The sequence below is a fragment of the Thalia democratica genome, chromosome 5, assembly GCF_965202585.1.
Source record: "Thalia democratica chromosome 5, ktThaDemo2.hap1.1, whole genome shotgun sequence".
NCBI classification, from domain to species: domain Eukaryota; kingdom Metazoa; phylum Chordata; class Thaliacea; order Salpida; family Salpidae; genus Thalia; species Thalia democratica.
The window spans coordinates 57,481,728-57,553,816 of NC_139169.1; the positions used below are offsets into that span (position 1 = coordinate 57,481,728).

The 72,089-nt window shown below is 25.1% G+C and overlaps 2 protein-coding genes and 1 pseudogene across 2 annotated transcripts; 2 read left to right on the plus strand and 1 right to left on the minus strand.

The window, feature by feature from the left end:
- Nucleotides 1–3,819: 3,819 nt before the first annotated feature.
- LOC145836142 (inositol polyphosphate 5-phosphatase K-like) lies at nucleotides 3,820–16,662 on the plus strand. The gene is made up of 11 exons (XM_082943953.1): nucleotides 3,820–3,926; nucleotides 4,475–4,579; nucleotides 8,079–8,187; nucleotides 9,625–9,741; nucleotides 10,612–10,781; nucleotides 11,385–11,496; nucleotides 11,960–12,037; nucleotides 14,167–14,269; nucleotides 15,302–15,408; nucleotides 15,759–15,893; nucleotides 16,174–16,662. Exons 1-11 carry the CDS (start codon nucleotides 3,898–3,900, stop codon nucleotides 16,366–16,368), a joined length of 1,260 nt encoding a protein of 419 aa, XP_082800079.1. The 5' UTR covers nucleotides 3,820–3,897; the 3' UTR covers nucleotides 16,369–16,662.
- Nucleotides 16,663–27,504: 10,842 nt separating this feature from the next.
- LOC145836668 (thialysine N-epsilon-acetyltransferase pseudogene) lies at nucleotides 27,505–27,849 on the minus strand (annotated as a pseudogene).
- Nucleotides 27,850–33,049: 5,200 nt separating this feature from the next.
- Nucleotides 33,050–55,848, plus strand: LOC145835597 (myosin light chain kinase, smooth muscle-like). Its single transcript, XM_082943265.1, has 13 exons — nucleotides 33,050–33,146; nucleotides 34,400–34,439; nucleotides 34,609–34,706; nucleotides 35,223–35,351; nucleotides 36,703–36,856; nucleotides 40,181–40,290; nucleotides 48,623–48,722; nucleotides 51,562–51,765; nucleotides 52,354–52,495; nucleotides 52,746–52,948; nucleotides 53,328–53,480; nucleotides 53,916–54,051; nucleotides 55,142–55,848. The coding sequence occupies exons 1-13, from the start codon at nucleotides 33,137–33,139 to the stop codon at nucleotides 55,286–55,288; spliced, it is 1,626 nt and encodes a 541-aa protein (XP_082799391.1). The 5' UTR covers nucleotides 33,050–33,136; the 3' UTR covers nucleotides 55,289–55,848.
- The last annotated feature ends 16,241 nt before the right edge of the window (nucleotides 55,849–72,089 follow it).

The window sequence follows — 72,089 nt, forward strand, 5'->3', positions numbered from 1 at the left end:
CTTAAAAATAGTTGAGTTAAACTTAATGAATTTAATAGTTTCCTTGAAATTATCATTTAAAATTAAGTTTGATTTAAACTACTAAAGATACTAAAAATTCTTAAGCTATCTGTTAATTTGTTTATTACTCGGCGACAAAGTATTAAAAGACCTTTATACTAGACGGAAATATTTATTACACTATGGTTTTAATAATTAAGTGGCCAGATTAAACAAGTTAAATTAAAATAGTTACTGGAAGAAAATAAAAAATTATAAATTCAAATAAAGTAGTCTATGCATATCTGATTAAGAACCTTTAAAAAAGACCGTAATTATCATTTAACACAGTAATTTTATATATTTATTTGATATAAATACTGAATCAAGAATAAACTTTAACACCTTTGAATAGATTTCTACAAGTAATACACTTACAATATGCTATGAATAACAATTATTTGATCGAAAAATTTGAAGATATTTTTTCTGAGTATTGAAAACCAAAGAAATAATACTTATTTTTTTCCAACATGTATTTTACTTGTTGTTAGCTTTTAGCTTTTACATATTCTATTTTTTTGTTACAACTAAAGCATGTCAAAATGTTTTTCAGAAGAAGATTTAAAAAAAAAACTTTTATATTTATAAAAAGCTTACTAATCGCCTTTGACAAACAATTTTATTAGCTTTGTTGTATAATATAACTTTATCGCGCTTAAAAATGTTTTTTAGCAAACGAAATACAAAAATAATAAGTATTTTGTATATATATTTTTTTTACTTTGCTATGTCAGAGAGTTTAAATGAAAACAAAAAAGACGTACATAAAATCTTAAGTCCATATTTAGAAATAAAATATATGAAGATTACTTAAGAATGTAATTATCAAAAGTTAATTTTACAATTTATTTTTTGAGCACCACCCCACCTTGTAAACCGTTTTTTATAACGAAGAAATACATAAAACTTTAAATTTATTTATAGATCGTAGTTATCTAAGGTAAATTTGTTTGATTTCGTGAGCATAAAGTAAAGTATTAAGTAAAAATCGTGAATAGTTATAATATTAACTGTTTCATGAAAACAAGGAAACAAAAAATAACGTTGACTAACAGCATTCCATTTTTTAAAGTATACAGTTGACGCGTAGTCTTTTTTTGTTAGGAATAAAACTTGTTTTTATAAGTTCTGTCCTTTTTAATAAATGTTTAGTTTTGTAAAAAAAAAATTATTTGCCATATGACATCTAATTACTTTAGTTCACATTTAGAATAAATACTATTCGCCTTCTACAAACAAATTTCCCTTAGCTACTTAATACCCGTTTTAAAATATTTAGCTTTATACAAAAAAAGAGGTTTATATTGGTAATACATTTCTACTTAATTGATTTAGAAAGATTATTAATTAGAAAAATAAAGGATATATATGACTTCTTAAGTCTAATTTTTATAATTTGCATACAAGAAAATTTGTTTAGAATGCTAAAAAAGTAATTATCCGAAACGAAAAAAAAATCTACTTTTCCTTAATAATAAAAGCAATAAAAAGTTTAAACTTTCTGCATAAATCTTAATCTTAAGCTAAATTTGTTTAAGTCTGTGATAATAAGAAAAGTACTGCGAAAAAAATAGATGCACTAATAAAACTGATTGCTTTAATAATCTTTATCACGACGTCAGGAAACAAAAAAAATTAGAATACGATGCATAATAAAGATGATCTTGAATTAAAATCTGCTTTTTACTTATTTTAATTTATTTTATTTGTAAAAAAATGATTATCAATTATGTTGTATTTGTTACACATTTAGGATAAAAAACTTAAAACTATCTTTGTTATGTATTAAATTGATGTTTTTTGATTTAAAGTCTTATTTTACAGAAGTATATCAAGTTTTTTTAACTTGTATAAATTTTTGATTAGTGAACAAATCTTACATGGTTTTGAAAGAGTAACTTTGTACCATGAGAACATGTTTTGCCATAAGAATCTATGGAAAAACTAAAGTATATTGATCTAAAAGGCATTAATATCATCATACTTTACAATTTTTAAAAAATGTCCAAACTTTAGATCCAATTATTTTCTCCATCTAAGCTAACTAAGATTTTTTTTTAGAGAAGGCTCCTTTGCCTTTAATTTAAAAAAATCCATCGAATTTGGGTTTGAATTTTTCAGTGGGGCCCCTTTGAAAAACATGTTTTTTTTTTGGAATTTTTACTCTAATGGATGTTTTAGCCAGAAAAAAAAATTAAAATTCTTACTTTGCTGTGTTTTCAGGTATCTTTTATTTTCCAATTTTCTAATATTTTGATAATATATACAAATATGCCCGATTTTAAACTTCAAAGATCTTCAATTTTCTAATGGTCACTGTAGCAAAAAAAATGTTTTTTTACATATTTTAATACACTTAACTATGACTATTTCAAATGGTCCATGCTTTTTCTTAAATCTAAACTATTTTGATGTAAGACATGACCTATGCAAGTTTTACTAAAATTATCATTATTTGAACATGAAATCCCTCATAAAAGACATATAAGGGATTTCATGTTCAAATAATGATAATTTTAGTAAAACGTGTATGGGTCATGCCTAATATGAAAACAGTTTAGATAAAAAAACTGTTAACCATTTAAAATAGTCATAGTTATGTTTATTAAAATAGGTTGAATTTTTTTTTTGCTTAAGTGATCATTGGAAAATTGAAGGTCTTTAAAGTTTACAATTAGACATATTTGTATATATTACAAAAATATTAGAAAATTGGAAAAAAAAAAAACAAATACCCCTGAGAACACAGCAAAGTAAAAAAAAAATTTTCTGGCTAAAACATCAGTTAGAGTGAAAAATCCAAAAAAAAAAACGTTTATTCTACGGGCCCCACTGAAAAATTCAAACCCCAATTCAATGATTTTTTTTACAAGTTTACAGTGTTGAAATTAAAACAAAGAAGTGTTCTCTAGAAAAAATAGTTAGCTTTAAAGATAAGGAAAATAATTGGATCTTAAGTTTGGACATTTATTGAAAATTGCAAAAAATGCTAATTCGAGCTAAACTAAAGCTTGTTAATCTAAATCAGGCATTTCAAAACTTTTTTTATAAAGTCCTTTTAAAATAATTAAAAAAGCATTCACCCCCCCCAATCTACTGTGTACACTCTTTTTTGTAACTAACTCTGAAGTGGTGTGCACTGTCTTGCACACTAATTAGTCAGTGTTATTGTCACCACTGTTAACAATTTTTGGAAACACTATTCTATAAAGTTATATTTTAGAATTTTGAAAATTAACTTATGCATATCAATTTCTAGACGCTCTTAAAGTTATTTAAACATATAATTAATGTTCAAGTATTTTTGATTTAAGAGTTTGCTTAAAATAGTGTTTACAAGCAAATTGTGTGCAGCTCAATGACTAAAAAGTCTTTCTCCACACCAATCCATTGACAATAGTTTTGAGTGTTCACATTTTTCTTTCCTTCTTTACAATTACATTCACCTTAAAAAAATCTTTGCAAGTAAAAGTTTCTCTTTAATAAAAGCTATTCTATATAAATAAAAAAAGAATAAAAACAAGTCCTTATTAAATAATTTCATCTGCACTTTGACTTGCTAATATGGGCCCTAAGGATAATATAATTACCACTTTTAGAAACCCTTATACAGATAATAAATTGAGTTACTTTGACTCAAAGAACTTTTAAATACCTCCAATCTAAAAGTTTACATATATTTTTATTAAAGTAAACATTTAATTTTCTATAGTTTTGTTTAATTAAGTATAAAATTTACTTAAACTTTTATGTAACTACAACTTAAAACTTTTTTTAGTTACTTTTTTAAGTGAAAGCATTTAAATTCTACCTGTTTAAAAGTACATTTAAATAAATTTTACAATCAAAATCACCATGGTAGTAGATTACTCAACAATAATGCAGTAAGTGTTTGTTTTTATGTAATTTGTTTTATTTTATAACTAAATTTCTAAGATAAATAAAAGCTTTACAAATATATAAGATTTAGCAAACAAATGTATAGAAAGTTTATATATTTAGGATTTTACTTACAAAAAAGTATACTAGTTTTGTCATTGGTAAGTATTGTACAGTATAGCTTTAACATTAAAGATTTAGTAAACATTAACTTAATTAAGTTGTATTAATTAAAATTATTACAGATAAAAATCATTTTAAATTATATTTACTAATAATGTAACAATTTTATATCTGCCTTTTGCTTTCTGTTTAAAAATTTTACCAGTTATAAACATGACTGATTAGAGAGGTTATACGAAGCTTTTTTACTGTTTTTGAATAAGAATTTAATAATAAATTATAAAGTTCACAGTTTCTATATTTACCAAGAATATTTTTTACCTATTTAGTTGGGTATTGTACTCTTTATAAAATATTTACATTTGGTCAATATTTTACCCAGTGAGAATTAATATCTAAGTCAGTACTTTAACATAAATAATTTGTATAGATTTCAAATTTTGACATGGAATGTAGCTAACACCAAGCCATTGCAAGAAAGTTTGCTTGAAAAGCTTTTGATTTCAAGCGCTCAAACAGATGTTTACATTATTGGGTTAGTTTCTTACATGGTTTTGGTATAAATGTATACAGGTTGTTGTACTACAACTAAATAATACATAATAAACTAGTAATTTATAAACAACTGTTTTTAAACAAAATACTATTCACTAAATGATAAATTTAAACTTGATTTTTATACGCTTAAGATACTGTATGTATACAGAAAGTAAAAATATTGAAGATAGTTATTTGATCTTTAAATTTTAAAATAAATTGTTATATACTTTAGAAAGTAAAGAATAGTTTGTTAGATACTTATCTTTAGTCAAAGTATATTATTTAGATTATAATGTATTTAACAAAAATAGTATTAATATGGTTTAGTTTTAAAAGTAAATATTAGTCTTTTCTAAAAGTTATATAATCAAAAAGTCTATTCAAGAGCTATAGTGTTTAAACCTATCTGATAGAATAAAACTTTTAATGCAAAAAATTAATGCAGATTTTTCAACACATAATTTTTATTTTTTGTTGAAATAACTGTTCTATCAGGGCTTGTTTTAATCATTTTTTGATTACTCAGGGTTTGTGCGCGTCAGGCTAAGTCAGGCTAAATCAGTTTTTTTGAAAAAAGTTGAAAAACGTCAGGCTAAATCAGTTTTTTTATTGTAAAATTTGAGAATCTCAGTTTTTCTCAGTTCAAATGCTTGAAAATTTTTGATTAAAAATGTTGAGAAATCTTTTCAAGATCAAACTGAGATGTGAATTTATTACTAAATAAAGATTTAGTTATTAAAGACAAAATCAGTCAGTATTTGTAAAAATAAAAGCTTAAAACCTTTCGTTGAATATCTAAAATTTTTCAAAGAGTCTTCATTATTTGTTTTTAGTAGATTATATACGTCATAATTATGAAAAATCAATAAAAGAATACAGTTTGAACATTACAATTTAGTTCTTCAACTTAACTGTTTGTTTGAATTTTAATACTCATTTAAGCGTTTCATTTTAAATTTTAATAAAACACGGCAATGTAAGTCATTTTAATCTAAATCTTCTGGTTATAGTGTTTACTTAGTGCTTAATTAAATTGAAAAGTTGTTTTAAGTAATATATATTAAATTTTTGCACTAGTAGTAGATTAGATATAAGAACCTATTTTAAAACTTATCACTTAATTTGTTATGTTAAGGGCATAGGGGGGGTCAATAACCTTTTCCATAGTTTAGTCTTCTTTATTGAGTTTTAACTAAGCTATGAGTTTCTTTTAGCGGATTTTTAAAGCTCAAAATATTTTTAAGATAAAGCTAGTTGAAGTCAGAGACTACAAAAGTACTAATTAAGACCCCCCAATACCTAAAATGTCTTCTAAAGGAGATTTTCCTTACTTTAAAAAAATGTCAGGCTAAATTGGTCTCAGTCAGGCTAAATGAAAAAAAAATCGCGCACAAACCCTGATAACTTTTGAAATTTCCAGTACATTTTTGTATTTTATCGTAAATTATTTATTAGTATTGTAGTTTACATTAAGTTTTAGTTTTTATTAGTTTAATGCTTTAAACTTTGACAATAAAAACTTTAAATTTTAAATTATACTCTTATACTTACCCATCTTACCAACATTGAGCTTAAGATTGCTGTAAAGATGTCTAAAATACCTAGTAAGTAATATCATAAGTTGACACAGTAAGTAGTTTTTTTGATATACTGCAATAGCTACTGTTAGCATACAAAAAACAGATTTTTTATTTATAGTTATATTTAGTCTTAAGATATATGCCAAAACATTTTTCGCAAGTAGTTTTAAATAAATATTGTTTAATTTTTTTTGTCAAGTATAATTATGAATTTCTTGTGTGTACCAACTAGTTTGTTTATGTTTATCAGTTTAGGTTGTTTGATTGTGTGCAAGTTTTCATAAGCACTTAGGTTAAACTAATGAAAAAATTATTTGTCACATTTTAAGTTTTCAACTTTGCAACATTTTTTAAAAGTATTCTATATTGACAAGTAACAGGCTTAAGGTCTTTGTTATGTAGGTTTTTGAAACTTGTGTGAGTTTTTTCAATATTACTTACTACATGTACTTTTATTCTTTTAATGTTTGTGTGTAACAACCACACCTCTGATGTTGGCTTGCAAGCAAAGCAATAGGAAACTTATTTCTAACTTAGTGAGTAGTAAGCATTTTGTTAAACTAATTTTGACCTGTATTTTTATATTTAAGCATGACCTGTATGCTATTTTTTTCCATTACATATAAAACACTATTTGTTTTTAGCAAAACTTTCAATTGTCTCTACTAACTCACATAAGAATTTTTTAAATCAAATTTTTTACTGTTTAGATTTATTTTAAATCTATCTCCTAGATTTTTAACGTAAGGATATTAAAGTTTGATTATATTTTCCTTGAAAACAATTAAATTTTTTTTATAGCTTTGTACTAAATTATACATAAAACATATAAAGTTTTGTATAGATACTTCTTTGTTTTATTAAACTATGGTATACAGTACCTAATAGTTTGTGTTCAAAGTAGAGTGATATATTTTTATTGTAAAACAAAAGACAACAGATTACAATTGTTTCTAACCTAAAGTATAAATCTTTAGGTGATCTTCAGAACTGTGTTTATCTTAAACTAGAATTGAAATTTATACAAAAATGGGAAGGTATGACAAAATAAGTTATTAATCTGTTAGCAAAAATTTAAAATCACCGTACAATGTCTATAGAAACCTTAATTATTTTAAATAATAATATAAATTTCATTCAGAGGCTAGGTGTTTGTATAAGGCTAGGGAAATTTGTGAAAGTAGGTAGAATTTTTATAGAAATGTAAGAAAGATATTAAAAAAAGCTCAAGAATAAAATTTTGGTAAAAATTAGTAAATTTAGTAGAAAACCTAATAAAAACTGCTCGTACTCACTGTATGGTTTTGTGTTAAATTTTACGTTGGGCTATATTTTGAAAATTTGGTAGTGTGTTCATATATTTTGTGTCTATTTTTTTTATTTAAAGCTTTATTAGAATTGCTTTAGTTTCTATTTTTCCAATGTATTTAAATTGAATCTGTTTTTTTAATTTAATTTTGCTTTTGTTTTATCTATTTTATCCTATTTTATGCTAATTTATACTTTTATCATGTCTTTTCTTTTCGTTTGTGAATTATGTTTTATGAATTTGGTACTTTTTAAAAAATGTATTTCCAATACTAACAATATAAAATTTTTCATTCAGTTTTCAAGGTGGCTTTATAAATAAGGTTAAATAGTAGACATTGGTAGTTTATTGGGCATATTTATTTGTTGCTGTTACATATTTTTTTAATTGTATTATTATTAACTTTTTTTTAAATTTTGAAACTTTTTTAGAATAATAGCTCACAATAATAAAGTCCTTAACAAAAAGTACAATACTAATACAATAAAAAAATCATGTAACAGCAATAAATAAATATACCCAATAAACAACCAGTTAAACTTTTAATAGCTGAGTTTTCAAACTTGAAATTTCATTAATATCAATTAGTTTTATATAATTCACAGCTTACAAGAAATACCAACTGGAATTATAGAAACTGCCAAAAGTTTTATTGAATATGATGGCTGGGCAAAGTTTTTTATGTCTAAACTTGTTGAAAAGAATTACTATATGGTAAGTAGCTGTTTTTACATGTAATAAATTATTTTATACTACTACGGTGTTTTTGTACGTTTTAGTTAAGCAAACTGTAAATTATTTACTGTGAGAGCTACTAGGTTATACTATTTTAGTTACTGGAGCTTATAAAGTTTAAGGCTAAAATGAACAAAAGTTGTTATTACAAACCCATTTTAATCAAAAAACACATACATAAAAAATAAGATGTAACGTTAAAATGGGTTAAATCCTAGAGATCCTGATAAGCTAAGCTTACCGGAATATATGCTACAATTGTTTTTGTGTTAAAACTTTATTCCGACTAACGGCGTTTCACTGCTCTCAAATAAATTTAAGAACAGATCTACGGAGTCTCAAAAAAGCTCTAAGAATAGATTACATAAAAAACATATATTTAATATAAAATCAATTTACAAATGCATGTAATTCTTTATGTTTATATTGTTTTGTTACTATTTTATTATAACTTTAAATAAATAAACGTTTGAATCATTAGAATTTGCAGAATTTTTCAGCAGCAATTTTTTTTTAATCCATGTAAAACTAGTAAATAAAAACTTAATTGCCTTAATGGATATTTACAAGCTATGGATAATAAAAGTTGTTTGCTGAACTTCGCAAGCATGACCATATTTTGTTGTTAGAAAATGTTTAACAAATAATTTTAAAAGTTTCACATATATTTTTGAGTTTTAATGTACTCATTTATTAAAAAAAAACGTTGTTACAGTATTATTATAGAGTTACTGCTACACACGGTTGTTCCTGCTAATTTAAAAATTTAGAACATTAGTTAGTTTTAAGGTCAGTATGAATAATTTCCAACTTAAGCTAATTTCATGGTTTGATTACAAATTTATTTTTTAAGTTACAACTGCTGCAAATGTTTCTTATATTTTAATTTTCCAATGTGTGGTCTGTGATTTCTTAACTAAGTCTGTATTTCATACTTATGCGTTTTAGTTTCAATATATTTTTTAATAGTTCAGTTTCGAAGTACTATTTTCATTTCTTAAATATTTGTTGTGCCTACACCATGTTATTCTTGAATACGATCTTAGTATATTCATTTTTAGTACATATCATTTTAAAACATCATTTTTTTCAATCTTAATGCTATAAGTATAATGTTAAAGCTTTAGTTATTTTAGTTTAGTTTATAATGCTTAAAAGAGTTTTGATAAGCTTAAAGCAATTGTAATAACTTATTTATTTTAACTTAAATTTAAATTTAATTTTAGTTTAACTTTTTGTTATCATTATTTTATCCATTATTAAAATCCTATTCACTATAACAGGTATTTTGATTTAAAATTCTACTAAAACTAAACATTCTCGTAAAAGATTCTTTTGCGAATCATTAATAAACTTCTGTTTATTCAGGTATTTTAAATTTGATCAACTTCAAAATGTAGTTAATTTTTTTTTCAGGTAGAAAGCATCCGTTTGCAAGGGTTGTCACTTTCAATGTTCGTCTTGTTAAAACATCTACCTTATGTTAGGTTTGTTAAAACTGCTCTGGAAAGAACTGGGTTTGGTGGCAACTGGGTGAGCAATATTTTTTTAATTTTATACATTGTTGATTTTACTGAATTTGTATATTTTAGCTGTCATGTTTTAATTCTACGTTTGCATTATATTTCTTATAAGAAAATTATACCTAAATTAAAAAAAATAATTGTAAGTGTAAATAAACACACTGTTTTAAGTGTATAACAAAAAAAAACTATATTTAGGCTGTATGCAATATATGACTCACAAGCTTAATAGCTTTTAAAAGCGAGTATTATACTCTTAGTAATCAAACGAATATAAATTTAAATTTTAGAAACCAAAACATATTTTTAAGTTGTATAGATTAAGACGTTTCAAAAAAAAATTTTTGCAATAAATTAAGTTTTTAGTATTATTTTTTATGTTAAAGTATTTTATTAGATATAGTTTAATTGAAAATAGTAGTAAAAAATCAATTATTTCTGCAATAGGCTAAATTTAAAAACATATGAATTTTTGTAAAAATCCTAATGAACACAAAGAAATATAAATTTAAAACTTGTTAAAAAATAAAAACGTTAAATTTAATAACTTAACTACTAGTATTTGGAAAAGAAATAATTAAAAATTTTACTATCGTTAAAAGTTCTTATAAACTAAACATTGTTAGCAATCTTTAAAGTAAGTTATAGCAATTAACAGTTTTTGCTAAGAACTCTGTTAACAGCTTCCTTCTTGTAGATTCCATAAATTGTTCTATCTTTGTTATAGTACAGTTTGTCATTAGTTATGTTCATTAATTTTTATTTTTTTTTATAATACTTAGTCTTTTCAGATCACTGTTTATTACCTGTTTTGAGTACGTACAAAATTATTAAAGTGACGCAGTTAAGTTATTTATGATTTTTTCCTGATTATAAACAGGGCAACAAGGGCGGAGTGGCGATATCTTGTTGGATGTACGGAAAAAAGTTCTGCTTCCTCAACACGCATCTCATACCGCACAGGCAGAACAGCAAGCAACGAGTGGAACAGTTCAAATACATTCTCGAAAAGATGATGTTCGGAAATTACCAGAAGGTCATGAGTCACGAGTTAGTTGGAACTTACTATATTATGCAAATGATAGGTTATTATTTAACGTATTTAAAGTTATTATTTAACGTATTAAAGTATTTATTATTTCGGAGGCAACCGAAATTCACGTTTTGTAGTTCAATTTATACGTAGCGTAATTCAAACGTTTCTTTTTAAATTGTTCTAAAAAAAAAAAAATTTAAGTTTTTTAATGTTATAATATTTAACTTTTAGTCTAAAATTCAATAACAATAAATAATAACTTATGTAGACGCAAGTAAGAAAATATTTCGAGATTTAATTAAAAATATACTTAAGCTTAATTACGTATTGTTTTCGATTTGTTTTAATTCGCAAATAACAACTTTTGAGTCTCTTGTTTTGATTTTTATCTTCCATTCTTGTTTTAAATGCGGTTTTTATATTGAATTAATAACTAAAGAGCCCTACTGTGTAAAGTATATACTTCTTAAAATTTGATTAAATAAAATTTCAAAAATTATTAAAATGCTAAGTTTTTGTTTGTTCCTGTGAAGGCAACCAAGTGTTGCGTTTAATAGTTCAATTTAAAAAAGTTTAAATTCAAAAAAGTTCATGCATTAAAGACAATATTTCAACAGTTGTGTGTTTTGGTTGGGTGATTTGAATTTTCGAATAAACGACCTCCCTCAAGAAGATGTTGTTGAAAGCATACGAAACAAACACCACATCGAGTTATTAGACTTCGACCAAGTAGTTTTTTTGTTAATTTTTGATGTTTTAATATTATGTATTTAATATTTAAGTTGTTTCTTAAAAGCTTTTATTTAACTGTATTGTTTGTATAGTTTTACTATGAACTATAATTATAATACAGTCTAAAAAATATTGAAAAATAACTTAGATTGTTTAAAAATACATAATGAACTTATCTAAAAAAATTTCGACAACAAATTAATATTAAACTTTTAAAATCAAATTAGACCAAAAGCATTAAAAGCTTAAAAATCAGTAAAAGTACATTTTAAACGTCTGTTTTACTGTTTTATACTATTGTGAACTTCTAATTTTTATTCTACATTATTTTTCGTAATTAAATTTAGTTTTTGAAAATTAGTTTTAGGAAATTTTTGTCTATTTTTATCTGAGTAAAACTTAGTATAAAACATTTTCTTAATTTAAAAAATTTCGTACTTACTAAAAATAAAACTTTCAGCTAAGTATAGAGCGTTTCAGTGAACCAATTTTACAAGATTTTAAAGAAGCAGCAATTCAGTTTCCTCCTACATATAAGGTTTTATAGCGTTTATTTTTAGCTATATTAAATGCACACATGTTAATCAATAAAAGTAGAAATAAAACAAAATATATTTATTTTTATAACTGGTGTAATTTATTATACTATTTTTTTCACCAGTTAAGAAAATACATATATTATTTTACTTGATATGTATATAGTATTATACACTATAAAATTGATTTCAATATATTTTATAAAACAATCCGTAATATTGAAATAAAAGTAATTTTATTGTAAAGAAAAAAAAAACCTCTGTAAATTACAACTAGCAATAGAATTATACTAGCAATATTTCTGTATTTACTTTAGTTCTAGTAAATTGTAATATATTTGGTATGAATGTTGTGTAAAATACCTGTAGAAGTTAATTAAAAATTAAAATATTTTTTATAGTTAACTCTTTAGAGTTAGCTTTAAAACAAATAAAAATATATTTAACGAGTTTATTACAGAATTTACAGAATAATTTTAAAATTTAGATGAAATGAAAATGAGAAACTTTCAACTCAAATACTAGTTTTTACGGTATATTTTCTGAAAATTTTAAAGTTCAAAAATTCTAAATTTTTAGATTAAAATATCTGTATATATTGGTTTAAAGTTCCTATCTAATATCTAGTAAAGTATATTTTTATCTCAAAGTCCGGCTGATGTTAAAAGTTTAGTGGGTGTAAAGTTTCATAATAATTTTTTTTGAATTCTTGAGTAATGTAATTTAAATGAGCTACTTAAAAATTATCTTTTGCATTTGATAAAATAATTTTCAAAAATAAACTAATTTTTTGTTGTTGTGTACTCTTATATTTTTATGTAATTGGTTGAAAGCTCAAGTAAATCTAATTTTTTAAAAGTATACCTTTTTCATTAAAAGTTGTTACAAGCTTACAAGTTTAAGTCTCTTCATCTTATAAGAAATTAACATTTTTTTAATATTCAAACTAAGATTGTTATAAGTTTTTTTTGTTTAATAATTATTGTTTAATATGTGATAGACTGTACTATTTTCTTTTTAAAAACTAAAAAAGTTGTAAAAATATGTATTTTTCTACCTAAATGTGTAGATAACATTTATTTTTTAACAATTTATGATTCTTTACGTAAAACATCTGTAAAAGACGATCAGTGTTGTTTTTAGGTTCAATTGTAAGTGTCAGTATGTATGCTGAGCTTTAAAAAATTGTTTTCGTTAACATTTGTTGTATTGTGCTCCATAACAGTTTAATAGCACTTACTTTAGTTTGTGTTAATAAAATACTATGTGTTAACTTTTACTATTTTCGTAGTTATTAATATAAAATAAATTTTCAAAACAACTGCTTTTGTACGCAGCACTTTATTGTCTTAAAAGTTTCGCTGCCCATAAAATATGTACAGCGAGTATAATATAAGTATATTTGACTCTGTAGATCTGTTAGTATTCTTTGAGCAGCGAAACGTTTAAGTCAATAAAGTGTTGCGTAAAAAAGCACTAAAGCTCTGCTTGTTTTGATCTCTAGAATTTAACGCCTTATACGTAATATCTATTGAAATGACTTCTTGTAAACAAGCGCAAAAAGAATCAAGTCATACCGCACCGTATTCCTGTCTACCCCCCTTTAGCACAAATCCTCAACAAACAACCCCCTACCATAATATATTTTATTTACTTACTTTTTTTTTATGAAGTGAAGTTCTGTAAGGTTTATTTAAATTTTCAGAATCTATAATTAATAACTTAAACCTTTAGATTTTATTTAAGAACTAGTGTTAGTCTTTGTGTAAACTGCTTAAAATATTTTTTATATTTGAGTTTATATCCAACGTTTAAGAAAAATAAGATAGCTTATTTTCAAGTACACTGTTCAATTATAATGTTATGATTTAGCTCTATATTATTTCATCAAAAGTCTTTTGTAATTTGATTAAGTACACCATATTTGTACATTAGTTGCATTTTTTTATTTATATTGTTAATACTAATTATACAAAGAAAAGTTGTGACTAAAGCCTTATGATGATAAAATTTTTGAAGGGTAAACATTTTTTTTATTATATAAACATCTCGTTCTCGAAATTTTGTTTAGTTTTTTAAAACGTAATTTTTTTATGTTAAATTATTTAATACTATTTCTAAACTCCAACAGTTCGACATCGGGACTGATACATACGATACTTCACCGAAGAAAAGAGTTCCTTCGTGGACCGACAGAATAATGTACAGGTGCCATCCGGACCTCAATTGCAACAGTAATTATATCGTTTATTTTCTGTTATGATGTGTGCATTCTAAACTTTCGATTATTCATTGTTTTACACTATAATTTTCGTAATTGAATTTTTTTCAACTTGTGTTTATTATGTTTCTTGGGTAGAGTGCTTTTACTTTTATTGTTACCCTTTTAAGTTAAAATTTTTCCCTGACTTTTTTAAACTCTGTTTTGCTGTTTTTAATATTCTTTCTTTAAGGTTATACAATTAAATCAAATAATAATCTTTATTTAGTTTTACAAAAAACATAATAGTTGTTGTTTAATATTTTAGAGAATTCGCTTACATGTATTCTTGTCTGTACAGTCAATTTGCTGTTGAAAAATGTGGTTTTAAATTAACTTTGATTTTAAATTGGCATGTATTCTTTGTCCACTAAATTAAATTAACTTTTTTTTAGTTTAAGAACAATGAAAAATTAAAGTATTTTCCTATAGCAAAATATAGCAAAATTTTTAAAAATGTTGTTACAATGTCAAAATGTTTAAAAGTTTTACTTTTTTTTGAAATATTACACACTATCCGATTCTGCTAGTTGTAAAAGTACTCACTTCAATTTTTTGTTTTTTACATTACTTTTGACTCATTAATATAGATAAAATCATTGCTTAAACTAATATTCCAAAGAAAGTTTACTAGATAATTCACGGTCAGTAAAAATCTGCGGCCCGCGATGTATTTTTCAGCTAAAAACGTGCTTCTATGAAACTATTTTTTTGGTAAAAAATAAAAATAAAGATCTTATTTAAAAGATAGTGATTACAAATGCTCTATTATTGCTTATTTTATTACATTTTTAATTTAAAACAATGTTTTTTTTTATTGATTACTCCACATATTTCAAAATAGTCCGCCTCGCGGAAGACATTTTCTACAAATTGCAGCTTGAGACTTTTAGAAACCTGCCGACCCCTGACATAGTTAAAGGCAAAGTATTCTAAGTTTTTGATTACATTAAACTTAAATATGACGTCATAAACTTAATATCTCACAAAAAGCAATATTTTCCAGTGTTGTCATCAACAAACATGATCGAGCAAGTTCAAAATTCTTACAAAAGTTACCCTGAGGTCCAACAGAGCGACCACAAACCCGTTTCTTCACAGTACAATGTACATGTTAGTTTGTTTTTATCAAGTTTAAACCGTAAACTAAGAAATTGAAGACATTTTGTTTTAGATTTAGTTTTATTTGAAATAAGCGAAACGAGTGTAGCTTTCAGCTGCAACCTTTAGTAAGCACTTCTTTAGAATGTTGTCTTTTTTTTTTGATTAAAATTAAAAGTTTTATTTAAGGTTTTGCTAAAATTATAACTGGTATTAGCTTTATTTAGTTTTCGAAAGTTAATGTTTTGTAGTTAATTGTAACAAGTACCAATAATAATGTGATAAATCGATTAAGGGTTACTAATAACTATTTAAAGTTACTTAAAGATAATTGTTATAAAGTTTAAATAAACTTTGTACAGATTACTGGAGAATGCGAGAAATTGGTCAGCATTGAAGTTATTGGTGAGTGGTTAACTTCTAAAGAGGGTGTCATAAAAGTGCATCTGAACGAAAACTTTTACTACAGATACTTTGACTACATTGCATTGTTTAAGGTAAACGTATTTCGTTGAATAAATTAGATTATTGGATTATATCACATTTAGCTATACATTTTTAAAATGGAATAATAATGTTAAGAAAAAAAAAACTTGATAACGTCTAATATTAAGAAATTCTTATATTAAAACTATTCGATATTTTTTTTATTAAATCTCCTTAGAAGTGTTGATTTATGAATTATTTAGATCATTTATAACATCATTTTATTAATTATCTTAGCACTATTTTCAGAAGTGATTACTCACAAATAAAAATATTTAAACGTTTTTACAGGCGCCCATTACCGACTTCCGGTCTTACACCAGCTGGATCTACATGCCAAACGTGGAGCACAGCTTACCGGAGCAACTCGACTTTCAGCTGGAATTCCCCAGGGTCGAAACTGCCGGTGATTACGTCATAGGGTACTACAGTGAAATTCAAAACTGCTTGCTGGCCGTATCTCACATTTTCAGCGTCAGTTCTTAAGAGAAATAGTTTTAGCAAGATGAAGACTTTTTTTTTGCAGTTTTTTAACTTTATGAAATTAATAAGAGTTTAAAATCATGACACTGCGTTTAAACAAAAGTAGGATTAATTTTAGTTTAAGCTTTCATGTCAAGTACTGCTGTTTATATATTCGTGCAATTTTAATTATATACTTACAATTGAAATTTCATGCTTTTACTTATTTTAGCTTGTTGTTTTGCGTTTATTATTTTTACATACACTTAATAACTTAAAACATTAAATATTTTTTCCACTTTGATTAGTGTTGCTTTACATTCCAACTCTTTTTTTATTGAAACAATGCAGTATTGTTTTTTTTGATATTTTTATTTAACTGTGCCTCTTTCTAGTCATTTAAAAAATGCAAAAAAAAAGTATAACCAGAAAACATTAGAAAGAAATAAAAGTATTTTGATTCGTTTTCATATGATTTTGAAGTTTTAAAAAAATTTTAAGCATTAATAGTCTTTCCTTATATATTTTTTAGTGTAATAATTATATATTTACTTTACGCCAAAGTTTTAAATGTATAAAAGTGTTTATATATATTTTTAAAGTTTGTAATAATTATGTTTAGTACTATTGTAGGAAGGTTTTTGAATGTATTTATATACCATTTGCAACTTAATACCAATAGGTTCATTTTGTTTTTTATATTTTATTACACAAAGCTTTTCAAAATCATGCAAGATTTCTTTGTCAAGTGATAAATTTTAAATGAAATTTGAAAAAATTTTCGTTGAGTGAATAGCTTAAAAAATAACTTTTAATTATGACGTATGAATAAATTAAAACAAATACAAAAATTAGAGATTCAGTAATTAAAACTAAAGGCATGTTTATTAATAGATTGTTAATAACTTTGTTTTGCCATTTAATGCTACTTGCGTATTTAAGTTAGGTCGCTCTTCTTCAATCAATATTGATTCCAGGCTGTAAAGTTCGCTTTTCTTACATCGTTTTAAAACTTTAAAATTTTGAACAATGTCAGAGTTTTGACAGGATGTGCAATTAAAAAGATGTTCAAATATTGCGCTGTTTTTATCTGTTCCGCAGTGGTCTGTAATTCGTCGGAATATTTGCCGTGATGTTTATAATTGCACATCCTGTCAAAACTCTGACATTGTTCAAAATTTTAAAGTTTTAAAACGATGTAAGAAAAGCGAACTTTACAGCCTGGAATCAATATTGATTGAAGAAGAGCGACCTAACTTAAATACGCAAGTAGCATTAAATGGCAAAACAAAGTTATTAACAATCTATTAATAAACATGCCTTTAGTTTTAATTACTGAATCTCTAATTTTTGTATTTGTTTTAATTTATTCATACGTCATAATTAAAAGTTATTTTTTAAGCTATTCACTCAACGAAAATTTTTTCAAATTTCATTTAAAATTTATCACTTGACAAAGAAATCTTGCATGATTTTGAAAAGCTTTGTGTAATAAAATATAAAAAACAAAATGAACTTATTGGTATTAAGTTGCAAATGGTATATAAATACATTCAAAAACCTTCCTACAATAGTACTTATGAAAAGAATTGCAGCATGCGAAGGTATACAATTAAAAGAGTTAAGAAGTTTTGAAAAACTTTACCAAAAAGTAACCAAATTAAAACTAGATACAAAATATTTTGACAAATGTTTGGAAATGAAGCTCATACCAGCATTTTTAAAGTTTAATCCACCAGATTTAGAAGTCTACAGACAACATGATTACCAACTAAAGGTAGTATCGGATCAAAGAAAACTAATTATTAATGAATTGAAAACAAAAAAACGTGAGTTCAAACAAATTTATCAATCACTAAAAGCTAAAACAAGTACATTTAAATTCATTGTGTTTAAAAATAATCTAAGAAACAATTCAATATCTAACTATAAAAAGAGCATAATTGAAAGACACAACAAAAAGCTTTATAACTTATGGATTAAGAATAACAAAAACTTACCAAAAACTATCGTAAATATTAGCTCAAAAAAACTCACTCTTACTGAAAACAACGCTCTTAAATATGGACTTAAACATAGTATTTTACCCAAAAGCATAGACAAAGTTAAACTACGCGCCAATATTGACACTCAAATAAGAAAAATCTCAACAAGTAACAAAATTAACCTAACCTTTAATGACAAAATTGATCTTCGTGACACAACAGAAAAGTTTATTAATGATGCACAAAACAAATGTGAAGCCAGACCAAACCAATTAATACATAAAACACTTAGTAATCTTTCAAAAAACTCATCAATAATTGTATGCAAAATGGATAAAGGTAATGGAGTTGTCGTCTTAAATAAGTCAGATTATTTTAAAAAGTTAGATAAAATTGTTCTAGACAAAAACCGTTTTGAAGAAATAAAGTATAATCTTAATTCCGTAAACACAAAAGAATGTAAATTAGCCCCATGGATTATACAAGAAAACAAAGTCATTTATTATTGCAGAAATTATATTAAAAACATAGTTAACCAAAAAACCTATTACAATATTTATCCACGAGGCTCACAACCAGGCAAATTATATGGTGTAGTAAAAACGCACAAAGAAAATTATCCAATAAGGCCAGTATTATCAGCTATCAACACCCCAGAGTACAATCTAGCTAAATGGTTAGAAAAACAAATAAAAAGTTGCTTGTATGACAAATATAGCGTTTCATCATCAAATGAATTTGTTAACAAAATATCCAAGCTAAATATAAAACACTCAAACGCTTTTGCTAGTTTAGACATCAAAAGCCTATATACACACGTTCCGTTAAAAGAAGTAATTGAAGACATATTAACAACAATTTATGACACAAATATCAAATCAATTTTTAAAGAAACTAAAATTACTAAAAATATATTAAGAAAAATTTTACAGTTGTGCTCCCAAAGTATTTTCCTTTATGGTGAAAAAGTCTACAAACAAATAGACGGTGTTGCAATGGGCAGCCCATTAGCCCCAATCCTAGCCAATTGGTTTGTAGCATCAAAAGAAAATTACCAATTACAAACAAATTCAAAAACAAAACCTCTATTCTACACAAGGTATGTAGATGATATATTCGTAGTCACACAAGACCAAACTGAACTAACAAACTTCTATCATGAAATGAATACTCTACACCCAAACTTAGAATTCACTCTAGAAAGATCCGTTGACGGAAAACTACCGTTTCTCGACACTGAAGTAAAACAAATATCAAACCAACTACACACAAATGTGTACAGAAAACCAACAGACACAGGTCTAATTATGCAATATACTAGTATTTGTCCTAAATCTTGGAAACTCGGTTTAATAAACTTTTATCTAAACAGAGCGCTTAATATATGCTCAAATTTTACCGCTTTTAAAGATGAACTTACAAAAATTGAAAACTTATTACTCAAGAATCAGTATCCAATAAACCTTATAAAGTCCAAAATCAACAAATTTCTTGAAGCTCACAAAATCGACAATTCAACATTTAAACAAAATGAAAATATTAACACAAAAAATGAAAAGAAAACAGAAACCGAAAACTACGCTTATTTCACAACAGTTTACGTTGGAAGCTGTTCAATAAGATTCCAAAAACGAATAGCATCCATATTTCAAAAACACAACATTAGTATTAAACCGGCCTACACCAGCAAAAAGGTTTCTGACTACTTCAGCAACAAAAGTAAATGCTCGGAAGTATTTGACGCAAATGTTATTTATAAATATACCTGCTCTGCAGATCAGAGCATCTCTTACATTGGAGAAACATCACGGCAAATATTCCGACGAATTACAGACCACTGCGGAACAGATAAAAACAGCGCAATATTTGAACATCTTTTTAATTGCACATCCTGTCAAAACTCTGACATTGTTCAAAATTTTAAAGTTTTAAAACGATGTAAGAAAAGCGAACTTTACAGCCTGGAATCAATATTGATTGAAGAAGAGCGACCTAACTTAAATACGCAAGTAGCATTAAATGGCAAAACAAAGTTATTAACAATCTATTAATAAACATGCCTTTAGTTTTAATTACTGAATCTCTAATTTTTGTATTTGTTTTAATTTATTCATACGTCATAATTAAAAGTTATTTTTTAAGCTATTCACTCAACGAAAATTTTTTCAAATTTCATTTAAAATTTATCACTTGACAAAGAAATCTTGCATGATTTTGAAAAGCTTTGTGTAATAAAATATAAAAAACAAAATGAACCTATTGGTATTAAGTTGCAAATGGTATATAAATTATGTTTAGATTTTAATGAAATTTTTGAATAGCATATAAAATAAAGAATAAACCCTATGTTTAAAATAATTAAGTTCTACGATACTTCTCACTCATAGATAAGATTTCCATCGGTTCAAACTAGATTGGAATTCATTTATAAATCTGAGATTAAATTTTATTTAAGTTATGTGGTTATCAATCATTTTTCTCTTGAAATTTATGTCATATAAATATTCTATCATACAACAATATTAAGCGAAATTCATAATTAGTTAACTTTTTATTTACCTTTAGTTACTAAACTCAGGTTAATTCCCAGTGATCAAGACTTTATTTTCGCTAAAAAAGTTGAATTCCTGATTCTAGGATAAACAACGGGTCTTTGATGTAGCTTTGAAAGCTTTTAATGTTAAAACCAATAAAACGTTTTATTATTATTTGAGATCTTTAACAAAATTTGTAACTGAAACGCTTTAGAAAATTTTAAAATATTTTAGCTTAGAATTCTACGTAAGGTTTTTATCTAAAAACAGGTGTAAATGAAAAATTTTTGTCACATACTAAGTACGGAATGTTTATAAAGAAACTGCTGTATTGCATCATTTATTATTATCTACTGTATCAAACATTTTTTTGAAATTTTTTAAAGTTTTTTGTTAGTAAACAGTGTACTTTTATAAATTCTCTCGGCTCACCATAATGTTTGCTCTAAGTTTTTAATGGAGTTTTTTTTTTATGTTGAAGTTTATAAGAAGTGTATATAATAAATCATAATATTAACATTTAGCTATGATCCATGTGACTGGATTAATAGTAAATTTTTAAATAGTAATTAATTGACCGTGGTAGTCAAATTTTAGCACATTCTTGGCGACCAAACAAACTTGTCTAACAATTTAGTTTGATTGTATAATTTTTAAAAGTAAAACAATTGTTCTAAGTTTTAGAAGACTTAAACTTTTTAATTGTTTACACAGTGATATTTATAACAACTAAAAATTGTATTTATAAATAACCTAAAAGTATATTATCATTAATTAATAGTTTTATCTATTATTTTGATTTAAAAGAATTTGTAAAAAAATATTACCGAGTACAATGGTGATGTGTTTAAATTTGTAATTATAAAAATATCATCTTCAGTAACAATATTAACGGTTATTTTAAATATTTGATGCTTATTACTTTCTTGAATGTGATTTATTTACATTTAAAAATTTTTTTTCTAGATTTGTCTTAAACTTCGTCCGAGTTTGTAAAACATTTTTCATTGTCTTCAAAATACATAATAAAGCACTGAATTACTGACAAAATTTAGTTCAGAAAAAAGTGCAACATACTAGGCATTTGTAAAGCAGCCAAAAACTCGCTCACCATTAAACTCACACGTTATAGTGATTACAGTTCTTAAAGGTATTATGATAATTTTTTTTTGACAAGTAAATATTTAAAGCTTTGGTCAATCTGTAAGCAGTTTTATGTATACAACTTGTAAAAACGTTTAAAACTGTAGTTACTAATGTATATTAATGAAATATCAATAAAAAAAAATTGCTAGAGTATATTAATAACACAAATTATTTGAGTACAGAATTTATTAAAACTAAAGTTTCCCTAAATTACTAATACTGTAAAAAAAGTACTCAATTTTGAAAGTATAATACCCACAAGTTTCTACTTTTATAGCTTATAAAGCTTTTTAACTTTTTATATTTTAATTATTTTTAATATTTCTTAAGATGGTGGTTAAATATTATTGTGCAAAAAACTATCTAAAATCATAAACACTGCAACTATTTATAAAATTTTAATGTTTACTCTAAATTGATTTTTTTCATATTGTTTGATCTTTTTGCCACATAAACTGTTTAACAAAGGCAGTAAAATATTCATTTGAGAAATAAAACTTCGTTCCAAAAGTTATTTATCTTTTTTGTTCGCAATTTTTTAAACAAACTACTCATCTTAAGCGTTGTATTGTATTTACCTGATATTATACTAGCTTAAGAATAAAGCTTAAGTTTTTCTAACAACATTAATATGCTGGCTCGATGGCTCCTAATTCTTGGCTACTTAGGTAAAAAAAAAAAGCCAATAAGTCTCTATAATGCGCGGTTTTCTTGTAAACGAGAGTCTAGAAATTTATTTTTTGTGTATAAAAAAATACTGAACTAGTCTATAGATAGATTTTTAATGTTAACTTCTGTAATATTTTTCTTAACCTAACAATTAAAGTTAAGTAATGTTAAGAAACCATAAAATTTTAAGTGTTTAAAAATGCTGTAAAAACTTTTAATTAGCCAAAACTTAAGTTCTACTACATAGTTGTTTTTTTATTCAACAAACATGCTTTGATAAAATTAAAAAACAATGTTAAGTAAGTAATTTAAAAAAGAGCTTTGCAAAGCTTAACTTCAGCTTTTGACAATTCAAACTTCTGAGTATACATAAATTTATCTGTAATAAATTACTGTTTGTAGTTTTTGAAGAGTATTTTCTTATTAACTTTGAACAAATTTAAACATGTTGTAAACTTTTTATAAAACGAAAGTTCATGTTTGTATCATTTTGTTTCTAATAACTAATGTCAACTTCTAAAGCTAAATACAAAAATGTTTTAATTTAAATAAATACACTTAAAACCGTTAGTCTGTTGAGACTGGGAGCCGATCATTTCTAACCTGCTATCATTTCTAACCCGTTCACTTCTAACCCGATCACTTCTAACCCGATCATTTCTAACCCGATCACTTCTAACCCGATCACTTCTAACCCGATCATTTCTAACCCGATCACTTCTAACCTGATCACTTCTAACCCGATCACTTCTAACTCGATTACTTCTAACCCGATCACTTCTAACCCGACCATTTCTAACCCGATCATTTCTAACCCGATCACTTCTATCCGATCACATCTAACCCGATCACTTTTAACCCGATCACTTCTAACTCGATCACTTCTAACTCGATCACTTCTAACCCGATCACTTCTAACCCGATCATTTCAAACAAGATCATTTCTAACCCGATTCAACCCAATCATTTCTAACCCGATCATTTCTAACCCGATCACTTCTAACCCGATCACTTCTAACCTGATCATTTCTAGCCCATTCTACTTGTTTATTTTATTTATTAATTTCGATATAGATTGTTTCAAACACTAACTATTCTTATAAAATTATTAAAGTATTTTTTTTTAGTTTCTTTAAAACATTATGATTTTAATGTGTTACGTAAAAAACATCGTTAGTATGAACTTTAACTTTAGTATTAACTAAACATAAGTTTTACTTACTTTTATCACCTTATTTTTTAATATTTCATCCTACACATAATTTCAATTTTTTTTTATTATTTCATATTTTTTTGCTTTTTAAATCTACTTTAACAGCCGTTTTTCGTTAATAATATACAATTCACTAAATCGTTTACTTTATAATATTTTATACTATTCTTTGTAGGATTTTAAAGTAAGCACTTATAACTATAATTAAGTTGAATCTTATAATAATTCACGTGACTATAATAATTTTAACATAAGCAAATTTTAAAAAGTAAATCTTGACATTTGTAATATTCAGATACAAAAACCTTTATCTTGCGGTCCAAAAACTACAATTTAAGTCTGTTGTAAATGTTGTATTATTGCTGACTAATGTACAAGCGATTTATAGTAGGTTTCATTTTAATAACTTTTACAAATTGTTATACAACTTACATAGGCCTATTAAGATAATGGAATTTAAACAAACACTAGTAGAAATTAACTAATTTTGTTATATTAAGTTTTAAAGCCTGAATTTTAGGTATAACGTAGATATTAAAACAATTATGTCGTATAACAAACTGCAAAAGTATATTACGTCGATTGACCGTCTTGATTTCACATCATTATTAAATTCCTACTTAGTCCTAAAGCAAAAAAAGTCACTAAAAATTAAACAGACATGTTTATTTGTATAACAAGTCCGAGTTTAATCAAATCTCGCCCAGGTAATCTTCTTTAAAACCTTCACTTAAATTTATATAACATACAAAATGTTTTAATTACGACTTAAATTAGTTCTTTAGGAGACAAAAATTCTTTAAAATTTACTTCATTATGAACAGTTGAAATAACGTAAGTATAAACGAAATAAGTACTGAAAAACATTTTGAAATAGAGTAATAAATTAATTATAGTTAAATTAAGTATAACTAGAAGCAAATGTTTATAAAAACTACATCAAGTTTTTTGTTTCCTTTAATCAACTATTTTTTCAGACGATTATTACACGCAACATATTTACTTTTTATTCATTACAGTAAAGCCAGCTTGAAATCTATTGACTTTATTCACGGTGTTTTTTTGCACCTATAAATTTCTAAAAACGATTTTTGCACCTCTAATTTTCTAGAAACCTATATTAGAGTTTCACAATACAAACAAATTTTATTATTCTATTATAAATTTTAAAAATATAAAAATTAATCAAGTAACTTATACTCATATTTCATATTTAATTTTCGGTGAATAATTTTAAGTTGTTGTGTTTTTGGAAACCTGTAATACAATAACTTGTAAAAGATATCAAGAAATTTTTTAAAGAAGTTTCTACTATTAATCGTTAGAAGCTTTTTTTGCAATTTTAAATTTTGAAAACTTTTAAAACTTATTAACTACAGTTAATAATTAATCCATTTTAACTTTATTTAAATAATTAATTACCACGAAAATAAACCATTTATTTATAAACCTAACGAAAATAAACCATTATAAACCATAATATAATATGTAGAACTTGGGTAACTCTATAGTTTGATTTTGTTAGCAGCGCCTTTCCTCTGTAAATAGTACAAGGTTTTTCAATATTTTTGACAGATATTTTTTTAATCTGTGTTCCTAATGTGCTTTGGACTTTAAATTTAGTGGTCAGTCAATGCACTTGAATTTTTTATTTTTTTTACAACTGTCTGTTCCTTAATTCCAATAATGTTTATTTTAATTGTATCGATTATGCTTTGGCAAAGCGACAAAAATAATTGATAAGAAAACAATGAAATACAAAACGGTTGCACAAATGTACAGAACCTAACTCTAAAAGTCAGGATGTGTATATCCGGTTGATTTTTTAACCAAAAATAAATTTTATTCATGAACTTATGTAGTTTGTTTTAATTCTGACATTCTAGTATGTTCTAAAAGAATTTTATAAAAGTAACCATGAACCTTCTTTTAATGAAAAGTGCGTAATTGAGACTGTTTTGCTGATTGCTGCACTAAAATATTGAAATAATTTACTAAATCGTCTCAATATGTGTTGCTGAATTTTTAAGTGAAGACTTTTTGTTGAAAAGAAAGTGGAAGTTAATTCTAAATTGAAAGATTGTGCAGCTATGTTTGGTTTTATTGGAACTCACTGATCGATGAAAGAATTGATGTTAAATTTGCTAATTCAGAAGTTAAAACCAAATTTGTTGAAAACCTTCTCTTTAAATCATAAATAAGTCAATTAGTATTATAAAAAAGTGTTAAATTCTTTTGCTGTTAATCTATAAATATTAGAAAAAACTATAGTTTTTGATTTTAAGGTATATAAATTTGCGTCTCTTTGTTAAGTGGCATTTAGTTTAACTGGCCCAGATTTTGATGCCTGGGTCTAGCGTAGGATAACAAACTTCCAATAGCAAAGAAAATTAAAAATTAAATTTTAACAAAGCTATACGAACATTAAGTTTTTAAAACAAATCCTTATTTTAAAACAATAATAAACAAATATATTAATGCAGATCGGGTTAATAAATGTCGGATTAGAAAAGATCGGGTTTGTTATGATCAGGTTAGAAATGATCAGGTTAGAAATTATCGGGTTAGAAATGATCGGGTTAGAAATGATTGGGTTAAATCGGGTTAGAAGTGATCGGGTTAGAAATGATCTTGTTAGAAATGATCATGTTAGAAGTGATCGGGTTAGAAGTGATCGGGTTAGAAATGATCGGGTTAGAAGTGATCGAGTTAGAAGTGATCGGGTTAGAAGTGATCGGGTTAGAAATGATCGGGTTAGAAATGATCGGGTTAGAAGTGATCGGGTTAGAAGTGATCGGGTTAGAAATGATAGCGAGTTAGAAATGATAGTAAACCGTTGAGACTACTTAAGCTTTTAGTCTCTTATCAAACTTTAAAAACGATGAGTTAATCAGCTTGTAAAACCTCAAATATGTTTTAAAGTTGATATTTAAAAACAAATATTTGTTTTCTTAGTTTTTGATTAAGATCTAAAGGTAGTATGCTGTTTTAATAAAAAAATAGTTTTAATTATGTGAATGGCTAAATATATTTTTAGATTTAAAAAAACTGTAGGTATGGACAATAAGAGATTTAAATTTAATTTATTTTTACCAATAAAGGCTAATTTTACTGTTTTCTTTTACTTGTATGACACTTAAAACAAGCAAATTTTGACTATAAATCAAAACCTTACTTTTTTTGTCTTAGTTAAAAAGTTATTTTAAACAAAAAATTTTAAATATAATGTCGAACATAAGTTTGTTTACATTTAATATACTTATATAAAGTTAAAGCAATAATAAAGCAAGCGTAAAAATAATAGCTTAGTCTGTATTTTTGAGTTTTTTACACTTTTATAAAAACAATGTAGATTAAGCATAAGCATCAGTTAAACTCCTTAAACGCTAAAAACTATATAGACTTTAGCTTTAACAGTACACCTTGTTTAACAACAGCGTCAAAAATTGTCAAGTTAAGACGAAATCAGGTCGTCAAATTCTTTCGTGTTGAACCGAAGTATGTGCCAACCCTCGCTCTCAGTTATATTCACGGCTCCCCTTCTCTTGTACATCTCCATCGGCCCCGTGTTCCACTCCAAGCAGTGCAAGTAAAGTCCATTGCACTCGTTCAGTTAACCAAATTTTCCAACTTCTTGTAGCATTTTAGAGCCAACACCCTTGTTTCTGTACGTCTCCTTCACAAAAAAATCTTCCAGGTGGATGCTCTTCCCGTGCACCATGCTGAAGTGGTAGACGAAAATAGCGTAGCCGACCACGTGCTTTTTCTCGTTGTCGTGGGCGACGAACGCGTGGTAGTAAGGTTGCGAACCCTTGGTGAATCCCCCGTCCCTTCTGAGAGTTTCGGCGGTTATTTTGACTTGGGATTCCATGTTTTCAACTCGGGCGAGCATTTTGATCATTTCGACGACCTCATTGCAGTCGCTTTCACGAATTTTGCGGACTGATATCTGATCCATGACTTTGAAGATGTTTCAAAATGTGTACAGTTGTTTGTTGAAGTTTATTTTTGTCAGGTCTATCTCTAAAAAACTGGAAATAAATTTGTTAGAATAAAACACTAAGTTCGGTCTACATAATTATGTTTATACTAATTTCTGACAAAATTAAATTGCGCAAGAGAAAGAAATACATTTTATTTATTGTAATAATAAACTAGAGCAACTTTGAAAGTTATTAATAAACATTGATTCTCAAGGAGAAATGTTTTCTATTGAAAGCAATCAAATTAAGGTGTTTAAAATAATTTGTTTGCTATTAACAAGTGTTAATTTTTTGTCAATCACGTAATAAAATTAAAATAAATATTAAAACTAAAAATATTAATTAACAAGTTGTTGTTATTTAAATCTTAAGTTTATACTAAAAATAATTTAATTTACACTAAAAACATTGTAGTACACATAAGCGATATATATCTATAAAGACAAAAAATACATCTAAAAGATTTTTATAAATTTATACATAATATAATGCTAAAAGTAAACTAAGTTTAATCCAAAAGTTTGATAAGTTATATAAAATAAGATGAGCTTAGTTCAACTAAAAAGTAATTATTTTTTTAGAAAAACATCAGAACTGACTCTCCCATCTGCAACGATAAACGTTTTCTGAAGGTCAAGCGAGTGAGTTTGAGCTCATCACGTGTTGTTCAACTGTAAACTTTTTAAGTTACAAAACTAAGATCAAATTTAACTGTTTTTTGATCTTTGAAGACGAACAGAAAAAAACTAACTGTCTTTCAACAGACATATAACAACATTTTTTAAACTTCTTAATTAAAATTAGGCAACAAAAAAGCGGGATTTCAATGTGTAAAACAAGAAATTGTAAACAGTAATATGATTTAACTGTATAAATTGTTTACAACTACTTGTTTTTCATATTTACATGTATATGCGTATTTACACATTTTACACATTTAAACATATATATAAAATATTAATTAAAATATATGATTTAAGTTAAGAGTAATAGTTTATTTATGTTCAACAATTCAATCTACAAAGTTTTAGTTACCAGAAGTCAAATTAAAACAACTCAATCAGCAAATTAAAAAAAAGTTTTTTAAAGTATAAAAAAAATCTTTCAATTTCTTTACCTTGCTAAACTTCAACGCTATTTCAAAAATAGTTTTTAAAATTTTACATGAAAGAAGTATTTAAATGATTTAATGATGAAATTTAAAGTTTATATATCATTGGACTATCATAAAATTAAGTTTAATAAAAAAAAATGAAAAAAAAACAAACCTTGATCACCGTGTAAAGAAATTAAACAAACTAACGTAAAGTTACAATATATTTGATTTTTTAATCAGAAAGCAGTGTTTAAACAAAAACAAAGCTTGACTCAATTCAGATCAAATTAATAACTTGTTTTTATTACTTCTTCTTAAAAAACGTTTATTTTATAAAAAAATACAACTTTAAAGAAAGTCATGGTTTATAACAACCAAGTGGGTAGTAACAAGATTCTTTTCATTTACCTTTTTTCTGAAATCTTATAGACTCTAGGTACTTTAATTTTATCTTTATTTTGCTGTTGTATCGTTTTGAAAATATATAATTTGAAATTTGATTTTATTACTATTAGCAGCTTACTTTTCCAGCTATACAGCCTGACTAACACTTTATTGTTTACTTTACATGCTTAAGCAAACACACATAGGTATTTAAAACTACTGACTTATAAATTTAATTTATATTGGTTTTACCTGCGTAAAAAAGTGCTGAAATCAGACTTTAAAAACAGTTTCCAAGTAAGTACCAATGCAAGATATATTCATGAATTAAAACACAGTTTTATTTTAAGCTTTGATAAAATTCATATAACTTTCTAAAACTCATTCAAGATTAAATTTAAAAAAAGGGCTCATTTGATTATTTAATTGTTATAAACTTTTACCACAAATATTTTCATACTAACTTTCATAAAAACTATTCCTTAAATTGCTATTGATAAGATTTTAAACAAAACTTTGTACGCTTTTTATAAGTACTCATATTAAAAATAAAGGTAAATAATAAAGGATCATCATGATATCAAAAAGTTTAAGGAAGTTAATAAAAATATTAATTGTTATACAATTTTACACTTTTGGTCAAAAAAATTTAACTTAATAAAAAATAAAATGCATTGAAACCATTTATAAGAACGTTAGAATTCAGTCTAGGTAATTTTAACAGTGTTTATGTCGTTTAGTTTTTGCAGCTTTGCAGTAACTACTTAAATTAACTTTAGTTGAATATTTAACCTAAATATTAAGTAAAAAGTTGTTTCTAATAAATTCAAATCTGGTACTTTACAATCTCGATAGTAGTTCCGTTTTATATTCATCGTTTATGTTTTTGAACAGATTAGTTAATCAATAAAAAAGACATAAAAACTACAAATTTTAAACTTTGATCATTTAAAAATAAGAGAAAGTTCGTTATTAACTATTTAAAGCATATAGTACCTCTAACTTTTCAAAATATAAACAAGCTTAGTTTAAAACATGGTCGTATAAATTAATCATCAACAAATAAAGGTATTTCTTAAATATATTAATTATTTAGCTGAATTTTAAAGATAAAAAAAAAAGAAACAATTAAACTTTTGCTAATTATTAAATTAAGATATCAATTATGAGTTAACTTTTAACTCTTTATACTTACAGCCTTAAAATAAAAACTAATTTTACTCGAGTCGAATTATTATTACGTAAAAAAAAAATTAGTTTAATTTTGTTTAATTTTAATTTTATTTAGATATTAAACTTTACTATTACCAAAGCTATTCCTTAAAAAAATCATTTAACTTGTAGTGTATTACTTTAGATTTAACAGCTTTTTCAAAATGACTATATTTAATATCTATAACGGAATTCTCAAGTCGAAACTAATCAACTTTGAAACACTACTTTAAAACGTAGACTCGACTGAGATAAAAACGAGAACTTGTTTAGAAGATACCAAAAGAGAAAAATAATTCTAATCTCTCTCGCTACTTTTTCACTGCAATATACATTAATAGCATCAATACATGTATAGATACTTGTAGCAATGACTATTAAAAAATACTATTCTACTTACATTCGATGTTTTTTTAAACGTAAGTGTTTTATATAAATAGAAATACAGACTTTTAAACAGTTAGTAACTTTTTATTAAAAAATCTTAGATGCTGGTAGTTTTTAAAATGTTGAAATTTGATAAATATATAAGAGAGAATAATCTCAGAAATATATTTTTCTACCAGTATTTACAATAGCTGTATGTTTCAAATTATTAATAAATTTAAGAACTTTAGCAAAATAGAACACGTTAGATTAAAGTTAATACTTAAACAATTATTAAGGTGCTGAATTAATTACTTTTTTTAACTTTAATGGCCAGGTTTTAAGTTAATTTCTTGAATCATAATTTGTATTTAGTTTAACTTTATAATTTATATTTGTAATAACGTAAATTATTATAAATAACTGTTTTTAACTTAAATTGTTATGTACTATAACTATAAAACTTATTTAGTTTTAGTTTGAATATGAAACGATAGTTTTAATTTCTTCAACATACCACTTTAAAAACAAATACTTACTTATTTCAAAAGTATTTTTTTTTGCTGTTATCCAATAAATAAATTTATTTACATTAAACTAAAGAAATAATATAAGTACAATTTAAAAACTTTCAATAAAACAGTCGTAAATAGAATATTTTAGGTAAAAAATTATACTTTTTAAATTAAGTTGTAAAAGTAAAATTAAAGATAAAACTAAAGTAATAATGAATGAGAAACCAATAAAACTTGTTAAGTATATATAAGCTGTGTATAAAAAATATTATAAAAGTACATAGTTTTTATATAAAAACACATTTTAAGTATTCGCGTCGTTTTAAATTTTCACAGTATAATTCAATTTTCAATTAAGAATTCGCTCTTCTTTTTAGCTCTTAGTAATTTTTAAAACTAAGTAAAATGTTCTATAAGAACTTATTTAAACTAAAAAACTGCATTTAAGAGCATTAGATTTAAACAAAATACATAAAATATAAAAAAATAAATTAAAACCATGTTAAATTTTGTTTAGGTTTGTTTATAATAAGCGTAAAACTTAGAACTTTTGAATTCTTGATTTTTTAAAACTATTTAAACTTTTTTAGTAGCAATTGGTAGCAATATGTTAAAATTATCGTTGGTTAAGACCAAGAAGCAACAGGAACCTTAACATTTAAAAAGTAGACAATAAACTAATTATTCCATAATTTTAAGCACTTCGTTGTTATCAAAAATATGAAAGACTATTTTGTTTTTAAAATCGGATATCCTTCTTTACAATTATTTCAATGTTTGTTGCAATAAAATCACGAAAATAATAAAAGCATTAGAAAACTTTATGTACAAAATTATAATAACAACAGAATTTTTTACTACTTATATCAAAGTACATGTTATTAGAACTAAAAATAAATACTAGCTATAGTTTTTCAGCTGAATTGTTTTAGATAAATTTATTACCTTAGCGAAGAGTGAGCATGTAAAGAAACTTAAAAGTAGTAGTTAAATTTTAAAAAGTTGATTTAGTAAAAAAATTGCTAAGTTTCTTGAAAAAATTATCTAATCTTCATAGTTTGTTTAGTGTATAAGTTATTTTAGCTTTATTTAAATAAATTTTACTAAAATTTTACTACATATAATGTTGCAAGTTTCTTAAAACATTATGATTTTAAACAATCCACGATAAAAATATTTTACATTTTACAAATTATTGACTTTAAAAAGTTTGTACTTTTATAAACTTTCTTAGCTTTGTAAAAAACTTGAATTTTTTCTTTGTATTGGGATAGCGCTTTAAAAGTATAACAATTTTGTTTTATTATCAAGTCAGTTTAATTTATTATAGACTTAAACTTTTACTCTACCCTTCTCACTTATAAATAATATAACACGTATTAGAAGAAAATACAACCGTTTACAAAAGCTTCGATGTTTGTTTTAAATTTTAATGTTTTATTTATAAACATCAGCATAAGTATTTGTTTTTTAAAATGTGTATAAAAATACTTAGATTTTTTTTAACCTAGATTAACTAAAAATAGACTAAAAGCGCGAAAAGCCTGGTGTCATTCTAGTAAAAGTACTAAATTTGTAACAAATCATTCTGACTTTTGAAGCTGAAAATTGAAAAAAAGAAAAATAAGAAGATTTTATCGCTGAAATAACAACCTTTTTTAGAAAACAAAACAAACAATATCAATTACAATGACTGAAGGTGAGATTTTTTTAAATATTAAAGCGTTTTTGGTGATTGTGGAACTTTTAAAATACTTGACAGAGACTCTAAAAACTTTTAACTTATTTTTTTTATTTGTGGTTGTAACAAACATAAAGTTATGCTATTTTAGACTAATATTGATTTTTCTACTTATTACTCCATTGATAGACAGCATATGATGATACGCATACACAATGTAGTTACATTATATACATTTAACCTCATTTTTGAATCTACGAGCTTATCTGAAGGCAAATGTCATGTATTTTTTCTAATAAATCTTTACGATTGCATGTATAAGTCATCAGTATACGTTTATTTAAAAAAGCTGATTTAATAAAAAAATGAACAAACGCGGTTGTTTTGCTTTATTCAATTAAAGAGTACAAGAGTTAAAATTTAATAATTATTATCTATCTAATTTTCTCAAATTTTTAAATTTTAATAACCAATTACGAAAAAATTGTGTATAATATTTAAAATTTGCCTCTATAAATTAGAAAACTTAAATCAACCTTGATTATTAATTTAGAATGAAAAAAAGTTGAATAAAGTGAAGTTTAGACAACTTGAATGACTTTATGTAAGCTTGAAATTGGGCTAAAGAAAAAAAAAATCTTTATGATTTCTTTAAAAAGCTATGTGTTCGGTAAAAAACTCGATTTAAAAAACTCTTACCTTTCAATCCTTTCCACAAATTAAGTTTTAATTAAAACATGAACAATAAAAACACGGTTTACTTAAAATCAATATGTGGTTTAAGAGCAGCAAAAATAAAAGTAATGCACAAAAGATTTATTAGCAAAGTCAGCATAGGAATATTTCGCTGTTGCAGTGAAAATAAAGAAAAAATAAACAAACAAAATATTAAATTTTAATGAGGTTGAACATAACTAATTTAACCTGCAACAGTTAGTGTGCCAAAATCTATCATGTTTCGCTACAATAGGCTTAACTTGAAAAAAAAAACGTAATTTATTTACTTCTGGGCTCTACATAAATTTATGTTTTGCCTTTTTTAGGCAATTTTTGTCTTTTATGTCTCTACAATTTTTAATAATTTATCAATTTTCTTATATAAAACTTTTTAGTAATTTTATAACTGAATTTTCAAAAGATAAAAAAAAAAATAAAAAGTTGCAAAGCCTCATTTATGTATTACTTATGTTAAAATTATCAGTTTTTTTCTTTCTTAAATGTAAAATAAAAATAGTTAAAATCTAACAAAGTTAAATTTTATATTTTTACAGTTCAAAATGCTAGAAATTGGTCTCGAACGAAAAGTAGAAGGTTTAATTTGCTTATAAATATATACATTTTATAAGCATTTTAGTCATGTTTATTAACTTTTTTACTTTTTTTAGCAAAATAAAAAGTTTATAGATTCATAGCCCAAATTATAAATTAGAACAAAAAACAAAACATAAAATAAACAATTGACGAAACTGAAAATTTCCAGTATTGACACTTCAGCAGCAGAAAACTTCCCACCATCAGCAAAACATTTCTTACCTACTTTGTACTCAGAAGAACAACTTTCAGACACGGAAGAACAAGGTACATTTTTGTCTTTATTGCTATCAAAAAGTATTGAACTTTTTTTTTTATAAACACATAAAAGATTATGTAAATGAATAGTGCAACAAAGGTTCTATCATACTCTTAAAACATTGAAGTAGTTGAAAAATGTTACGCACAGCAAAAAAATTAACCTTGTGCACTTTTGTTTAGGTAAAAAGACTTTAAAAGACTCTTAATTGACAGTTTTACTTAAAACTTAAGTTTTATACTTGGTTTGAATAAGTTTAGAGATAACAAACAATGTTTTTAAGAAAGCTAACATTTTGATGATAAAATCTAAGTGGTCAGATTTATATAAACCTTACGTGTGCAATAATTTTTGATCATTATCTATTAACGCAAGTTGTAATCAACTTTTTGAGGATAAAAAAAAAGCTAGAGTTGTCTAGATTTGAAAATTCAGCAAAGTATTTAGATACCAAGTCAGTTTGGTAATCAGAACAAAAGAAAACTATTATTGATGTAAACAAAACAATTAAAGCACAAAAACAGACGAGAAAAGTGGAAATGTCGAGGTTGACTCGCTAAAGTGCTGGATCGAATCAGGGTCGCAGTCCCAGTCGGATTTCAGAAAGGGGAGTTCACCTTTTCACATGTCGCTCATGTCCGACGTACCACTAGGTTTGATGAATAAAAAAAATGTTTGGGTGTAATCTATTTTACTTTTGATTTTATATAACTTTTGGCGAGGTAATTGTTCATAAAGGTTGTGTTTTTCTTTTTTATAATCAATACATTTATCCATTTATTTACAAGTATTTGTCAAGAAAAAAAAAACTGTACATCATTGCAATCTATATAAAAGCTTTGTAAAGTGTAATTTTAAGTAAATCGTTCTGATAAAAAAAATACACTGAAATCTGTTAGAAAATTGTTGTTCCTTTAACTAATTAAGTATGTAGGGGCACAAAAAGCAAATTGCAATCTGTTCAGCGTAAAAACGAGTAGCAAATCAATTTTACGGTTAATTACATGATTAAAGCAACTGTGAATTGCATGCTTTCGACATTAAAGTCTTATGTAAAGATTGTCTTTTTTATTTGTTAAACGTTACGCGCTGCATCTTATTTAAAATTTCGGAACAAACATTTTCGCCGTGTCACTCTGAATAATGCATTACGCGAAACTTTGTTGTTATTTTCATTGAAATAGTTCTGACCGTGCTTTGTTGTCAGTTTGAAGTCAACTGCTTGAATATTTTACTCGTTGAATTTTTAATTTAACTTTTGTTTTCACAGCATAATTACTTAAAAATGAATTTTACTAGTTTAAAACTTATCTTGTAAATGTTATTTAGATACTTTTGCTCTTTTAATAAACTAATTTTACTTTGTTATGAATAAAACTGCAAATTTATTTTTTATTCAGTTTTCAATTATAAAAATCTCGTAATAATTTATTTAGTTTTGTATCGACCAAATAAAGTATAGCAATAAACTTATTTTTAATGATAATTTTAAAAAATAGTTTTAGATTAGGGGTTGGCAATTTTTCTAATCGGCGGGCATATTTACCAAGAGAAATATTTTGTGGAACGTACTTTTTAGTAAAGTCTTTGCAAGCCGTTTAATTTTGTGAACTTGAATATACAAACAAGAAAAAACTCTTTAAAATTAAAACGTTTACTTTAAATCAAATTATAAACATATTTGTATTTTCAAATATAAATGGACCAGATATTTCTGCTTGGTGGGCAAATCAAGCTAACGGGCCGTACGTTACCAACGATAATTTAGGATCATATTTTCAAAATTCTTACACACTATTTTTCTTAGTTTACTAAATACAAAAACTGTCAACATTAAGGTTGTATACAATAATGGCTCGTAAAAATTGAACAGCTACATTCAAAAACACAAAGTATAAAAATCTTTACATACATTACATTATGCAACCATTATTATATTGCAACCGAGACCTTTACAAAAATATTTACATTTAACATTATCAACAAAGACAATTTTCATTGTAGCGCCTGCTGTCAAGAAGGTTTGTGCGCGCCCGAAGCTGAACAAGAGGTTCAGCAGCCTGCCGGACAACTGCCCGCTCCCGGAAGCTGCCGTGTTGCAGGATTGCGGAGGAAGAAGCAAGTACTCCGGAAGAAGCTCCGCAACTGAGCTATTGAGGTTAATTCTCTTATTAGTTAAATTAAAGTTTTTTTATAAAACTTCTTGTTGATAAAAATGTGTACTAATAATAAAGTTAGGTCGAAAGCTTATAGTTTAAAGGTTTAAAGATATTAAAAAACATTAAAGTAGACTTGTAGAATTTTAAGACTAAGATTTAGGTTATATTTTATCAAATTTTCATAAAGGTTCGATCATATTAAGATCGTTAGAGTAAAAGCTTTCGGTAGTCTGAGAGACTGAGACCCGGATTTAATTTTTATTAAAACTATCTGTTGAAAGTTTCAATAAAAAAGAAACTTGGGTCTAAGTTTACCGATAGCTTGTGGTCTAATAATGGAATTAATATGATCAAAACTTTACGGAAACTTGAGCTTTTCTCACGGCATACGAAAGTAGAATCTTAAGCTCTCTCGACTTTCGCTGATGTTCTTTTTTATCAGATTTACAACAAAAGTATAATTTTTAACGAAAAAACTATAGTTGTTTTTTAAATATAAAAGATTACGTATATAATAATAAAAATACAGTAGAAAAACTTTTTAAAAACTATTTAAGTAGAAAATGTAAAAAATATATTCTGTTCGAAAACGATTTTAGCCAAGAGTAATTATTCGAGATAGACTAAAAATTAATCAACACAAACACTTAAAATTATATCATTTGTTAACTTTAAATACAAATAATTCATACCTACGTCTTTAAAAAATAAACAACGTTAAAAAACTTTTCCAAATTATAAATTTTAAGTTATTGTAAATGTGTATCTGTTAAACAGTTTTATTCTAAGTTGCTATGTCTAGGAGAAGAAAAAATACGCTAAACAGATCTAATATAAATAAATAATTGTTTTTAAATTAAGTATTTTATAATAGTTCGAACTTAAGTTTTATCACCGTTTTTCTTCACTTATCCTAATTCTTCTTTATAAATTAAATTAAAACTAGTTGCAAAAACTAAATTTCTAATTGAAGAAGGAAGTTATATGATTTGTGTATACTAAATATTTATATAGTACGGAAGCAGGTAAATTTTATTTACAGTTTTTACATCTGTTACAGATTTAAATATAGCTCACAATCTGTTCTGTAACTAAAATCGTTATGCTGTAGTTTTTATTTCTAAGGTACATAAAAAAATATTTACAATTGAAATAAACTCATTAATAATCTAAACCCTAATATTTAAAAAATAAGCAGTTTTTAAGTTAAAATCAGTCTTAATAGCATAAAAACTTTACACAAAAAGTTTTAAGTTCTTACAAAACCTTTATTTACTAAACACTTAGATTTTTACTAACTTTTGAAACGAATTTAATTAATAAAAAAGTATATGCATGTTTATACATTTATATTAAGATTATTTATTCGATTTTTCGATGATACGGAAGTAAAAATGTTTATCATTTAATTAGTTTTTAAATAGCTTAGGTACTACTCAAAGTACTAAGAAATAATAACAACAGCGTTAAATTAATTCAGCAGTAGCTCAACTTTAGATTTTTACAGATATGCGTCTTGAAACAGTACATAAAACTTTAATTTTGTAAATTAAAAATCTAAATTTCTGTTTTCAACAGAACATTAATTTTGAAGATTTTAAATTTTAAACACCTACTTTAAGGTTAAAAAAAAACGAAGCAGAAAAAAATGTCATCCAGTTTAAATATTACTTATATTTTAAATACAATTTAAGAAACTTATGCTTTAACAAAAACTTAAAAGAACTTCATTTAAAAACTTTAAAAGCTAATATAAAATCCTACATAACTTCTAGTTTGTGTTTTTAAAAGGCAATGTATCTTATAAACTATCGAAACAAACTAGCTTTAACATATTAGTTTGGCTTAATTTGTATGCAAAATCAGAACTAATTATCTATTTTTTATTTTATTTTATTTATTTATACGTGGCACAATAGGTATATTCAAATAACGTACAGAAATTAAAAACGCTTTTAAAGTTTTCTAGACTATTTTTTATCTTTAAATAATTTTAAAGTACTGTGTTAACAATTTAAGAAAATGTTAACCGTTTGTTTATGTAAAAATCAATTTATTTATAGTTAGATTGTACAGAATCATAATTAATGGACAATGTACATGTATCATTCAGCACTATATAAACATATTCTTAGACTTCAGGACCATTTAATTGCAACAACAACATATCTGAACTTTCAATAACCGAACAAAACAATATTGACTGATTGTTGACAAGCTTAAAATTAAAAAAACGCACTGTAAAACTTAATTTGTACACATACTTATTTACAATTTTATGAAGTTAACAACAACTGCTGCTTATAAAAACATATTCTGTATACAATTAATGAAATAAATGAAAATAAATAGGTACTATTAAAACTTCAATTTTATTAGGTATAATATTGACAAGATTCAAAACTGTATTAATCATTTTATATATTCGAATAAAAGAAAAACAGTTTTTTAAATTATTAAACGCAGATAATTTTAAATATAGTTTTGCAATTTTCCTAAAGTATTTTAGACAAAATTCTGTTTAAAAAATTCCCTAAAAAGCATAAAAAAAAGAATTTGTTGTAATTGTTACAGAGTATGCAAGTACAAAAAACTACAAATTAATTAGATAATATAACGAACAAAAAAAAAATTAGTTCACTATCTTTAAAAGATTGACCGTTAAAACTTTTATGAATATTGTATTTATTATTTATTTTACTAGTTTAAATGTATTATAAATTTAACATTAAAAGAACCAAATTAAAAAATCAATCAAAAATTAACAAAACTCGTACAATCAAAATAACTTTATTAGTCTGTTCATTACAAACTGAAAAAAAAAGAAAATAAGTAAAGTTGTAAGTTTATACAATGTTAGTTTTATAAATTACTGTATTTTTTTAAATGTTAATGAAGTACAAACCAGTATTTTACACTTTGGTATTCATTGATCCTAAGTTAAAATTTGTTGAAGTAAGTAGAACACAAATAAATGAGTTTACTTAAAATTGTAATAACTATTTTAAAATCGATGTATACATAGATAACTTACATTGATTAACATAACTAAACGTATTTATAGTTTAGTTAGAAATATATAAGTTTGAAAAAATTATTAATTTAAATAGGTTATACGTATACATGTAAGTTATTAGATTTCTAACCTGAAACTTAGATGATATTACGTTTGTTTTCTATTTATAATACCATTGTACAACTTCTTAACTTAAAATTGCAATCTTTTTGTTCCGTGTAAAAAAATTATTAAATTTAAAAGAAGTTATTTATGCTTTTATGTTTTAGCTAGTATAGTATTTAAATCTGGTTTATTTACAATAAAGGAAACGGAGAAAACAGCTTGACTCAATTCACAAGATGAGAGTTCAGGAAGAATATTTTGATGCACTGTTTGAAAAAAATCAAGAGTTGACTAAAGCTGAACCTACTAAAGGTGATCTTATTTATACTGCTAAAAGAAAAACTAAAAAATAGTAATTAGTAAAATCAGTATTACATACTTTATCACTTTTTTTTACTGTTTTAAGTATGTAATTAAAACAAATTATTTAATCTATAACTAAATTATTATACGAAAAGTTTAACAAAATTTTAAGTATTGTATAATATTATAATTAAAAAAATAATAAGCAACTTTTTTTCGCTGTTATAAAACAAACAATGTTTTCCGACTGATTAGTTATAAATGAATATTTAAGACAATAAATTTAGGTTTGATTTACCTTTATTTAGAATAAAGCCATCGTAGGAAATTAGTAATGACTATACTTATATACATTATTGATTTCTGGAATCAACAAGACTATTCGGAAAATGTTAATTTAATTTAAATCCCTCGGCGTACATTTTTAGAGAAAATTCTATCTTTAGAATATTAATCATGCTAGTAAAACACCACTCTCTCGTTCAAATTAAGACAGATTGTAAGAGTCGTTGTAACTTCCTATATTTTTTATTTTAATAAACTGCTCTAACAACCTTACCTTAAATCATTCTGAACAAAATTTTAAGTCTTTCAGATTTGAGATATTTTTGTCCTGTGTAAATCTAGCTTGTTTATTTTATAATAAAATAGTTCATATTTAAAAAAAATTCATTCGAGCTTAATTTTTTAGTTAACATAGTCTCTTGTAAAACTAGCTTTTAAAACATTTTGTATTAAGTTAAAGATTTATAGAAGAATAGATTTTTTTATAAACAATATCTAGAACATCATGAAATGCTTTTTCTTTGTTGTTATTTACAAGAAACTGTAAAAAAGCTTCTATGGTATTTAGATAACTAAAGATTTATATAAATTATTGTAGATATTTTTATTTAAAACTTGGTTTGTGTATGTAAAGTACTACAAGTTTTATAAATGTTTTATTCATTAAACATATTATATCTTTGATTGTATATAATAAAATGTAGTTAAAAAAAAACTAATACAAAAATCTTTACCTTTATGTTAGTTCAAATTTTTTAGTTATAAAATCATATAAAAAATAAATTTTATCACTAATATATTTAAATTTACTATCTATGCAAAAAAATGTCTATGTCTTACGCATTTTTTTTTATCAAGCACCAAAAGATTATGTATAATTCTAATTTTGCAAGAGATCAGACAGTATATTTGTTTGCTAGACTAAAAAAAATATTTAGCTTCTCTTCCGTCGTTTTACAAAGCTACTTTTCGTAGACCTTGTATAAATAAAGAAAAAAAAAACTAGCAAAATAAAAACGTAAGCAAAGTAAATAAAAATATTTTGCATCAAACTTTTCGTTATCGAACAAGTATAAATATTTAACTAATAATATAAGGTTTTTTTTTGAATCTTTTTTATTACATTTGGTAATTAAATTTTTTGTTTTAAAACCTCATTACTTTGTTAATTTATTGTGAAAAATTTTAAAATAAAAATTTACTACAGAGCTATAACCCTAATGCGTCTAATTTTGAAACCAACTACTTTCTTTAGAATATTTTTGTTATAAAAATTATATGCTAAAACATATATGAAACTGGTTGAAAAATTTTGCTACAAAAATATTTTTCTGGTGTAAGTTAATTTAATGCTAAATACTTAGAATATGCTCAAAGGCTCTACCTAGAGGATCAAAAATTATAGCATTACCTTAAAACATTACTAAAAGGTGCCCTAAAATGCAAACAAGTAGTTTTTCTTTATGAGTTTATTCATATTAAACAATTATTTTATGACACGGTTATTAAAAACTTTTAAGAACTTTCAAATAATAAAAACAGTATTTCACAAAAATCTCTAATTAATTAATCATTAAAATTTATAATCACTGTTGTTTACTGAAAATATGAACAAGAGTACATTTGTAAATATTTGTTATTTTTTACACAACTTATTTTAAGCTAGAAATTCGTTGATTGGAGATTATTTCTTTTAGCTTTGTCTAGTTTGGTTCGCATATTGTGGTTTGCCGGCCACTGGTGTAAAGCAGTAGTCAGCAAACTATCGTCCACTAGTCGGATTGAGCCCGTCAAGCAGAAGTATCTAAACAATGACTTATTTTCAAGTTAACAATTTGGTTAAAATAGTAAAAACAAGTTATCGAAACATTTTTAAACCTTTTTTACAAACTTGCTGTTGACTTTAATATGAATAAACAATGATGCAGTTTTTACGAGCGTGAACTTGGCTTGAGTGGCTTTTTTTGTAATCTTTTTTAAACCAAACTTTAAAACATATTATTTTCAATTTCTTTAATGCTAACTCGGAACTTTTATATTTTTTTCTAAAGAACCTTCTTTTGCTTTGCTATTCACAACAATTTCCATCGAATTGGGCTTTTATTTTTTTAGTGCGGCCCCTTTAAAAATTTATCGATATTTTGCATTTTTTTACCTAACACCTATTTCTCCGTAAATAATTATTTTTTTTTTACTTTTATTTTTTAACATACTTATCAAACTGAGTTTAAAGACGTTATTCTTCTTTTTTTTGCAAAACTTTTTTTTTATAACATATGCCTAAATAAATTTTACAGAAAAACTCCAAATTTGCACGATTTTCGTTTTTTTGTTCAAGGTTTTATTGCAAAAATATAATATTTTTTATTTCTAACGGACTTATATATTTAAGTTTTATGACGTTATTATACTTTTTTCCTAACTTTTTTTTTGATATATGACCCATGCAAATTTTACCTAAATTCTTAGCACTCTAGCAAAAAATTCCTCAAATTACGTAAACAAAGTGTGCTAAAGTGCTAAGAATTCGGGTAAAACTTGTATGGGTCATATATTCAAAAATTAGTAATAAGTTAGGAAAAAATATAATAACGTCATACAACTTAAATACACAAGTCCGTTAAAAACTAAAATTATTATAGAAATATTATATTTTGGCAATAAAATCAAAATCAAAAAAACAAAAATCGTACAAATTTGGAGTTTTTCTGGAAAATTCATTTAGGCATATGCTATAAAAAAAAATTGCAAAAAAGAAAAGAATAACGTCTTTAAACTCAGTTTAATAATATGTTAAAAAAAAATTAAAAAAAATTTTTTTTGAGAAAATGGGTGTTAAGTAAAAAATGCAAAAAACCGAAAAATTTTTAAAGGAGCCCCACCACAAAAGTTAAAACCCAATTCGATGGAAATTATTGTGAAAAGCAAAGCAAAAGAACGTTCTATAGAATAAAAAAAGTTCCAAGTTAGCATTAAAGAAATTAAAATAATAGGTTTTAAAGTTTTGTAGAAAAAAAGCCATTCAAGCCAAGTTCACGCTCGTGCAGTTTTTCCATAATTATTTCGATGTTGGAAAAAAGTTGTTACATTTTAATCTTAATTAAAAAAGGCTGCGGACTTATAGTCTAACCCTAACGTAATCAAATAAAATGTTTAAATGATTAAGTTAGTTTCTTAAATTGTCTTATTTGCACAAATATTAAATTATATTATATAACTTTAGGTTGTTGTATGATTGTTTAGTTAATTCTTTTTATATTGCTCTGTCATTTATAACGTTTAAAAATAAAATCAAGTAAAAAAGCTAAACAGGATAGGTTTATTAGAAACATTAATTAGAATAAAAATAAAAATAAGCATAAGAAACTTAAGAATACAGAATTAAGTATAGTTAGCAAAGAAACTTTTTAAACTATAGAAAAATGTACAAAAATATTGAATATATTCAAAAAATTACTGAATCTTTAAATAGAATACTGTTTAAATTAGTGTTTTCATAATAGCTCGTTGTGTTCTTAAAAAAATAAGTGTGTCAAGTAGTGTTGTAGTTCAATGAACTTTAATCATTTAATAAATCATTCGTGTTTAAAAAAATTAAGTTTAAAAAAAAATTACTACATTTAATTATAAAAAAAGTTCTTAAGATTTTATTAAAAGTAGTAACTTTCTAAGTTTAATATTATTTGAATGTATTGAAAAACTTCTTAGCAATTTAACTGATAACTAGTTTCAAAAACTAGTGAGATATATTTTAGTTTTTTATTTATCTTTATATAAAATTCTAATTTTGTTAAACCTATTACTACTTGATTTTGTCAACTTTGTAATTTCATAAAAAGTTAAAATTTTCTAGTTTACCTATGCAAACTAAAAATAATTTTTAAACAACAAGAAACAAATTTTTTCAATGTAAAAGTTTGTTTGATTTTTCAAAAGTAAGTAAATTTATCAAAAAAGTATAAAGTACTTAACGCGATAATACAATTAGATTTTTCTGGGTCCTAGTTATTTAGTTACTATAGTTTTTACATAAACTTGTTACTAATTTAGTTGGTTTTTAAGTAATAATTTATTTGCAAGAACATTACATAGTAGTCAAAGTAGATTAGCCTTATTTTTCATATTTTTTCATAAGTTTTATTTTTTAACATTTATTTATTTATAACAAAGTTTGACCTTATACTAATAAAAAAATTTGATGTTTTAATGAAATTTAGCAAGGAATAATTCCAATTAGCCAAGTTTTTGTTTTAAACGCTGCACTGAACTGTTTTTTTAACCTGTGAAAGTTTTTTTTTAGTAAAAGTTTAGTAACTAGGACAATTTTAATGATAAAAGTATAGTTAAAAAGAAAGTACATGAAAATACTCCTATTTATTCATCGACTGGTATGAAAGTTTTTGTTTTTACGTTTGGTAAGCATGAAAAAAACTTTTTTTCTTAGATGTCTTAGAAAATTATTAATTTTTTTTTAACTAAAGGCATGTATTGCATTTAAAAATCTGATTTTTTTAATTATTTGAGTTATAAAGTGTGCTATATGTGTAATTAACCTGCCTTAGACGTAAAAAATGCACTAGAATAACAATTATAAGCTTCGCTCTCGAATTTTACTCTTTTTTTCATTATTATTACATGCACATTTATATAATAAAGAAGATATACATAAAATAAAACTTTATTTTTTTACTTATAATAGTTGTGATTAAATCTTTGAAGCTTTTGTTTTGTTTTGGTTCAAAGTTTAGATAAACTTAGTTTAGAAAGATGCTGAAATGTACAGATATAAGACAACAATGAGTGATCTTTTTTTATTACAAAAAATACTAATTTAGAGTAAAAACTAAAAACTTTTATATTTATTGTTGTGGAAAGTTTTTAAATTAGAATTTATTTTAACATATAGAACGTAAACAACAGTTTTTGGAATTAAACTTTTTCTGTAATATTTAAAAAAAGTTTAATTGAAAGAAAAAGAAACTATGAACTTATTATTTAAAATATTTGAAATACGTATTTTATATTAACTGTATATGTATTTTTTTAGTGTAAAACACTTTTATTTTGTTTGTTCATAATACATAAATAGCAAACTAAAGAATATATTTTGTTTACAAAAAATTTAGACAAAACAAAATTAGTTTATAAAAACTCACTTTTACTAAAAAAGTACTTTAGTACTCATTAGATTTATAGAATGTAATTTCATTTAGTTCTAGTTTTTTTAAATGCATAGGATGTTTACATATTTCTATTTATTTTGGTACTATTGTTTTTTTTTTCAATTAGCTTAATACGAGCTAATCTACAAATTAAAAAAATGAAGAAAAAAGTTTTATACAGTAAGCTAGTTTAGTTATCTCAAATTTGCGTACTTAACCGTTTGGGTAATGAAAAATAGGCTACTATAACGTATGGTTATAATGATGCTAAACTTTTATAATTTGTTTTTTTTCTATTTTTCATTTATCATAACTTACTAGTTTAAAACTCATAAAATATATAGTAACGTATATTATACTTTAGTGTGCTTTGTATACTGTTAAAAAGTTTTGCACAAAAACTATGTCTAGGTTATAAAATTGTTGGTTACAAACTCTTAATACTAGATTTATTAGAAGCTTTATATCAACCAAAACCAATAATTATTTACGTCATAGGAATTTATATAACTGTTATTAGTCAGATCAATAAACAAGCATAAAAGCAATCAAACTCTACATAAGTAAGTTTAAACGTAGGCTTAATATCACTAAACTGTAAAACTTATAACTAAAGTATTGAAAATTTAAATTTTTTTACCTAAGAAATGTTTCATTTAAAGTACCTGTATAAAAATTGTAATCACACTAAATAAACTTATGTGTATTTTAATACACTGTTACATTAAGTTTTAATAATTTAAAAAGTAATTAGTTCTAACTTCATTTTAATTTAATTGTAATAAAATTAATAAAAAAGTACTTGTGACAGCTTATTAATGTAGAAAAACCCTGTAAAAGGTATTTTTAATCAAAATAAACTATTTCTCAAAAGTTTTCAGTGTGAGAAAAATACTCACACAGGATTATTTTATACAAATAAAAACATCAGGGTTAATCTGTCATACGCGCACTTATTAACTCACAGTATTGAGCTTTGATATTTTTGTGAAGTCACTGCTAAAAATATTTGTCAGTATTTATGCGTGAGATAATAAACTTTCATTGATTGTGGTACAGCTAACTTTAAACATACTTGAAGTGTAGAAAACAAAAACGTCTACTTCATTATTTTCCTGATGTGATTAAAACATGTTCTTCTATTTAAAATAGTCTACATCAAGTATAAAGTTAAGCTAAACTCATACAAACTAGTTTATGATAATTAGTTAGCTAATCTAAGATTAATTACTTCATTTGAAATTAATCAATTAGTTGTTTAGTTGCCAAATAACTTTGATTTTTTTAGTATAGCTGTTTTATTAAATATTTTACCTTAATATTTCACGATGGATTTAAAAAGCCATAGTTTTTAATGATAATAAAGTTTCTTGGAAATAAAAGCACTATTGAGTTTTTGAATAGTACAGTTTTAGTTATTTTCGTTTCAGTACTATCAGAAATAACGACATTGATAATTTTGGATTAGAAAAAAATACGTGTTTTAGGATAAGTCTGTATAAAACTATTAGTTAAACAAAATTTTTTTTTTTAAATATCATGACTTATAGTATCATACAAAAATTTGACCTCAGAATTTAAAAACAAATTTCATATTATACTTTAACTAGTTCTTTCTTTTTAAGCTCGAAAAAACCTTATCATCTAAATTCTAATCTAATCTACAACTGTATACGTAAACTGTGAAAAAGGTATAAGTAGTTAAACTGTATTTCTAGACTGTTTTGTTTTTAAGAGTGTAAAAAGCATTCAAAGTGCCAACATTTATCAATATTGCTAATAAAAACTAAAATCTTAGTTTTACTTATGAATGTTCTTAAATTTTAAGTTTACAAATTTTACAATACTGATAAGTGTTAAAAAGAAATTTGGAGTAAACTAAAATTTTATATACTATTTCACAACTCTAAGATTTTCTTAAAAACACGATTTTAATGACTAATGTTGAAACTTAGGTTTCGAAATAAATAAGAAAGTTGAAACACAAACACTTCCTTTTGAAAACTATGCTAGAAATTTTTATTTTTATAAAACTTTAAGGTTAAACATTTTTAATACTATAATAAACCTTTTTTTACCAAAATATATGACTCTTAGATTATAGTTCTTAAGTTTTCGAAAATTTTCAAATCAAAAATTTTTTTTATCTGTAATGCGATAGGATGAAAAGCCATAGAAAATCAGTAAAAAAAATCAAAACAAATTAATGGCTTGTTCAATTCTAATCAACTAAAGAATACGATAGATAAATAAATCGATTATGGAAATGTATTAGTCGCATAAAGTTGAACATATCGTGAAATTGTTTATATACTTTGTTTCAAAAATTTAATCATAAGATTAATTTAGTAGTTAGTCTTATTATTTTTAATCGTTCTTAATCCAGCGACAAACTATGTCTTTTTTTAATAGTTTCCAATTATTTAAAAGTGTTGTAGTAAACTAAAGCATAAATAAAACACTTACAAACATTCTTAAGCCTATACAAAGGTATAAAGCTTTTAAAAAACAAACGCTTTTCCTTTAAAAGTTAAAAACTGAAGGTGGCCAATGATTACAGATTAAAAACTTTAAGTTAGAACTTTTGTTGAAGTTTTTGAGTATATCTGTCAGCAAATACAGACCATAGTTTTTACTGATTTGGAGACATTTTTTTCATTAGAGGGCAATATTTATTTAAACAGGGGCGATCATTAAAAAAAAAATCTGCTAAGGGAGAGTTTATGAATATAATTTTTTTGAAATTTTGTTATAGATTTACAAATGATTTTTATTTTAAATTTAAAATTCTGTCTTCAGTTGCTCCTAACTAATAGATTCTCTTAAGTGTTTTAAAAGTAATATTTGTAACTTTCTTGAATAGCTTCCGTTTATCGGCATTATTTTTCTGACAGACACTAAAAAAGAAGCAGCAAATTCACGAATGAAAATGACAGTGCTTAGAACAGACAAAACACCTACTGAGCTTTACGACTTTAAAGAAATACTCGGAAGGTAAGGTCTAAACAGCCAAAAGAAATTTTTAGCAATCAAATAATCATAATTATTTTGTTTTTATTTTGTCGAGTTGGTTGAACTGTATAAAAACAACAACTTTTTTCGATTTATAATTGCTTTCTTGATTATTCTTTATATATATTGTTGTTTAGTTTACAACTAAAACTCTATCTTTAACTAATTTTAAAAGCTTTATTTTTTAGTATTCTAAAATCTTAAATAATTACATAAATAAACTTCCATTAACAAAGTTGATAAACTTTATTTTAGCTAAAAACTAAATAAATTTTACAGTTTTTACAAAAAAGTCGCGTTTAATAATCTGAGAATCTCTTTGAAGGTATTATATCGGCTGTGGCTCATCAAACTATAAAAATATTTGAAAGAAATAAAGAATAGGATTTTAGTAAAATTATGATTTTAAGTAAAACAAATAGTAAAGCTGAGTTGGATTTTTTTGAAATAAAAACTACTAGTAACCAGGGACGTAGCTAGCTCAAAAAAGTTACGAATCTGCAAAAATTAAAACATCTGAAATAACTCGTGATAACCGGGAACACAGCAATTTAAACTACCTCTAATGTTATTGAATTTTATCTGAAAAAATCCAGTTATGTTAATACATCAAAAATGGAATGTTGAGGTACGAGTGATAACTGTATACAAGGCAATTTAATTCGCTCAACACCCCCTATGACTCTTTATGTCTTGTCACTTGTGTAAACCAAGAAAACATTCATTAAACGGTAGGAATTTTTATAGGTAGTTTTAAATATTGGGTACTTTCAATTGCAGCAAATTTGCAAAAAAAAAGTACTAAATATTTTGATGACGTCATTAACTTTACTTTGGGTAGTTTTGAAGCTTAAACTTGTAAAAAAAACAAAATTGCTGTCAAAGCCTATGACAAATTCACTTTTTTAATTTTCTAAAATATGAAAATAATCATATCTGAAATAAAACAATAGAATAATACTAAACATTTCCCTATGTTAACAAAATTATAGAAATATTTTTTGTTAACATAAAGTTACAATTTTAAATTCAAACACAAATTTAAAAAGATGATTTTTAAAATTTTTGTTTTATAGTTTATTGATAAATTTAATTCATAAAAAATTTTGAACTAATTATACATGAGTTATGTACTTCAATAAAAGCAACCTTTTTGTAGTTTGAAATAAAGTTAACAGAGAGGCCATCAAACCTAAATGCTTATGGGAATCTTGGAATGTTATATAAAATTCAAGAATGACTTGAAATTCTGATCACTTATTTTGTCTAGAAAAGTAAATAAGACTTGAATTTAAAAAAATATATTAAATTTTGAAAAATTGAAAGAAGTTTCAAAAAAACTTTAGGAGCCACCTTGGGTACAGGGAGGGTGTAGATCACTTTTATTCTTTACAAGTTGATGTCACTTTATGATATTTAATCTAAACTACAAGTATCTTTATACAGATTTTTTATACCAAAACAAATTTTTGATATAAAACATTAAAATAGGAGAGTACAGTAGGTTTTAATTGTCATCTTTTACTATATTTTAAATATTGAAAGGAATACTTCCTTAAAATTTGATCAGGGTTGCCAAAACACCTGGAATCCAGGAACTTGACTGTTTAAACAAAAACTGGAAAAACCTTGAACTTTTGAAATTAAAAAATTTAAAAAAATCTAGTGTTTAAAAAAAAATTATCAAAAATCTGTAATTTTTAAACTACTTCTACATGTAAAATAATGAAATTTTTATAAAATATGATAACTTGAAGTCATCACTAATCTATAAAAGAAAAATTTTCAAAGTCAATAGCTTAATTTTTGGTTGAATTTAAAATTGTAACTTACACAAAAAATATCAAGGTTGAAAATTATATTTCCTTAGTTTTGTTAACATAGTGAAATGTTTAGTATAGTTTTATTTCAGATACAATTATTTTTATATTTAGAAAATCAAACAAAGTGAATTTATCATAGGCCTGGACAGAAAATTTTTTTTTTTTTACAAAGTTTATCCTTAATAACTACCCAAAGTAAAGTTAATGACATCATCAAAATATTGGGTACTTTTTTTTTTGCAAAATTGAGGCAATTAAAAGTACCCAATACTTAAAACTACCCATAAAAAGTTAAAAAGTCCTACCCTTCTTTAAAAACAAGTATAAAAAATCACCATTTAACTCAAAATCACTTATACTGTTTTGAAAATCAAACATTTAACGTAGTCAATAGTAACAACAAGTTATGCAAATTTTTGTAACATAAAATTTTTGTATGATTTAGATTTTTGAAGCTACAGCTTCCTTTAGAATCAATTTTGCATTGCAGCTTTTTGACAAAATAAAGCTTTAACGCCCTAAATGTTACAATTTGGATGTATTTAATTCGTTCAATTTTTTTACGACACTAAAAATGCTAAAGAGTACATATATGTTAAAATTATCTCTCAGGAGTGCAAAATTAAGCATAAATGAATAATAAAAGCTAAGACAGCAGAGTCTTTTCAAGCTGAAATAAACGCAAGTTTTTTTTCAAATAAGTATACGTTTCTGTAGATTTGCAGAAACTTACAAATCTACGTCCCTGCTAGTAACTAAATTAGATTTTCGATTTTTGTTAACTACAGTTTTTGTACTAAAAAATTAATTTAGTTTTTTATTCATTTTGATTACAATTAATTTTTATATAGTAGTGTAGTACTAAAATTTTGTGCACTTTAACGCGTACAGAAATAAGACTTTTTTAAGTTAATAAATCTGACGAAAAAGCCATCGTAAAAAACATTAAAAAAAGTATTTGACTGTTAGAGTTTAAATTTACAATTTCAACTTCACAGTGGCCGTTTTGGAAAAGTGTACCTGGCAGTCGACAAGCAGACGGGAGGACAGTACGCGGCGAAGCAGATGGCTTGCAGGAATCAGAAGCAAGTAAAAGAGTATGAAGATGAAGTCTCCATAATGAAAATGCTGAATCATCCGCTCCTCCTCAGCTGCAAGGACGCGTTTCATCAGGGAGACCAGGCGACACTTATCCTCGAACTGTTAGTCTGCAGTCAATATAAACAAGCTTTGACGTTTATATAAATATCATTAGCAAATTTTAAAGGGAAAGTTTTTAAAATCAGAACTAAATGGTTAAAAATAGTTATATGTATTTATATTCCTATTAGCTTCGTTTAATTAATTTCGTAACTTTGTAGTTATGATCTATAATTGTTTTGCATTCATGCTTTAAGATTAACTGAAATAATTAAAAGAAAGTTAAAGTAAAAATCAAGTCAATTCACCAGGAAAGTTACAAACTAGTATTTTTGTCTTAGTTTTGCTTTTCGTTCCAAAGTACCTACAGTTGTAAATTGAAAAGTCAAAGTTTTTATTTTGGTATGACTAAAATAAAGTATCATTGATATATTTTTGGTTAGTTGTTTTACTGAAATTTTAAAATAACAAGAAATAAATTAAAACTCTAAAGTTTAAAAACATTACTGTAGTTTTTTAGTTCAAGCTTAAAATAGTTTCCCATTTTAAAAACTATTATACTGTTATTGAAACATGATATCTATATTACATACTTGAATAAAAAATAGTTTTGTAAGTGAGCAAAAATTTCAATATGTTCATCAAAACAGGGTAACGGGAGGAGAACTATTCGACAAAATAGCCGATGAAAATTTTGAGTTGACTGAAACCATGGCTTGCAAATACCTTATACAAATTTTGAAGGGAATAAGCTACATGCATACCATGAATATTCTGCATCTCGATCTAAAAGTAATTTGAATTTACTAAACTATAATTTCATATATTTTAGTTTAAAAAGTATTGTTACATAACAGTTTTTGTTTAAAGGAGTATTAAACTAACTTCTTCGATTTAGATAATAGTTATGCACTATAAAAATATTCTTTGTATAAAGACTCATTATCAAAAAAGCTTAAAACGTTCTCGCCTATGATTTTGATAATTTTACAAAACTTTTAAACAATATATACAACCTTCATCAACTTTTCAAAAACCGCAGCCGGAAAACATACTGTGCTTGAGCAGAGAAAGCTCAGAGCAGATAAAAATAATAGACTTCGGGTTCGCGCGAAAGTACGACCCGAGGAAGCCGCTGAAGGTCATGTTCGGCACACCTGAGTTCGTCGCCCCGGAAGTGGTCAACTTCGACGCGCTTGGGAAGGGTACGGACATCTGGAGCATCGGCGTGATCGCGTACACCATGTCGGTTTGAATAAGTTATGTTAAAAAAAAATCTAAAACTTATTTTTAATACTCATGTAAGCTTGTAATTTATCTTTAAGTCGGTCTGTGGTTGCATTTACTAATTAAAAAAACACAGTATAATTAAATTTAAACTTTTAAACTTTTTAATTTTGTTTATATTTTAACAAAAGCTCTTAATTTACCCCTTTTTTATAAAAAATGTTAAAAAACACCTTTATATCTACAGCAACTACTATTGGAGGTAAAATATTTAACGCCATTAAATTAAAAAGGAATATATAGATTGAAACATTTTTGTTGAAAAGAAAACTATAGCTAAATAATTAAAAAACATCATCAAGTTTTTTAAGCTTTGACAAGTTTTTTATTAACTCAGGGTTTCAGGGTTGTCACCGTTTATGGGCGACAACGACCAAGAAACGCTTTCGAACGTCAGCTTGGGTGAATTTGATTTCGATGACGAAGTTTTCGACGAGGTTTCTGACGACACTAAAAACTTCATTCAGTTTCTGCTGCATCCAGATCAAAAGTTTTTATTTTGTTAACTGTTATTCTTTTTAAGAAAATTGTGTTAGTTTGAAGAGTAACACATGAAGTGTTACCATGTTATTTGTCACAAAGAATATTTTTTACTATCAGTTGATACCAAGTTTTACAGCTTTATGTATATTCAACTTCAAAACGTTTTTTTATTAAAAGATAACCTGCACTAGAAATTGATGCAAAATATTTTCCGTATAACTGCAAAGGAAATCTAATGAACAACATGTCTTTTGATTAATATGCTTTAAATATATATTTTAAGATGATTAAGTTACGTATGTAACTAGAACAAAAGTGTTTAAGCTATAAAATATAACTTATCTTGGCCAAATTCCGCCACTAAATTTACAAGAATACTTCTAGAAAAAATAAGCTAAATAGGATCTTTAAAAAAAAACTTTCATCAGTAAAACTCGAACAGAAAGCGGCCGACTTCCAAACAGTGTTTGGCTCACGACTGGCTAAAAAAAGCAGCTGAAGAAGAAAGTAGGCAGCAGAAGAAGCTGTCGGCTGCAAGAGTCAATTTGAGAAAGTTCATCGCAAGAAGACGAATGCAGGTGAGTACGAGTTATAATTTTTTATGAACAGCTCGTTTAATAGTTTGCTCTTTTTTGAAAAACAAGGTTTGCAATTTTCTTGTTTATAAAGAGAGTTGTCGCCTATTTGAGCTTATAAACCTTTTAAAAATTCAAGCAACTAAAAATTTAAATTCCTAATTAAATCAGTACTCGAGATTTTTTTCGTAAATTATGTTTTGTTTATTGAAACTTTAAGCTTTTTAGTAAATATTGGATAGAGTCTGTTATACTAAACATTTAAAAATGGTAAATTTTTAAAAAACTGAATCCATTTTTAAGTAAAATATCGGACTTCATTAGAAAAAATTCGCGAGCTGCTGTATTTTTGAAAATAAACATTAAAAATTCAAAACTTTTATTCAAAATTGACTTAATAATGAAAGAGTATGAAGTTTGAAATACTTCTTAATAACAATTCAACAGTCTCGTTGGACTACTTCAATTTATTTTACTAACCTACGTTTTTTTAAAATAAGTTGCTTTAGGTTTCTGTTTTATCCTACCGGCTTTCATTTTACCAATACTTGTATTAGGCCAAATTTGAAAACTATTCTTTATTTTTAAATAATATAAAATTATTTTTGAAAATCATGCAAATTGTACCTGTGAAAGTGTTAAAAATAAAGCCTTCATGTTAATTTAATTTAATAACTTCACATACTTGTTTTATACGTTAATTTTTTAGAACACTAAGTAATAGCTAACGATCAGTTCTTATACGATGAATTAAGTAAAACGAAATTCTTAATATTGTACTAAGTATTATTTTTTTAAGATCTGTAAAAATATAGTCAAAAAATAGATGTTGTTCAAAATTTTTATGTTTAATTTAACAAAAAGATTGATAAGTACAAACTTAAAAACAATGATAATTGAAAAGCTGTTAATATTAATTTAGTAAAGGGGTAAAATAATATCTAAACAACATTTAAAGTCCGTGTAAAATTTATATATTTAACCATCCAATTATGTCTTTTATATACGTTTCTTTTATCACCAAGCCTAATAGCACTTAGTTTATCATTTGGTTTTAATATTTCAACTAATACAAATTATCTTGAATTAACAGAAATCCATTAATGCAGTCCGTGCTATTACGCGTTTAACGAGTAACCTTAAAAAGATGTCTATGAACTGTGAAAAGCTGTCTTTAGACACAACTGCCGTATTAGCAGCACACGAAACTAAAGAGGAGAAACCTAAGCAGGAAGATTAAGTACTTTCACAATTTAAAATATGAAAACTTCAAAGATAGTTTTTAACTGGTTATTGTGTGCAGTATTTGTTTTAAACTCTTTCGTTTGTACCTTTTTTAGTAAAAGAAACATAAACTAAAAACTTATAATAGTTTAAATAACGAACTTAACTTCTAGTAAAACTATTTTATTTACCTAACTTTTTAGTTTAACTTTTATAAATACACCTTTTATAGAAATATGAAAACTTTTTAAACTTCTGCTATAGATTTTAAATAATTGAACTAAATAAAGAAGATGTTTTGGTAACTTTAAAAAGTTGCAGTTTAGTATAAACTGATGCTAGTTATGTGTGTTAATATTTTATTTTTGCCTAAAGTATAATAACGCTTAAACAACAAAAAAGTTTACTTTGTTTGCTATCAATTAATAAAACAGAAACATTTATTTAATAATAATGTATAGTTTTTGAGCAGCACTTTTGAAACAAAAAAGTTGTTCAAAATATTTTAGATGCATGTGTTACGCTTAATTTTAAACTCTAAAATGTGTTTTATTAGTAAATAAACCTTTAAGTTTACTTTATTTTAATTACATTAAACTTACAAATAAGGTATAATAGTTTATAAAAACAATTTCACGGTATATCTTTATTCAAATTAAATTATTATGAATATATTTGTTATGTTAAATGTTAGAACTACAATTTGTAGATGATACTTAATTAATATATGGGCCTTGACTGTTTATTAAACGAAGGATAATAAACTAAAATTTATGGATTACACTTACAATTTTTTATGCAATATTTTACTTCAAAGGTTTACTTATAAAAAAAAAGATTTGTATTAAATAAAGCAGCTAAAAAATTTGCGAACAAACATTTTAAGATTTTGGTTTTTAATAAAAGTTTGAAAAGAAGAAAATCCATAAAGTATCGAAGTTGACATTTACCGTAGAACTACAGTTATCTATTGTTTATTGCGCCTTTTTTATTTTAACTTTTCGTGTAGATATTTTATAGTGACGTAACATTAAATTTTAAGAACTTGGAAAATCTCAAAATAATGACCATAGTTAGTTAATACAGTAGACTACCGCTTAAGTACGCACATTTTTTGGTAAGCACCTCGCCTTAAGTACGCACTTACCTAGAAAGATTAAAAAAATCTAAATTTTCTTAGATTTAGATTTTTTCTGAAGACTTGTTCCATAGAGTCATTTTCTGACACCTTCCATCCATTTTTATAAATTTTTCTAAAATTTCTATTTTTTTTTTTAATCAAAAACTTTCAGACTATCTGCAAAAGAAAGGCTAATTTTAAAGTGACATAATACAAAACTAGCTAACCACCAAAACTAGTTACAATTTTTATAAAGTCAAAATAAACATATTAAAAGAAGCAACAACAACAAAAAACTAAAGTTTAAAAAAAATTAATGAGCATCTTATCACTGTGCACTTATACTTTAAATGTTTCTACTGATATAAACTTTCTTACAAAAACAGTCCTGAATTTTTTCTTTCAAATAAAAAAAAATCAAACACTTTTTAGCTAATGGAAAATTATAGTAAATATATTAACTAAACTAAACTTAGCTAGACTAGCATTATGTAGAAACTTTTTATAGAAAAAATAAATCATTTTGAACTCTATTAAAAAATTTTGCAGATTAGAATTATGTATCAAATGTTATTTAAAATAAAAAGATTTGTTTATTTGGCTTAATTGTTTGGTTCCTAGTTGTAAGAAAGAAAACAAACAACTAAATTTCATATTATACTATGTCGTCAAAAAGTACGCACTACCCGTGCTAAGTACGCACTTTTTGGTCGGGTTCAATTTGCGTACTTAAGCGGTAGTCTACTGTAGTTGTTAGGATTATATCATACAGAAAATTAGTAAAGTATTCACATTCGTTATTTTTTTTGACTTTGACTTTTTTTTAAGAAAAGTTGTAAAAGATAAGCAAATAGAAGAAGTGATAGGCTAACTGTTGTATATAAAGCTAACACATTTGATCAATTAAGAATCTTTCTTGAGTATTATTTTACCCATAATTTGAATAAATAAAAAATGACAGAGGTTTACAAACCAAACAATATTAATACAAACCAATAACAATAATAATATTAATACCAATACTAACCAAACCTTAAGACAATCAAACACGAATGTTTTCAAATGTTGGATCATTAACTCTTAAACTTTTAAGCTGTTTTCTGTTAGCCAAGCTTAACTACTCCAATATTTCTTTTTTGATACCTTTTTTGTCTGTAGAGCATTCATAGTATAACTTACAGTAACCATATTGTAGTACTTAAGTTTCTTAAATCGTTCTTTTTGTATGTCAATTATTCTTTATGACTTTTGTATTTTATCTTAATTGCAATATATAAACATTGTTATAATTCAGAAAAATCAATAATATGAAAAAAGTTATTTTATTTTGAATTAAATTGAGTCTGTAATTGCTTACATATTGTCTTTTTAATCACCAAATTCCCTCTACAATATCCTATTATTAACATCAATGAAATTGATACTTATAATATGAAATCGGATTGAAACTTGTTGGTTCTTATTGGCAACATTCTGAACTTATTGTTGTTTTCTAGGCTATCTTATGAATTTAGTTCTTTGAAAACTTTTCTGAATTGACTTTAGTAAGCATACAAATAGTTGTAATTGAGCTAGTTTCTTCTGTGCTACGTTTGAACTTTTCAAGTCACAAATAACAAGCGAGAATTGTCCACTGTAGATACATCAGAGCTAGCTTGGATATCATTTGCACTACAGATGTTATTTTTAGTGAAATGTCTCTGGACAGTAAGAACATCTTTTTTACTGACTTTGCGCTACACACATTTAACAAGTTTGCTTGAAGCGATCCATGGACTTGTTTTCCAAACTTCAAAAAAGTTTGTCTTTTCTGTCACTTCAAAGACTTGATCAATAGTTTTGCGAGTGTCAGGTTGTATTTACTCCACTTATCTCATTTATTGAAACTTTTATTCATCTAGTTCATTTGAACTGTTTCTTTTGTTTAAGAATATTTTAGTAGAATTATTTCTTGTCTATAGTCCTCTACAGAAATCCAAATTAAATAGGTAATGACCAACGACTTTTGTCATTTACATCTCATCGCATGCCGTTTTGCAAAAAAAAAAACATTTTCCCTAGAGAGTAATTCGTTTAAAATTTTTCAATTAAATCAAACAAAATAAAAAATATATTAAAATTCAAATTTCACAATTTACAACTGCTGCGTCTCTCACTCATCTTAGAGTTTGAACTTTAGTTGTATGTAAGAGACTATCGAAATGAGTGAATTTTGATTGATAATGTGTGGCCCAACAAAGACTTAAATTCTACTTGATTCTGAGTTAACTGACCTAATAATCTTTCTATTACTAATTCTAAGTAAGTGAATGAATAACAACATAATTCAACCAATCATTCTAAATAAGAATATATAAATACAATACCTTTATATCCTAACTATCACTAAAACTACTATAGAGGATAATAATCACTCAGAAATTATATAAACAACTATAAAATCACTAGATTTTATTCTTAAAAAAAATCAATACTACGAAGTGGCTTGAAAATTGTATAAATTTTATACAAAACTTGAAGAAAATACTCAATTCTAAAGAAAAACCAATGATACTTACTGTTGCTTTAAAATTAATAGAGTGTCTTCTTAGTACATCAACCAAACTCTAACTGAAGACATATTATGTATTCAAAACCCAAAACACTCATTTATTATGACGTAATTCATTGTATATTTCAAAAAGAAGCGTACCTAGTGTTTTTAACTATTTTGTTTTTTTATAAAACTGGTCTAAAGTTATAATTTTTGAAATGAAATTAGTCGTCCTGAGAAAACTTCGCACATCATTGCAAACACAGTGACCACCATTAAAATCAACACCACAGTTTTTGATATAATCATAAAATTTTATTGTCCTATCTCTAAAATTTACCACTGCAAAGCCCCAGTGGCCCAAATCTTCACCTTTTTAATATTGAGGCCAAACAAAATTATATCTAATCCTCCGAAAGACACTTTGCTATTTTTAGACTATAAGGCACCTTTAATTTTTGGTAGATTTTAAATGTCTGAAAATTTTGAGAATCTACAAATTTTTTCTTAGTTTACTACTGTCAGAAATTAATTGGAAATAAGCATTTATTACCTCGTCGTTTAAGCACTCAGAACCTTGCAGTGTTTTAATACCTCTGCCTGTAATTGTACAGCTTTAAAATAAACTTGCTTTAGCATTATTATGACTTTTGATTATTTCATGGTAAATCTTTTTTATGTTGTAAAATTGTTTTAGAATATTTTAAATAGTTGTGGTAATTGTGTTAGCTGATATAGAATGTTTCAGGTAATTTACTTAAAGTAAGATAAATTTATAAGATCCTGACTTCACCTTAGGGGTCGAAAAATAAATAGATTTTAAAAATACTCTATTCACAGCATCTTTTTATTGCTCCAACGTTCTTGAACAAAATTGTAGCTAGTGTTGTCGAATTTTCTGGTAAATTTAATCTTGCTGATGGTAATAGCTTTATTAAAACAAACCAGTCTTTCTATTCTTCTGTCGCTAAGAACAGAGTATAATTTTTCAATGAACTCAGTTATTCTATATTTTTTTTGTAAAAATATCTTTTAAATTAGACCGAATTATTTGAAGTCAGCAGATACTGATGGCTCAGTATCTGTAAGACCCGTTAACTCTAGCTCGCCTAGGAGACGCTTATTTTTTAATCTTAAGCTCTTCTTCGGCGACTTAATCATTCCATTAGTATAGCATAGATAACAACTTAAATGATAATTATAATTAAAAACGACTTGTCACAACTTACAACAGCAAAGTTTAGTAAGCAGTATTTAATAAAAAATGTTAGATAAAAAAGACCTATTAAAATTGCATAAAAGATTAATAAAGCTAAAAAGAATAATTTGGTACTTTCTTTAAATAGAGGTGTGCAAATTAAATATTTTATTCACGACCGGTTTCGGTGGCAAAAAATTGCGACCTCTTCAAGCAAAATAAAATATTAGACTGTACTTTCTTTAGAAATTAAAAGCAACAATGTTTGATAACAGTATATTCGCTTTTTTGAAAAATCCAATTTAAAGTAGCAGCATGTTGATACAATGTCATCCTCAAGAGTTCATCTGTAAAACTGCCGTTGTTAACACCAAAACATTGTATCTGTATCAAAAATCGGTCGTTATGCAAACGTCATAATGCTTTTTTCGAATTTATACTTAGCAGTGCTTCTAAATAGAATATTTGCAAATAAGTGTACTCTTATTTACAAATCAGGGACAATTCGCGATTTCCAGCACACATTTTTCCACCTGGCTATTGGTGTCCCTTATTTTGCTCAAGTGGACACCAGACCATAATGGAAAAACGGCAAGATTTTTTTTTTAAACGGTGTAGAAAAATTTTCTGGGCAGTAAAAGCTCTTCTTACTTTTTTGGGGTGGAACCAATGGCTGTCTCTGCTTCACAGTGCACTATATTAAAATAAAAATGATAGGGTGACCCATTAATTAATCCAGTTTGAAAGTTCGTTTTATTTTCATTTTATTTTTCACCTTGGCTTTCTTTATCATTTGAAAAATTAAATTAGGATTTTCTATTTTTGAAATTAATATACTTATACTATTTGTAAAAAGTTAATATTCTGACAAAACAAAACTACAATCAAATGAAAAAAAAAGTACACTTGCATATTTTATATCATAGGTTATATAAAATGCTTCAGGTGTTTTACTTATGGCGGGATACAATTTATCAGACCTTGCTTCACTCTAGGGGTCGAAAATTAAATAGATTTTTTTTATACTCTGTTCAAAGCATCTTTTTTTGTTCCAATTTTCTTGAATTAAATTGGAGATAATGTTGTCTAATTTTCTAGGAAATTTAATCTTGCTGATGGTTATAGGCTTATTTAAATAAACTGTTCTTTTTTTTCTGTCGCTAAGAACAGAGTATAGTTTTTCAATGAAATCAGTCATCCTATATTTTTTGTTTAAAAAGATCTTATTTTTATTTAGACTGAACCAGTTTTCCACATGGCTATTGGTGTCCCTTGTTTTGCCCATGTAGACCAAGTGAATACCAGACCATAATGAAAAAAATGGCAAGATATTTTTTTGAAAAGGTATAGTAAAAATATTTAGGCAGTAAAAACAATTGCGCTCCTTACTTTTTGTGGTGGAACTAATTGATGTCGCTGCTTCACAATTTACTTGAATACAAATGAAAAGATGACCCATTAACTATTCCAGTCTGAAAATTTGTATTAAAATCATTTAAGTTTTTACTTTGGTTTTCATTATCTTTTGAAAAAATTAAAATAGGATTGTGTATTTGAGAGTTTGAAATTTTTAAACTATTTGTAAAAAATTCATATTAAGACAAAAATACAACAACCAAATGAAAATAAAATTCACTTGCATTCTTGATACCATCACAATTTTGAAGCCGGGCAAACTAAACATATTTTTTTTACCACAGATGTTTTGTGTTAAAACTTTATTCCGACTAACGGCGTTTCACTGCTCTCTAATAAATTTAAAAACAGATCTACGGAGTCTATAAAATATCAACACACATTAGAAAAAAAACATGTATAATTGTGTCATCAGAATTATCGCCGACATTTGTTGTTTTACACAACTTTTGTTCGTAATAAAATGCACGTCATCTCATCTATTGGATGAGGGCGTTTGTGTAATGAAACGATCTAACCTATTATATTTGGTAATATTTTTTTATTAATTTTGAAAGATTATTGCTGTGCTGACTGATTTAATGATATGGGCGGGAACATAAGTGCAGCACAGTAAAAAATACCTGACATTTCCTTGCACTTTGTTGTAACTTCAAATGACCTTTGCAGATAGCTTTTAAGGTCTGTTTGTTGAAGGCTTCAACTGAGGCGTGCAAAAACGCCCAGCTAAAATTAATTTTAACTTTTCGTACTGGGTGCGTTTTAAGATTTTTTAGTTCAAGTAATTTAATAAAGAATTCAAGCCAGTATTTAATGGAAAGGGTTGAATGGTCAGCCAAAATGGCATCACTGAAATTTCAGGAAATGTTCGCGAAGATGTTTTGTCTCGAGTGCTAGGCGAAGCAATGGCAAAATAAAATGCCCGCTTATCAGCATATTTTTGGAAAAGAGATCCGGTGCAGTCTAAGTGTAGGTCAAGACATTTTTAACTTCAATCTCTTTTTTAATTACATCATACATTTAAGAAAAAAAAAAGAAACACTCTTATTGGTAAATATTTAATTTCTCTAATAGTTTTTCCTTTTCTTGAAGTTTTTAAATTTAATCAATTCAATAAAAGGATTACTATCCAATTTACTTTTTTAATTATGTCGAATTTGATCCGTCTTAACACTTCCTTAGACGGCACCAGTTTTTTTTATGTCATCCCCTTTGTCTAACTTTGTTCAGTTATTGGAACTTCTATTTCCTCTGACTCATAGCAAAGACCACATATCAGCCAGGACGTAGTTATAGGATTTATTCGGTGTCAACTTCTTTGAACGTTCATCTTTTCCTAAAGCTTTATGTTAGCATAACCAAAAATAGAAAAACTAATTTGAACAAACTTCAAAAAATGAAAGGTGTATGGTACACTTTCTTTCTATGTAATTTTTAACTAAAAACTTGTTTATACTTAAAATATTAAGTTATATGTTTTTAAATGCTACGTAATTGAGTATACTGTAAGTTTTTGAGAAAATTTTATAATTTTTAATAAAATTGTGTTTACATATTTTTGTTGTATCTCTTTCTTATATGTATTCTAGTTTGTTTTTAAGCTCAAACAACTTCTTTTTTGCCTGTACTTTTTTGCTTGGGAAGCAACCTGTTTTTGATAACAAAATATAAGCTCTATGTAAATTGTTATTGTAACATTAAAAAACCACTTTTTGGTTAAGCATCAACAAAGTTTATGTTACTTTGTACAACAGAATTCATAATAACTTTTGATAAATTTACCATGCTGAAACTACATTTAGTCGATTAGATTTAATTATGCAACAAGTTTTTGACTTAGATTATATCGACAAGTAGAACAAAATATCATATAATGTAGCTTCAAAATACTTTTTAAAATATATTACACCGTAGTAGTGTAAAAACGGTGCCAACATTTTTTCCTAAAGTTTTATGTTAGCATTATCAAACATAAGAAAGCTAGGTAAAACTTATCTCGGAAAATGCAAGATATAGGGTACACTTTCTTACCATTGAATTTCTTTAAAAGATTTAAGTTGTTTCCACATGTAAAGAAACTTTATTCAGAGTTCGTACGCGTCAGGCTAAATCAGCTATTTTGAAAAAAAGTTGAAAAACGTCAGGCTAAATCAGTTTTTTTATTTAAAAGTTTGAGAACCTCAGTTTTTCTCAGTTCAAATGCTTAAAAACTTTTGATAAAAAAATTGAGAAATCTTTTAATATCAAATGGAGATGTGAGAATATTTCTAAATAAAGATTAAGTTATTAAAGACAAAATCAGTCAGTATTTGTAAAAATAAATGCTTAAAACCTTTTGTTAAATCTTTAAAAAAAAATTAAGAATCTTCATTATTTGTTTTGAGTAGATTATTTATGTCATGATTATAAAAATTCATAGAAAGTTACAGTTTAAACATTAAACTTTAGTTCAACAACTTGGCTGTTTGTTTGAATTTGTTTACATCAGCTATGTTTTTCAGAGCTTAGTTGGTTGAACTGTTTTAATTTCTAATTTAAAGGCAATTCTCCATATACTTTTCAAATTAAAAGTCTTAGCAGTTTATTCATATATTTTACTGTTTATTTAAAGTTATAAGAGATATTCACAACACTAAAACTTAGCTTTAAGATATAAGTACTAAGTTTTGTGGGAGTACAAATTTTAGGTACAACTCAATTTTTTTTGCAAGAACAAAATATTAAAGTTTCTTTTAATTTAAGTGTAAGCTTTTTAAATCTGATACGACATCAACAATCACTGTATTTATTTAGAGTTTAAGATTTATAATTATGTATCAATTTTAAGTATTAGTCAAAGTACTATAATAAACACTTTTTACTTATTTTATACTCTTGTAAGCGTTTCATTTTAAATTTTAGTAAAACACGACAATGCATATCGTTTTATTATAAATCTTCTGGTTATAATGTTTTTACTTAGTGCTAAATTAAGTTGAACAAATGTGTTTAGTAATTTATATTAATTTTTTTACACTAGTAATAGATTAGATATAACACTTATTTTAAAACTTATCACTTAAATTGTTATGTAAATGGCACAGGGGGGTTAATCACCTTTTTCACAATTTAGTCTTATTTTATTGAGTTGTAATTAAGCTATGAGTTGCTTATTGCAGATTTTTAATGCTCAAACTATTTTTGAGATAAAGCTGGTTAAAGTCGGAGTCGGAGACTACAATAGTACTAATCAAAACCCCACAGCAGAGATGTTAAATCGCAGAGCACAAAATCCCCGCAGTAGAATAAAAAAATAAAATCCCCGGCAATAGAATTAAAATTTCTTATGAAAGAAAAAGCTGTATTTTACAAGTTGAGAACATAAAAGTTTCATATATTCAATTACAACAACATATTTAAAACCATATTGTTTTTATAAATATGAATGCCTTAAATGTAAGTTTATGTTTTTTATATTCATAAGGTTAATTTTAGTCACTTTATTGTTAATTTAATCATAACTACCTTTTAACCTTATAGTTGTAGGTAATGTTTGGTTAGAAAAATTAAAGAAAAGTATCTTCCACTTATTTAAATGGTTAATAAACTAAAAACATTGTAGCTTTGGAACTAATTGATGTTAAGTTAATTTATTATTTGATTTTTTTTCCAAAAATTAGATGAAATAGACAAATTTTTTTTTCTTATATCCTACTTTTATCAAATTATTTGAATTTTTAAACTTGAAAATAAAGTTTGATTATTATAATTTTTTAAGATTCATTATATATTGTTTTATTAAGACATAGATTTCACTTAAAAGTAATTTGAATATAATTTATTATTTTTGTTTACAAACTTGAAACTACTATTTGCTAAGTAGAAATCTATTTAAAATTTTTAATTTTTAATGTGGCAAATTTATAGAGTCTTTTTTTATTTTAATTAGGTAATTTATCTAAAAAAAAATTATACCTGAAAGTTTTAGTGTACAACTCAAGGTTTTTACAACTAGTTTTGTAAATTAAGCAGAGTTGAAACAAGGTCAGGAAAAGTCAGAAAACTCAGGAAAAGCAGAAAAAAAAACAAGTAACAGGAATAGTAAAGTAAATCTTTTTTTGAAAACAGTCAGGAAATTTGACTAAATTAAAAAAAAAAAACAGATTTTGTCAGTTCAAATTTACTAAATTCCTTATATTTAAAAACAAGTTTTTGAATGGTAAAAGGTTAATTAAAATTCTTTAAAGTGTGATTAAAATTGAAAAAATTTCCAAGAATTTTACAAAATTACTTAATTATCAATGCCTTCATCTTGTAAAATTAAATGAATATCCTTTATAAAACTGCTAAATGTTTCTTTTAAAATTTTGTTAAACTACCCTACTTGAACAGACAGTTTTTGTAGGCAGTATGATAATCTGTAGCATTTCTTAGTAAAACAATGATAATACACATAAGTTTATCTAGCATATTTTAAAATTTAATTGTTTTTTTTAGGTGAATGAATTATTTCATTTTAATTTAACACTAGGTTTAGTGTTTTGGGTAATAAGTTTATGTGTATAATTTACCTGTTTATAATTTTTTCAAAATTGTTTATATTTAAAGAAAAATTATAAAAGAGGTGAAACCATAGTTAAGTTTAATTATTTATAGTATATTGTAGAACAGCTGTCTTTTAATATTTTTACATAAATAAGGGTAAAATATTCACCTCAATATGTTACATGCAATGTTTAATCTTTTCTCTAATAAATAGAACTGTTCTAGATTTTAAAATGTAGTTTAAAAATAAATTAATTTAAATTAAAAATTAATAGTTTGCCAAGGTTTATGTTGCACTAATAACAAGGATGAAAAATAGTTTCACCATTATATTGAAAATTTTATTTATAAAAATAATATATATTATTAAATTTAAACTACATTTAAAAATCTAAAAACAATTTTTCATTAACAATAAACTTGTTTTTAAAGCCTGGCGTTGGTTTAATTGTTCTATTTTTATAGATTGAATTTAACCAAAATTATTATGGCCCATTAAAAATTGTTGTTAATGAGAAATAAAAGAAAAAAAAATTGATTTTTAAGATCATAAGAGGATGAATATATTTTTTAACATTTTGATATTAATTTGTTTTTTTTATCAAGTATAACCATATCATTAATATTTCAAAGAACTTTTCCTGAAAATTTTTTAAAATTTAAAACTTAAAAACTTTTATAAATATATTAAGATGTTGAAACATTTAAATTTGTGGTACCTTGAAGAAATTATGTATTTTTTTTAAACACATGATACAAAAAATTATAGTCAATAAACAAAAATGTTAATTAAAACTTAAAATCACAGAAAATTTTTTTTGTACTTTATAAGTTTTTTTTTTTTTAAAGCATTAAGCTAAAGAACTTTATTTTTGTTATAAAAGAAAGAGCTTATGTATAAAATTAATATGATATACTGTTTTAATTTTACAAACAAAATGTTATAATAATAAAGTACAATGTAAATTAAAAATTTTAAAAGTTAACTTTTTACTAATTTTATTAAAACAAAAGTAAAAAAAAAAACTAATGAAATTTTAATATAAGGTAAAAAATGTGAAAAAGTTAGCTACAAATTGTTACTTTAGCATTTTAGTTGCTATAGTAAACAGCTGATATTAACAGCTGTAATTAACTGGCATCTTGATTATAACATGACTGCCCCACGCCCCCACAGTACCTAAAATGAACTTTAAAGGGGATTTTCCTTACTTTAAAAATGTCAGGCTAAATGAAAAAAAAATCGCGCACGAACCCTGTTTATTACTCAATTAGCATATTTTTTTTAATCATCTCTTTTTCGAACAAGGCATAGTTTACCAAGTGGAATTAAATCATTTGATGAGGTTTGACAGTTTACAGAACATTTCTTCCATTGTAAATTAAGACTTGATATATGTAATTTTATAGTTTTTTTTTTATAACGAGTTATAGTTTTTTAACTCAAGTTTATTAGAGGGAGTGAAAATGATCATGTTGTCTCAAAAATACAATTTATCTAATTTAAATAAAACCATACTTGCATGCATCCAATTTTCATATGTTTGAAATTTGTGAGTGTGTTATTAAAACTTTTATTTCCTATGATTCAAAGCAAAGGCTCCATATCAGCCAGGACGTGGTTATTATTAGTTTATTGAACGACGAAATAATTGGTCCTAGGACCTGGTGCACGAAAAAGCTTTTCGGTTATCGAGTCATACACTACGGATACCTTTTAACGTTTTGTCCAGGACAAAAAAAATTGTTATAAGATTTATTCGGTGCCAACTTTTTTGAGCGTTCATCGTTTTCTTAAAGTTTTATCTTAGCATAATCGAACATGAGAAAAACTAGGTTGAACAAACCTTTAAAAATGCAGGATTTGAGGTAAAAAATATTTATATTTAATTTTTTAAAAGATTTCTTGTGTTGTCCACATGTAAAGAAACTTGTGGAAATTTTAAAATTTTTAATGCAATCATTATTTGTCGCTCGCTATAGATTTTAAGTATAGAATTCTTTTTAGCATTAGATTGAATTGAATAAAATCTGTTGACACACAGCACAAAGAAAACTACTTGAATGTTTTTACTCACATTAGATTTCTTAAAGCTGTCTTTAATTTCTGGTTATAACTTACAACAACAAAGTTTAATAAACAGTATTCAATAAAAACTGTTATTTAAAATGAGGTATTAAAATAAGTATAATTGCATAAAGAGTATTTGAAGGCAAAAAATATCTTTATATTATGGTATATTCTTTTGAAATTTAAAGCAACTGAAGTTCAAACTGAAGAATATAATCCAATTGAAAATAGAATAAATCTTATTGCAATATCATCAACAAGAGTTCATCTCTAAACTGCCGTTACTAATGTTTAAAACCGTATTTTTATCAAAAATCGATCGTTATGCAGTTGTCAAAATAACTTTTTAAAATTCAGACTTAGCAGTGTTTCTTGATAATTTATTTTTAAATCAAGGACATTCGCGATTTCAATTACAGTTTATCTAACCTAAATAAAATCATCCTTCTATTCATCAAAGTTTTAAAGATTTGTGAGTGTTGGGTTGTGTTAACCACACTGCTTTTTGAGTTATTGAATGTTCTTTTTCCTCTAGTTTATTTGAATCGTTTGTTATATTTAAGAAATTCTTAGTTGTTTTATTTCTAGTTAAGAGTCCTCCACAGCGATCCAGTTTGAACATGGTATGACCAACAATTTGTCGTTTAGCTCTCATCACATGTCGTTGTGTGAGAAATTTTTTTTTTCTTAAACAAATAATTCGTTAAAACTTATTAGAATAAAACTATATTTTTATTAAATCTTCTAGAAAGTACGATTTATGAGTAGTTGGTTTGTACTTTTTATTCATCTGCTCTTCAGTTATTGACACATTCATTTCTTTTTACCCAATTTTTTTAATACAAGAATTCAGTTGGTTTTTTCTTGTGAAGAGTGTTCACAAGAATCCTACTTGTGGACTCTTCAAGCATCTAGAAGTAACCACAATACCACCATTAAAGCTACCTAGTAGAATATTTTCGTTAAATATGTTATTTTTAATGAGAAATACCTTGATGTTTTTAATATATGTTTTTCAGAATATAAAAATAAAACTCTCCGCCACTTCAAGAACATCAATTGTTGATGAGACAATTGCTAGTTTTGGCGTGGTATTATTAAATTTGTCTGATTGAAATGAGCAATCTAGTTTTTATTTGCTTAATTTAAAAGAAAACATTATAAGCTTTATTATATGTATTCATTTTATATCTCATTTGTTATACATTGAAGTTCTTCCAATGTATACACTATCACAGTGACAAGTAAATTAATGAATAATGTTTATTTTGAAGAGTGATACATTATCTAGATCACTTGTTGTTTTATTCTTTTTTTTGGATACTAATTATTTGTATTTAGTTTTTAAGGTCAACCAAAATTGTTTTTAAAATTGATACTTTTATCAACTCGTTCTTTTTTATGGATAATTGTATACTTCGACATAGTTAGTTTGTTATAATCAAATGTAAAGTCTTATAGATACATTATTTAAAATATACAAAGCATCTTTTAATTACTTTTAAATTCAGACAAAATTAATTTAACTTATAAAAATGTACATTGATTGACCGCCTAAAGCATTCAAAGGTTGAAAAGTTTTTTTTTAAATGAACTATTGTTCTTTTTTAATGTTTTATCTTACTGTCTTTTTCCAATGAGACACCTGGTATAAATTAGTTTTTTTTTGATTAACTATATGTTTTATAATCGCTTTAACAAGTGCAAATTTTGCGTGGTAGATTACTCTAGAATGTTAGACAAACTTACTGTTGACCGGGTTCATATTTTTGGTTTGAAATTACATAAGTTTTTATCATTTTTTGACTTGTTCATGAGTTTTTCTTGTACCTATTTATAAGGGCTATATTATTTGGTAAATAATAAGATCACAATTTATTTTGTTTATTTTTGAGTATATACTGTCTTTATTAATTATTTTTTCCAATAATTCTATAATGGGTTTTCAATTTTAGTTTGAACTGATTTTTGAAATGGGGGGTTATGATATATAAAGTTTATGTTTTTGTTATAGTTCATGTTGTCAAATTGTTTATAATTTAATTCATATTTGAAATTACTTTTGTTTATTGAACTTTGGTATAAGTTCTTTGTGTTAAGAAATACATCTTCATTTTTTGATAGTGCATTCTTCCAATGGGAGCCGATCATTTCTAACCCGATCAGTAAAAATTTGTTTACATTTAGGTTTTATAACAAGAATTATTTTAGAAACAAACTAATTTTAACAAAAATGGTTTACATTAAGAGTTTGTTTACTTTGTCTCAAACAAAAATAAGATTTATATAGTTTTAGTAAAATATACTTTTAATGCTAATTTTATTTCAACTTATTGTTATTTTAAATTGATTTTATTATTTATTCAAATTAAAGACTCAAACGATTATTGTTACCAGAGAAAAATAACTAAAAATCAACAAAGTTGTATTACCTACAACAAATTTAATGAAAACTAAACTAATAGAATAATATATATGTTAAGAAAAATAAATATTTAGTTTAAATATATTTCAATACTTTAAAAAAATAAAATTACAATTCTATCTGAAAAATATCTTTTTATTAGAGTTTAAAAAAATAAAATTATAAACGTGTATATTTATTTATTTAATTATAAAAACAATAGATAATAAAATTTTTCAGTTATTTTGAAAATATAGTTTTATTTCTTAATCAATCCGTCTGATTTATAATAATTTTTTAAATATTAGCACAGTTACAGAACTGTTTAATGATTTTTTTGTATAGAATACTTTGTAGTGCACTTTTTATTTCTTAAATTTAAGTTTAGTAATTTTTAAAAATCTTTTAACTTCAATATAATTTGATTTCTTTAAACATGTAGTACTCATTTTAGAAACAAAAATAAAAACTTTAAATAGAAGATTTAGTTAGTTATTAAAAAATCTAACCTATTGATGATAAAAGTATTGTGTCGAGATTTGAAAAACCGTTTTTTTTTATCGTTAGCTTTTTTAAAATTTAGGAATTTACTGTTTGTCTATTAGTATACTTGTAGATTTTTTACTTTCCCTTAATTTTATTAAGTATAAGATAGTGAAAAAAAGCCCTTTATTCATTTTCAATTCTTACCACTTAAGTCTTATAAGTAAATATTGAAAAAAAGTTGAACAAAACATATTTTAAGTAAAAAATTGTACTCAACAAAGTTGTACTCAAGAAAAAATTACTGTATTGTATTTATCTGTTTTTTTTTTTACTATTTAAATACTATTACAATGAATTTTTTGTTCAGAACGATATTTTCTTCTATAAGTTAACTCAAACAATTATTAGTTTAAAATGAAAAAACAGACTGATCTTTTTTAATTGTGTATGAGACAAAACACTTTTGGAATAGAAGTATTATATAACAATACCCTAATATAACAATACCCTAATATGTATTTTGACGTACAGAAACCATAAACTTGTACATAAAACAACTACAAAAAATATGGAAATTTTTAATAACGTTACTCTTAAGAAAGATTTTGTATAAAAAACATTAAACGGGAAACTACTAAAATTAAACAACTTACGAAATTACAATTAACTTACTGCATCGTTATTTAGAAAAAAATATTTTTTCAGTCTAATTTGTTTAAAAACTTATTTATATACAAAAAAAATTGTTTTTATTTTAATAAACTTAAGTTTTTTCTAACAGAAGTGTCAAACTTAACGGTTAGAAAATTATAAAAAGCATTAATTTGCAACAATAAAATTAAGAAAATGACTAAATGATGATGTTTAAAGTGTTATTAAAAATACCTTCAATTTTCATAGGTATACATATAAATTTTAATCTAAAAACTAATAGATTCATATTAAATTGATTAAATGTATGTTTACTTCATACTATCATTTAAGTGTAGTTGACAATGAAAAAAATTTTATACAAAAAGTAGCTTAACAAAATAAAGATTTTTAGTTAATATATAAAAATCAGAA

What these genes read in the sequence shown, in the direction of transcription:
- LOC145836142 (XM_082943953.1), top strand. Translation starts at nt 3,898, where the DNA reads ATGGTAGTAGATTACTCAACAATAATGCA. An exon ending in GATTACTCAACAATAATGCA is followed by an intron (nt 3,927 to 4,474) that starts GTAAGTGTTTGT and finishes TAATTTGTATAG; the next exon opens with ATTTCAAATTTTGACATGGA. An exon ending in TTGAAAAGAATTACTATATG is followed by an intron (nt 8,188 to 9,624) that starts GTAAGTAGCTGT and finishes TTTTTTTTTCAG; the next exon opens with GTAGAAAGCATCCGTTTGCA.
- LOC145835597 (XM_082943265.1), top strand. An exon ending in TCTCGAACGAAAAGTAGAAG is followed by an intron (nt 34,440 to 34,608) that starts GTTTAATTTGCT and finishes GAAAATTTCCAG; the next exon opens with TATTGACACTTCAGCAGCAG. An exon ending in TTCAGACACGGAAGAACAAG is followed by an intron (nt 34,707 to 35,222) that starts GTACATTTTTGT and finishes GCACAAAAACAG; the next exon opens with ACGAGAAAAGTGGAAATGTC.